The sequence below is a fragment of the Alnus glutinosa genome, chromosome 4, assembly GCF_958979055.1.
Source record: "Alnus glutinosa chromosome 4, dhAlnGlut1.1, whole genome shotgun sequence".
Taxonomy (NCBI): Eukaryota; Viridiplantae; Streptophyta; class Magnoliopsida; order Fagales; family Betulaceae; genus Alnus; species Alnus glutinosa.
Genome location: NC_084889.1, coordinates 25,300,275 through 25,361,916, shown reverse-complemented (window position 1 = coordinate 25,361,916; position 61,642 = coordinate 25,300,275). Strand labels below are relative to the sequence as shown.

The window sequence follows — 61,642 nt, the reverse complement described above, 5'->3', positions numbered from 1 at the left end:
GATCGATCAGATGATCTACCATGATTGATCGGAATATCTATCGATCCTATTGATCTATTATGATTGATCGGATAATTTATCATGATCGATCGGATGATCTACTATATTGATCAGATGATCTACCATGATTGGTCGGATGATCTGTCATGATTGATCGGATGATCTATCATGATTGATCGGAAGATCTATCGATCCTATTGATCTATCATGATTGATCGGATGATTTATCATGATCGATCGGATGATCTACCACGATTGATCTGATGATCTATCGATCTATAATGATCGATCAGATGATCTATCGATCCTATTGATCTATCATGATCGATTGGATGATCTAACGATCCTATTGATCTATCATTATCGATTGGATGATCTACCATGATTGATCGGATGATCTATTGATCCTATTGATCTATCATGATTGATCGGATGATCTATTATGATCGATCAGATGATCTACCATGATTGATCGGATAATCTATCGATCTTATTGATCTATTATTATCGATCGGATGATCTATCGATCCTATTGATCTATCATGATCGATCAGATGATTTATCATGATCGATCGGATGATCTACCATGATTGATCGGATGATCTACAATGATTGATCGGATGATCTATCGATCCTATTGATCTATCATGATCGATTGGATGATCTACAATGATTGAGTTGTAATTAAAATTATCAATTAAAATTATAAATTAAAATTAAAAAAATAATAAAAAACCATTTTTTTGAAAAAAAAAACTAAAATTAAAAAAAAAAAGGGAAAAAAAATGAAAATTAAAAAACGGAAAGGAATTTTATTAAAAAAAAAACAAACGAAAAAATGACTAATAATTATTAAAACATTTTTTTAAAAAGAAAAAAGAAAAAAAGAAGAAGAAGAAAACAATCGAAAAGTAAAAAGGAAAAACTAGTTTTCTATTAAAATAAAAAAACTAGAAAGAATTTTATTTTATTTTATTTAAAAAAAAATACAAACGAAAAAATATAACTGATATTCAAAAAAATTAATTAAAAGATAAAAAAGGCTCATATTGAGCATTTGGGGGGAAGGGGGCGTTCACGCGGGACACGAAACTTTCGTGACCCGCGCGCGCCTCACCCAAAAGACAAAAGTTTAATTTTTGTTTTGTTTTTTATTTTTTCAAATTTTATTTTTTTGTTCCTTTCTAAAGAGCTGCTTTACTGTCTCTCTCAACTCAGTCCATTTCTCAACTCGCTCGTCTCTCTATGTCTCACTCTCTCAAACACCGCCGGCCACCACCTGCAGCCGCTCTCCGTCGACCACAGGTACGTCCTCTCTCTATCTCTCTCACTTTCTCACTCTCTCTCTTGCACTCTCCATCACTCTCACTCTCACTCTCTCACTCTCTCTGTCTGTCTGTCTCTCTCTCTCTATCTCTCTCTCAAGAAAACCAGCGATAACCAGAAAAAAGAGAAAGAAGAAGGAAAAAGACGCTTCAGCTGATCAGATCCACAAATCTGGTAATTCAGATTTTGGTTTATTTATTGTAATTATTGAAATCTGCTACAATGTTTAAAGCCATCTGTGCTACGTCGCTACTCTGTTTTACATAATTTTAATTATTTTATTTTATCTGATGCTACCGAAGGAAGACATGATCCAGAAAAAGCAATCAGCTCCACTCGCGGCTGCCATCTCTGCTGTCAGGTAAACCACAGGATCTCACTCTCTGTCTCTCTAGCAAGATTTGTAAATGTTTATATTGTTTGTTGAATGGCAACCCCTCTGTAGCGATTGAGTTGTAAATAGTACATCTTGGGCTTGTGAATGATTGGGTGTAACCTTTTTCAGGAGCTTGAATTTGTGAGGATGGTGAGAGTCAGTGTGTTGAATGATGCTCTCAAGAGCATGTACAATGCCGAGAAGAGGGGGAAGCAACAGGTCATGATCAGGCTGTCCTCCAAAGTGATCATCAAGTTTCTTCTGGTCATGCAGAACCATGGTTTGTTCGATTGCGTTCTTATAATTTTATTTATTTTTTATTTTGTTTTGAAGGTTATATTGTGGAGTTTTAGTATATATGTTGACGATCACAGATCTGGGTTGAATTGAATGGAAGGTTGAACAAGTGCGGGGTTATAAGTCCTCGATTTGATGTTGGTGTTAAAGAGATTGAAGGCTGGACTGCCAGGCTGCTTCCGTCTGGCAGCAGCTTCATCTGGCAGCTCAATAATTTTATTTTATTTTTTAATTTTTTTACATAATTTTAGTAACGTGTGAACACATGTTACTAAAAATATATATATATATATATATATATATTTTCTTTTTATGTACATTAGTAACGTGCTTTTTTCTTTAAAAAAATTTTATAATTTATAATTTAGTAACGTGCAAAACTATCAGGCCACTAAATAATGACGTGCAACAATTTTGCGCGTTACTAAATTTTTAGTAATGTGCAAAATTTTGTGCGTTACTAATTAGTAACGTGGTGTCAATTTCTACGTTATAAAATTATTTTAGTAACTGTGGGTTTAGTCACTTGAAAATCACGTTACTAAAGTAACGTTACTAAATTTTAGTAACGTGCAAAAGGGTTTTGCACGTTACTAAGGTTAGGTTACTAAAATCCAAATTTTTTGTAGTGTTTCCTTTTCTTTTATGAACATATACAAGGGTTCACGCCATGAGAGAGAGAGAGAGAGAGAGAGAGATTAACCCTCCTCGTCAATGGCATGGAAAACAATTAAACTATTCAGGGTAACTTGAAATTGCAATGAAACAAACAAGAAGCTGACCCAGGGTTCTTACCAATGGGATGCCTCTTGTCACTCTTTCTTCCAAAAACCTTGATGGTTTATAAAAATTGCCATATTGTTGTGACCATTTCTTTAGACTTGTATAATTAAACATGGTTAGGCCCAACTGCATCTGCCCAAAAAACAATACCACCACTACAAAAATAAACAATTGCTGTGAGATTATGAGATACTATTCTTAGTTGTAAGATACCATATTTATGATTCAATATCTCAATGTCAATCTCATATTATTTTTCGTTTGTATGGTGACATGGCTTTTAAATTAAATTACTGTTTGATCAAAATTAGATAATGATTCATTTTTGATCTAACAGTAATTTTAAAAGCCATATCACCTTTGAAGGATAAAAAATAAATAAATTAAAAGTCGTAGGTATAGTATTACTCCTTCCAACTCCGATTGTGGGGAATAATTGACAAGGAGGCTAGGCAAACCAATTATAAGTTATGCTTATATGATTCTATCCCTGTAGAAAAGTAGAAACATGTCCCTTAATTATATAATAACTAATTAATTTGGTATGAATTGTAATTGAGTTATTGATGGTGGGATGGAATTTTTATTTTTTATGAATTCAATAGTGAAATATTTAATCATTTCTGAGATAATTTTTGTTAGTTCGTAGGGTATGTTTCTTTTATATATATCCGTAATCACGTGTTTTCTAAACATATTTAATATCATTTCATATATACTACGTATATACTTCAATACAATGCAATCCTTTATATGCTTTTCATCTTTGTCTTTCATATACTTCTCTAATATATTTAACAACATCAATCACTTTTTGTTACTACTAAAAAAAGGTCCTCATAAAAACCATTTACCAAACCCACCCAATACACCTTACTCTCCAATAATCTAGCCTTTCGGATGTAATAACCTCATAACCAATATAAATAACTTGGTGGTTAAGAGGAAATCAACTAATGACCAAATGTAGGACTCATACAGATGGAAAGGAAGAGGTAGTATTGAAAGTTAAGAAGTATCCTTACAATCCAAAAAAACTAAGTTTTATTCATCTTAATACCATAAACATTTGCAAAAATTTAAAAAACTTCCTTCCACAGATGATTGACATCCACAAATTAAGTTCCATTGCCACAAGAAGAAGTTAAATGAAGAGCATCCAACTAGAAAGAAGAATATTGAGGCCAATGGTGACATTCACAATGCATCAATGTCTCATTCCCCAATACCATAAAAATGTTACATTTCAATGTCTTCACAAAACATCGAACAATATCCATATCCAAGGAAAAAGTCTTTAACATAACAATCTAATATATGCACATACCACAAGCTAAAATAGCACACACTAGCAAAAGATAACAAGCCCAACCAGTTTTCCTTCAATGCTGCTCATATTCCAAGCTGAAGTACTGCCTCACAGTGACAATGTCATGGATGTTCAAGATCATCCTCACACTTTCTATCGCTAATGTGATCACACTTGTGATCACAAGTAGCGCGCGGCTATCTGCATTTGAAATTGCGCAGCTTCTTCACCACCCAAGAGAGTGGGCCAATTATGTGATACACAACAGCAATCACAACCACTACCTGCAAAATATTTAAAACTATCCCAAAAAACGAGACAAATGATCTATTTAAAATATGATCCGGGGTCACCAAAACCACAGCCCGTAAATAGCTACTTGCCATCGAAGCGACTGAGCCAGCCATGAATAATGTGAAGAACCATATAATGAACTTGCTCGTAAGAGGAAATCCACTAATGATCAAAAGTAGGACGCACACAGATGCAAAGAAAGAGAAGCTATTGACAGATAAGAAATAGCGGTATACTTCTGGATAGGAATAGGCTAAAACTACTCGGCCGGCTTTGCACTTTAAATCTCCCGTACAATGGATAGCATCCTTTTTCATATCTTGCTGCCAAACGCCACCTGGTGGGCTAATCCCAACTTGGAAAGTCATGGTTGTAATCACAGTGGCCACTATCATCAATGTGCCCCGTGTTTCCTCTATCCAATTTCCTTGGTGCTTCATGTATTTACCTAATGACGAAAGAATGCACCCCCACCATCTCCGCCAATTTCCTTGCATTGCTCGCTGTTCGGGCTGCATTGGTTGTGCTTCATCAACACCAGCACTACTCGGTGCTGGTGGTAGGAAAGAAATTAGATCCTTTGATCTTCTAATGCCAGCTTCCTTCAGAATGTTTTGGATTTTAAAACATGTTGAATCTCTTGAACAGACGTCACATGCCTCTAAAATATCTAAAGCCGTGTAACCAAGCATGTTCACAGCATTGGCCTCTCTTTTTATTTCTGGTACTGAAAGCAAGTATTTTATGGCCTGCACAACACAACAGTACTATTGTTTCATCCACCTACTACAAGAAACTCTAAAAGCACTTCCACAAAACAACCCAAAATAAATTTAATTCAATCACATTGAATACTCTTTTTACGTATTCAACGAATATATCTTCTTCCAATTTAAAAATTCAGTCCATTTCTATTTCATATATAACTAGGAAAAAAAAAATCACTCCTGGGAGAGAAGCCATAGATATTGTTAACGCACCTTCTTTTGCTTGCGCATCACTGCTAAATGCAACATGGAGTTGCCATCGTGGTCTTTATAGTTGAGGATTAATTCATCACCATTAGCCGATTCCACTAACAATTTCAAAGCATTCAAATGATTATATCGAACACAGAAGTGCAATACACTGTCTCCTTTGAGATTTATCAGGATGGACTCTCGTCGAGCATTAATCAACTCTTCTATGATCTCTTTTCGTCCTCTCATTGAGGCTAAGTGGAGAGGAATTCTCCCATCTTGATCACGAGCTAAACAAACTTCTTTATTTACTTGCAACAATGTTTGTACTATTTCGGTGTTGCCTTCAGCAGCAGCCAAGTGAAGAGGGGTTCGTCCCAGCGAGTCCATCTCTTTCGCAAGTGTAGGTTTCTTGTTGATAAGAACTCTACTAAATTCAAGGTGACCAAGTAAAGATGCTATATGTAAGGGAGTTTCACTGAAGGATGTCAGTGAAACTCTATCAAGGATGTGTGGATCCCTTTGGATCAATGTGGTCAAGGTGCTCACACACCCATTCTGCGAGGCTTCATAGAGTTCAGCCATATTCGCTGTCTCATCATGTCCTCTGTCCATCCTTCTCTTGTGAATGCATGTGAAGATCCGAGAAACTTCAACAAGAACTTATAGACTTACATAGAGCTCACTGGCCCCGCCTGGAAGGGTATTGAAATAAACAAATGGGCAATCATTCCCTGTGGGCATGCATTTTCATTGACCAAATGGAAGCATTCCAATGTTGTCTTCATTTTCTTGCTGCCTTTTCCTTTTTAGCTTAATAAATCGAAAAATAAAATCTTAAAACTCAATTTAAAAGAAATCTTTAACCACAAAATATCAGTCAAACCATCATCATCCCCTAAGATTTAATTCAGATACGTAGGCTGAAACATGTAGTCGAGTCGGATTATGTATTGGCCAGGTTGATTCAAGTGCAAATCAAATATTTCTTTTGCCACTTTCACATGGCTAAACTGTATAAGTGATTTTAATAAACTTTAATTATAATTTGATTAATTCTTTTATAATTATAGCTAGTGATAGTGCATACGTACGTAGTTAGGTTGCAAGGCCCATCTACTCCGAATAGCTTGCCACATCAGCTTAGAGCTCATAAAGTCAAGTGGTCGGCCTCTCATAACATTTTTGCAAGAATCTCCAACAATTTTCTTCAATTTTCAATTTTTATGTCTGTTTGTATTTTAGATCATGTTATTTATCTCTCATTCTTTCCATATGTATTGCTCATCAGAAAAATAAATAAATAATAATAAAAACAACAACAACCTCACAATTCGTGTTACATGGTACAGTTGGGACAAGCAGATTATTAGAGCATCTCCAGCAGATGCTCCAAAAAGGCTCAAGGCTTAAAACGGTCAAGTTCAACTATTTGGAGCCTTTTTTTCACTCCAGCTCTACCTTAACTTTTTTTTTTAGAAACGTGAACAATGAATAGGCACATCTGGTTATTTACTGTTCACATATCTACTTTTTTTTTTTTTTCCTCTTCCCTCCTTCTCTCACTCCTCACTACCACCCACCCGAGAAGACGAGGTCCGACGCCAACGCCGCTCCTCTGAATAGGCACCGGGCTCCTCTCTCTACACTAACACTGAGGTCCGACCAAGCCTATCAAAGCTCCAGGGCCAAACAACCCAGATGTCGACACCGTCTACTTGCCCCTACTCACCGGCCTCCACATACGCTGAGCCATTTTCGCCTCCCAAAAGAAGTAGCACCTGCTACTCGAGAAGCCACCATAGATCGCACCGGCTCTGGGTCTTGGTTGTAAGGGGGCAAGTGGAGGTAGAAGATTAAGGATTTAAGGAAGGCCCGATAGGTGCAAATGTGGAGGCTATCGATTCTCGGGTAGGGCAGCCTAGGCCTTGGCCGTGGCGGGTCGGAGTTGCTCTCGCAACCTCTAGCGGTGTAGGCGTACACCTTCCAGGGAATAGCAGCATTGCTATTACATAAAAGTGGGTTCATTGTAGATTGACGTAAAAATAGGTAAATATAAAACGGGGTAAAAGCTTTGCCAAACGGGTTCGTACATCTTGGAGGATGGCTCCAGTCGGGTAGTTCTTGGGTAAAGTGGCAATGGTGACACAGTGACAGCCAATGCTAATGAGATGGAGATAGTGGGACCAAGGAAATATGACAAGACGATCATGGCAAGTGTGCCACTGGCAACTTGATTGTTGCGTGGCAATGATGGGATGGTAATGGCAGACACTAAAGGTGAATGTTTGACAAATGATTGTAATAGTAGAAGAATGAGAATAGTAATAAAAGTGATTGAGAATTTTTTTTTTTTTTTAATAAAAAAAAGTTATTAAAATAAAGGAAGAATGAGAATTGTTTGTCAAACAAACTATAACAATTAACTATATACCCCTTCACATGGGTGGGTCTTGATGGTAGATCCCACCTCCTCACATGAGGTGTTTAGTACGTGTATAATTTTAGATATTTTTCTAACATTTTCCGACACTAAAAGAATCAAAACAATAAAAGAATCTGATCCTTGAATGATATTTTCACTTTTGCTGGCAACGTATTATTGCATGCCCACCGCATAGATATTTTTATTGTTTTGTAGATTAACAAATCATATATATATATTAACATGTTACTTTTAGGTTATACATTGTCGCTTTTAAAATTATTTAATATTGACTCATCTTAAATTTAATGATGATTTTAAAAATTACATCAATGTAAAATGAAAAAAATGATTTCCAACATCATTCGTATATAATGAAAGAAGATACTTCACTTTTCATACATATATACTATATATATATATATGTATTGGTGAAGTCCATAGATTGCTAAAAAAAAAAGTTATTAAATGTGGTAGACTAGTTAAACTGAGGAAAAACGTGTATCCGTGATAACCTTTCATTTTACGTTCGAGAAATAATATTTTTACATTGCTTGTTTTTAAATCAATTATTGAATCTATAGAACCTACATGTAAATCTTACGGATCAAATGATTAATTTAAAAAATATGTATGTGTATCATGTCACTTTATGCCCAAAAGCAAAGACTCATGTACAAACAAAAAATTTTGCATTCGCAAGCAGTAGTGGTCCAACATTCTGTATGATAATTACATAACTCTAATTTTCCGAATTTGGAAAAACATTATCTTGAAATCTGACATTGAAATTGCAATTCAAGTCATTCAATTTAACTGATATTATCTATTTTTCCCTTCCAACAGATTAGCTAGAGGTTAAAATACATCTAGTGCACAATGTTCAAATAAAAAACTGGTTCTCACCATCCCTCTCTCTTCCAAATAAAAATATGAGAAATATAATATAATAATAATAAGGATTAAACACCTTTTTAGTCCCTGAGTTTTGGAAACTTTATTTTTTAGTCCCTGAGTTTCAATTTGTATCACAGATGATACCTCAGTTTTGAGAAATGACCGAATAAGTACCTCGGTTAACTTCTCCGTCCAAAAACTAACGGACCGCCACGTGTCAACTTCAGAGGTTGACACATGACACTATATAAAAACATTTAAAATTTAAAATTCAAAATCTTTAAAAATGAATTAAAAAAAAATAATATTAAAAAAAAACTAAAAAAAAAAATGAAAAAAAAAAAGAAAAAAAGAAAAAGGGGTGGCTACCCCCCACCCCCTTGGCAACCATGGGGGTCTGACAAATAAAAAAAAAAAAAATTCAAGATCGGTTTTAGCCCTTGGGGGTGGCCTTTTTTTTTCAATTTTTTTTTTTAATTTTTTTTAATTCATTTTTAAAGATTTTTAATTTTTTTATATTGTGCCACGTGTCAACCTCTGAGGTTGACACATGGCGGTCCGTTAGTTTTTGTAAGGAGAAGTTAACTGAGGTACTTATTCGGTCATTTTCCAAAACTGAGGTATCATCTGTAATGCAAATTGAAACTCAGGGACTAAAAAATAAAGTTTCCAAAACTCAAGGACTATAGGAGTACTTAACCCTAATAATAAAAAAAGATATAATATTTAAAAGCAAGTAGAGAATAGAATAAATGATTTGTTAGAGTGTGTTTAGAAAAAGCAGTAACTAAAACAAAAAATCATACTCTTTAACTAGATATTTTTACTACCATTGTTGGAGATACTATTAGACGTGACTTAAAACAATATAATTCTCTCTTTTCAACCCAAACAATTTTAACACGATTTTAATCAATTTACTAGGCCCTCTCTTTTGTAGCTTCATTTAATAAAGGAGAAACTTAGACCAGATAAGGATCTTCTTAAATTATGTGTTCGAATTTGAGATAATTCGAACAAGTGATTGTGAGATACTACTTATGGGACTCACCTGACAGGATATGTAGTTGGACAATCCAATTTTTATTTAATCAGATGGATTCAATTGGTGGTCTCTTACAATCACTTGTTCGAATTCTCTCAAATTCGGACAAATAATTTGAGAGCATCCTAATTCACTTATACCCATGTTTTGTAGGAATTGATTGATGTGCTTTAAGGTATAAATAAGTTTCAAATTCTGTGTGAGAAAAAAATTAAGAAAGTTGTTTATTAACCTAAAGAAATGAGTTTAACTTTTTATGAAGAGAAATCTTTGACAAACACAGTACTGGTATTCTTTTGGCACTTTTGGTTGTACAACTAGGTTTTCTTTTTCTTTTAACTCTAACTCTATATATCCGTCCTTTTATTGACAAAAAGAAAATTAAAATTGCAAGAATCTTCTGTCATTGTTGCTTGTGGAAAGGGGGCAAGAAAAAGAAAGGAAAGGAATTATTCCTAAAAAGTGTATGGCTCCTACAAAGTGTCGAAGGGTCCATAATTATTCCTTCGCTTTCTTATCTATCGGAGAAGGTTTCATTCATTCACGAGGGAAAGTTTTGAACACGTGATGTGACTTGACAGTTTTTTTCCAATAATTCTTGATTCTTGGAGAACACCTGAGTGGCCAGAAGGTTTTTAATTAGAACACCTCTAAAGGTAACTAATTTGTCATGTTCCGCAACAGGGTAATATTTGTCAAACGCGGGTGGTTAATAACCGTATAACGATCTCAAGAAAAGCTCGAGTCACATCTACGCTATCACTTTAAAAGGTCTAGTCAATTTAAAACTTTCATACAATCCCTTATAAAGCTCAGTTTCACCTAGTAACTAGGTAATGTGGGATTTAGCACCCATAAGTATTTTTATAAACCACTCACTCTACGTGAGCTATTCATCTTTTCCCAATATGAAACTGAGGTGTTACAAACCATCTATTAACTGCTAACCGCCCTAAATCGCTAACCACCTAGTTGTTTTTGTAGGTGGTTGAAAAAAACTGCTAACAGCTTAGGGTGGGACAATTAGTGATTTTAGCCATAGATGGAGACAATTACTAACCTCTAACCGCTAGCCGCCAATCCAAATATATATATACAAAACGAAGTCGTTTCATATGGAGTTTCAAATGACACCGTACATTTGGCCAAAAAAAATCTCAAATAAGCCCAAAAAAGAGGTCCAATAAAGGCTCAACACTAAAAAATAGACTCAAAATGTCCAAAATTAAAAGTGATTATGCGGTGCGTTTATAGCTTTAAATAATCGCTAACTGCCTAAGGCGATTACAGTTAACGATTAGAGACAATAACTGCTAACCAAAGTGGTTACAATTAGCGGTTAGAGGCAATAACCACTAATCGTAGCCGTTTTTTCATCCCTATAGTATCATCAATGAATGAATCTATGGTAAAAAATACTCTCTTAAAACAAAGTGTATTAACTATATTTCTCCATAATGTTTTTGTGTTTTTCAAAAATATAAAAAAGGGACGAATCTCCCATTCCCTATGATCGATCTTGGCACGCCAGTAATTGATTTTTGGGGGTCAAAACCCTAAAAACTCTTCTTTCAGTCCTTATAAAACCCTAAGAATCCTAGGAGAAAGATTGAGGGTATCTTTAATCTTTAAAAACATTTTTGTTTTTATAATATTTCTTATAAGCTTAAGTTTTTAAGATAATTAATGATTTAATATGGTACAAAGTAGAGGTATTGAAATTGAACCTTAGCTTTATAATTTACCCTTAATTTTAGTTAAATATTTCTTGTGTTGAGCTTCGCTTATTGAAAGAAAGTTTGAACCCACGAGTAAATTGACAATAACTTACCAACCCTTCATGTATAGTAGTGGCCAAGTCCTATTATCCTTTCTAGCGAGATGGGTGCCTTAGTACGGCCCATCCTTGGCCCATCATCCTTGGTACATTTTAAGAGAACAACAATTTCTTCACCAAACTAATCATCCATTCTTTTATTTAAAAAACTTCTCGAAGGTTTATTTGCACATGAATCCTCTACCACTTCTCCATCCAAAGTAGGGCTGGCTCATCTCTTTTGAGGTTACACGTCGATATCTGCCCCAAATTGATGGGGCTGGCCCTTTTTTGTAGGTGTCTTTCATTGTCGCTTTTTTCAAAGGGTTGGGCTAAGCCCAAATATTTGGGCCCAAATATTTCGTCGCAAAAAGGTCGCCCTAGTCAACATATTTCACAAGGGTCGATTGTAATTAAAGCGACACTGATTTTGTTCCATTCTATTTATTTATTATTTTCCTAATTGATTATGGGAAAGGTTAGAATGGAAGATCATTCTCAATCTTTATCTAAAAGGAAGAGAGAGCGGGGATCCTAAAATAAAAAGAAATAATCAAAAAAATTGTAAGCTCCCCAACTATAGACCCAAAATGAAAAAATGATAGTGCGAAAATACAAATAAACAATAAGAAATATGACAAACAAGTGTCTCGGTCCTTTTAATATGGCTGCATATAGCGGTTACAAAAACAAAATTGGCACAGATTAAGGCGAACATATCTAAATCTCCACCTAGAATCAGCAACAACCACCAGAAGGAGACCAAAGCTGATGCGACACTGTCAAAGTCCGAATCAGTGACCGTAGAAGAGAGAGACACCAATACAAATTCAGTTATAAAAGTTTTCTTAAAGAAATCAAACCACTAGAATCAAGGAGGCAGTAGCTCACACAACACAAAAAGTGCTACAAAAAACAAAGAAAGCTAAGAAAATACATAAAAAAAATACAATAGGAAAGCAACAAAAAAAATACGAAAAAAAAAACAAATAGCAGCAACAACCAATGCATGGATCGAGGTTAGAGATTCACACATCGGAGAGTGTGATCCACGCACAGGCGTGTGAGAGCCACGTGCCGACACATGGAGGTCGATCAGATCGGGGCATAGAGGGTGGGTTTGGGAAGCTGGAAGGCTAGGTAGCACCATGGTTACACTGTTTTGTAGTAAAATTTTTGTGGTATACAAATATTCTAAAAATTGTCTGTCATATGCAAAAATAACAAATAGTTCTTCTCTACATTAAATAGCTTTCCATGGTATGATAAAATAACAAAAAAAAAATAGACCGAAGTTGGGTGCAATGACTATTTTGTTATTTTTGCACACTACAAAGAACTCTCATAGCATTTTAATGCCACATGAAACTTATTACGTATCAATGTAATAGCAAACATTGAATTCTATCAATGACTGACCCCTAAATTCCATTCAATTTGCCCTTACTTGGTAAGTAAATTAAGTAATCTATTGCGGCGAATGGCTAGCGGTAGCTTTTCCAGCAAAATCAAGTGATCTCAGCCTCTCTGTAATTGCCATCCAATATTTCATATGCAACTCTATTGACAAAGCATACTACCCAAAAACTTCTGCCTTTCAACATATAGTGCAATCTTCACTTGTTAATAGGAAAACATATTCTAAAGGGTTTGAGTTTTAATATTTTATTAAATTATTCTCTCAAAGTTTAAAATTGTTCAAAAACAAACCTTAAGATATGCTCCGTTATCAAATTTTCTCCCTCCATACGCCTGTTAAAATAATTTCACGTGTACGAAAGTGTCAATTTAGCTTGACACACGGGCTAAAAAAAATAGTAATAATAAAAAATGAATTGGGAGGGAGGTGGTTGGGTGGGCCTACCATTCTATAGAGGGCGTGGGCCCCACCCACCCCTGCTTACTGGTGAAATTCATGGGAGGGGTGACGCACTATCGCCCTCAGTGTCGGATTGGGATGGCAATTCTTCAGACCTCTAAATTCTAACTCATTAATTTTATGTTGAGTTCGTATCGAACTCGCGAGTCTTATAAAAATTGACAACCTTACCATCGATGGTGAATAGGTAGTGATCCATGCCTCCCATTGGTGGACATAGATGGGCCCAACCACACCATCTATGGTTGGGCGGATCACCCCACCCACCAATAGCGGTGGAGGATGGGGTCGCCTCATCACCGCTTTGTCCACTGGCAGAGGGCCTGCATCTCAACCCACCATCCACTTCCCTGTTCTCAATTTTTTTTTTTTTTTGCCTTGTGCCAGGTTGAAGTGGCACTTATGTACACGCTGAGCTATTTTATTGAGACTAAGGAGCGATTTGATAATAAAGGATATCTTGAGTGATTTGATCAATTTTAAATCTAACAAAGTGAGTTGATAAAAGGTTAAACCTCAAGGATATTGATATAAATTTTATGTAGAATCTACACTTGAAAATCGGCTTTGTAAGAGAAGGGTGCCCAATATCTTAAATACACATGATTAAGATTGTAAATTAGACAATACGGTATACTTAGGATCCTAATTCTTAACCGACTTTTACAGGTTTTTTTATTTTTTATATTTTTATAACAATTACATTTTGAATTTCCTAAAAAAAAAAATCGCAGCTTCTTCTTACAAGATATCCTACAAGAAACAGATTTTTGTCTCAGCCGTGTTTCTATTGCCTTTGTTTTCAGGAAACCAAAGATATTAGACTTAATTTTCTTCTAATTTGCTGGCTGGCTGGCTGGCTGTTTTCTATTGTTCATGGCCTTGAATGGCTTTCACCCTCATTAAAGGCTATACTAATAACCTCTCAAATTTCACATCCATCTTTGGATTAGAGGTGAAAAAAGCATCGAGGAAACCAAGTCTCCAGTGATGCTACCTCCTAAATTTCTATTTTACTATACTGATATAACAATGTCTATCAGCTGTTTAAATTTTTTTTTTTTTCAAAAAATCTCACTATTGTTTTTTTGACATACGAAAAACCTCACTTACCCCTTAATGTTTAGGTACTTTACAATTATATCCTTAAAGTTTAAAAAGTTGCAACGTCGAATTGTCACGTTTTAAAAATTTACAATGTCACCATTCTCATAAAATTTTCTGTTATATCTTACCAGAAGATGTATAATCTCCAAAATACCTCTTTTTATTTTTATTTTTATTTTTTTAAAAAAAAAACAGAGCAGAAGTCGTGGGTGGTGACTCACGACAAAGGCTGGTCGTGGGTTAGCAGACCCATTGCCAAGGCCAGGCCGTGGGTCATAGACCTTTTTTCTATTCTATTTTTTCTTTTTTTAAAAAATAAAATAGAATAATCAAATGTAGTTTTGTATTATTATTAGTTTTTCAGATGAATAAAAGAGATTTCAGCCGTTGACTTTTTGATTTAACACTAATGCTCCGTTTGTTTCGACGTAAAATGGTTTCCGTCGTAAAATGGTTTCAGGGAAGTCATTTTTCTGGAAAATATTTTTCGCCGAAAGCATTTTTCGGTGTTTGGCGCTTACAGAAAATTACAAATATTTTTTATATTTTCATTCAAACATATTAACCTATAAAAATTAATTTTTATTCAAAACATATAAATATTAATATAAAATAATATAAAAATCATCGATAACGAGATTTCGTCACTGACCGACAAGATTCTGACAATTTTTACTTGATTTTGGTTAATACAGTCAGAATTCAAGATAATGGCCGGAATCCGGACAGTTTTGTCGGAATCTGGGATGGCCGGATTCCGGCCATCCCGCCGGATTCCAGCCAGAGAGGCCGGATCTGGCCAAAGAGGCCGGATCTGGCCAGATCCGGCCGGCATCTGGCCGGAATCCGGCCTCTCTGGCCAGAGCCGGCCGAGAACTGGCCAGAGCCGGCTGGGATCCGGCCAGAGCAGGCCGGCTCTCTGGCCAGACCGGCCGGATCCCGGTGATCTGGCCAGATCCGGCCGGTCTGGCCAGAGAGCCGGCCGGCTCTGGCTGGATCCTGGCCGGCCTTGGCCAGTTCCCGGCCGGCTCTGGCCAGAGGGGCTGGCCGGATCCCGGGGATCTGGCCGGATCTGGCCAGACCGACCGGATTCCGGCCATCTGGCCAGATCCGGCCAGATCTCCGGAATCCGGCCGATCTGCCCAGATCCGGCCAGATCGCCGGAATCCGGCCGGTCTGCCCAGATCCGGCCATATTGGTTGCCGGAATCTGGGCTGACCGGATTCCGGCGAAGGTGGCCGGATTCCGTCGCCAGATTCCGACGACATTATCCGGATGTTGTCAGAATTCGATACCGGCAAGATTTCGATGGTGGTCGGCTACTTAAACGTGAAGGTCGACTACGTTGTTTAAAATAAATCGACCGCGTCAGACGTCTTCGGAAAATGATTTACGCTTTTTAAAAGCGTAAATCATTTTCTGAAATTTACTAAGCATTTTTGGTCAAACAGAAATCATTTTCCGGTTGACTATTATTTTCGCCCCTACCAAACACCGGAAAATACCGAAATCATTTTCCAGAAATCATTTTACGCCGAAACAAACGGAGCATAAGTCCTAACCGTAGAGATCACATTGCAAACTTTTAAAACATGATAACTTGACATCTCCAATTGGATGAGGGTGTGATGAATTATAGTATATATAGCATTTCATAATATATTGTGATAGTTTTACTAAAAAGATCTTGCTTTGTCACTTGGACCTATATATTAGTTTTGTGGAGAGCTAATGTGAGCTCACTAGACTACTAGAGTATTGTTAGGGACCATTCTTTTATCATTTTAAATTGATGTAACTCTTAAAATTATCATTAAATTTGTAATGAATTATTGTTAAATTTTAATTCAATAATAATTTTAAAAGCCATATCAACTTTAAAATAATAATAATAATAATAAAATATTTTGATCCCTAGCATTACTCGAACTCACTATTCTATGAATTTGGAACTCTCGCTTCAGTTTCACTCACATCTCATGCAATTTGAAAACTAATCTGAAAGATTAGTTTATTTAGGAGTGTGTTTAAGGGAATAAAAATTGGGTTGCCCAACCATTTATCAGGTTAGGTAGGTCCCATAAGTGGTCTCTCACAATCACTTATCTGAATTCTCTTAAATTCAGACAAATAATTATAGAGAATTCTTATCGTTTACTTTACATACCCACGTGACGGGCAGTTAGTCCATCAAAGGCACACGCATGAATCCGTGCATGTTACACGTGTCATGTTTTTCGAAGATATCCACATCCATAATCTATTATTGGGTCAACCGGTAATTCTTGGAGGATACATAGATGCAGCTTGCCATGACAAAAAGCATGCTGTTTAGAAGTGCATCGGCATTATTTTGTGGGGTTACTATTTCTGTTTTAGACTAACTTTTAATTTTTAACAATATCCGAGAATTCGACAGGACCTCAATATAAAATTTGTGAGTTGGAATTGAAGGAGTTTGACCCATTTAATTAAACGAGTCGAGTTACAGTTGACTTCTATAGTCTTATATATATTCTTCGACATAACTCGAATCCGACACACTACATTAAAACTGATAATTTTTTACACAACCCGTGAGTCAGGCACAAAATTAGAAAGTTAAGGTTGAAGGGTCTAACTGATTTAATTAAATGGATCAGATTAAAATTGACATATATAATCTTATACCAATATTTCAACACAACTCAAATTCTACGTTTGAATACGAATTGGCATTTCTAACGTCAACCCAAATTTCACAATATTTCATTTTTTAAAATATGGAAATAGGACAATGAATGAATCAATGGGCCTAGAATCCAAAAGACACGTGTCTTCCTAAGGAATACTAACAATGTTCGGCAAACCAGTCCATTTTTTTTTTTTTATCTAAAAATGTTAATTTTAAAACATTCAACTTTTTATATCACGTTAATCACTTTTTGATAGTTTTCTTTACTTTTTATATCACTTCAGTTACTTTTTAATTCTTTTTTATTTTTTCATTAAAAAAAATAAATTTAGAACTTCTTTATATATTTTATCACACCAATCACTTTTTGTTACTATTTTAAAAAAAAAAATCTACAACCCAAATGTAACACACGCACTAATCCTCATTATATTCTCTTCTTAGTTATGATTATTTTGACCAATGATTTCAAAGCCATACTGAAATAAGTTTCATCCTGACTTTTTTTATTCTTATTTCCTATATATTTAACGCTTTAAATGGAAATAAAAGGCCAATTCTTCAAATCAACTACTAATGAAAAAACAAGGAAAAAGGAAAAGAAAGGCCAAACCAACTTTTGTTTTTTTGTTTTTTGAAAAAAAAAGTTAGTATCAAAGGCTTCATAAATAACTTTAAGTGGTTTCCTAAGAGAGGATAATCGGAGCATTTACATTCAGCTCATCATTTATTTATTTATTTTTTACATTTAGCTAAAAGAATCATTTTTTTTTTTTTTTTTTTTCTATTTTAACTATTCAATTTTTCAAATCATGTACATATCACTCACTTTTTTTTTTTTGAACAAAACAAAGCTTCTGTATTAATGCCAAAACAGCAAAAACCAACCTTAAAGGGATAAGGTCTAGGGATTACAACCTTCCCTACAAATTTGAGTACAAATCAGACTAGGAGGGACTTCCAACCAAATATCATCTAAACAATGAAAAGCAGCTACCTTAGCAAGAGAATGAGCAATACCATTAGCCTCACGGTGACAGTGAACAAAAGAAGAAGACTCGAAAAAATTATGCACTTAATGAATACTCTCAATAAAATAGCCAATGCTGTTGAGGTGTTGTTGGGGGGAACAACTTGAAGAGCATCCCCTCGAATATCACATTCGAAAACCCAACCTCTTTGTCGAAAGTTATTCCATGGTGAGCAGACATCACCTCAACCACTTTTGGTTCCACCATTGCCCGTTTAAAAGAACATTTGGCGCCCAGAAAATTCCCCAAGTGATCCCGAGCTACATAGCCAAAGCCAATGCATCCGGTCCCTTTATTTAGAGATGCATCCCAATTGATATTGATCACACCCGGAGAAGGATGTTGCCAAGGTCAAATTTGAACATGCTCTTCCCCTGTAGAACTAGCCTGTGAACCATTCAAAGAGTTGGATTTTTGAAAATCCTCACAAGCAGTGACTGCCTCAACAAAGATGGTATTATGGTGAACAAACTTGTCTTCAAAAACTAGCGCATTCCGTCTAAACCAAATCCGGCGTGCCACCATAGCCATGAGAGCCAACTGATTTGAACTCAACCTATGGGTAAGATATACAAAAAGAGATGCAAACCTGTCCCCCACCGTGGAGCACTTTTGGAGACATATGGGACCGCACCCCCAAACATCATGAGCATCAAAAATAGTCTCCTCCTCAATTAGACAAACAGGACAGAGTTTCTTATCTACCACACCCATAGTAAACAAGTTTACCTTAGTCGGTAAGAGGTTATGACAAGCCCTCCAAAGGAAAACCTTCACAGGGTTGGAGACATTTAGAGACCATAGAGCCTTCCATACCTCCCTTATGTTTACAGAGGAGGAGAACTCACCACTATTACGCTGCTGAAATTCTTTCCCGAGGTGGTATGCATTTTGGATCGAGAAAAAACCATTATAAGTGCCTTGCCAAACCAGCTGATCCGATGGGAAAGAGGGGCATAGAGGAATGCTAGTGATTAGATGAGCTTCTTCTTATGAAAATATAGAGTGGATAAGGGCCACATTCCAGCTCCTAAGGTCCCTGTCAATAAGTACAGCCACCATAGAATTTCTGCAATGAGGCTTTAGGGGGATTGCACAGAAAAGGAACTCGGCTTTGGAAGCTACCAGTCACCCCACACTTTAATAAGTTGGCCATCCCCTACTCTCCAGATTAAACCCTCCTGCAGTAAGTCCTTTGCTGAAAAAATGCTACGCCAAGCAAAAGAAGGTCGCTTCCCTAAAGAAGATTCCAAGAAGGAGGAATGACGGTAGTACTTGGCTTTTAGGATCCTAGCAGTTAGAGATTTTGGATTTTGGACTAACCTTCAGCATTGCTTAGCTAGGAGTACCTTATTAAAAAGTGCCAAATCCCTAAAGCCAAGGCCTCCAACGGATTTTGATCTACCCATTTTCTCCCAACTCATCGAATTTTGGAATCACTAGCCATATGCCTCCACCAAAATTTCTGCATCATTTGATTCAAATCTTTGCACAGAGAGACTGGAAGTAGAAACACACTCATGTAGTAGGTAGGAATGGCTTGAACCACAGCTTTCAACAAAACCTCATTCCCTGCTTGAGACAAAAACTTTACCTACAAATTATTCAACCTCTTCCATACTATATCTTTTATACCATTGAATGACTGAACTCTAGACCTGCCTCCTAGAGCTAGTAATCTAAGATAGGTATCAAAACGAGTAGCTTTAGTCAGGCTTGAGAGAGTGAGGATTTCCTGTCTTTTGTCAATTAAGGTTGGTGTTGCAGCTAAAGAAAATGGAAGTCTTTTGAAGATTGAGTTTCTAACCCCAAGCAAGAATTTGCAAAATCCTTCTCCACTCCATTGGATTGGCGTTACAAAAAATGAGACTATCATTAGCAAAAAATAGATGATTAAGTTTAGGGCCCCTATTAGAAGTAGGAACCCCAAAGATAACCCCATTATGCTCAGCTTGGAGAAGAAGGGAACTGAGAGTCTCCTCACAGATCATGAATAGGTAAGGGGAGATAGGGTCCCCTTGACGAATCCCTCGAGTAGGAATAATCTCTCCCACAGGACACCCGTTAACTAGCACTGAGTAAGAAACAGAACGAACATATGCCATAATCCAAGTGATCCACTGATTAGAAAAGCCAAGTCTGCCCATATCAAATTCTAGAAAAACCCATTCCACCCGGTCGTATGCCTTACCCATATCATGTTTAATCCCCATATGCCCCCACCTTACTCCACATCTAGTCTGCATGGAGTGCATGGTCTCATATGCTGCAAGGATGTTGTCAATGATCAAGCACCCTGGGATAAAAGCACTTTATGTACAAAATATAATATCTGGCAATACTTCATTGAGCCTATTAGCAAGAATCTTGGAGATTAACTTATACAAAAACATTACAGAGGCTGATCGGCCTAAAATCAGTAACACTGACAAGGCTGCTAGTTTTAGGACTAAGGGTTATGTGAGTAACATTGAGCTTATTGTCCAAAATACCAATTTCGAAAAAAAAGAAGGATTGCTTCACATACCTCATTGTGCACTGTCTCCCAATTGTTTTGGTAAAAACAAGCGGGAAAACCATTTGAACTAGGAGCTTTTATGATAGCCATATGGTTGAGAGCAGTGTTGATTTCTTCCACTGTAACTGTTGTTGTGAGCCATTGGTTCATCAAGGGAGTTGCTCTTTTATCAATTGCCCGGATACATGGGTCCACCTCAAGTGCCTCCCCTACCAACCCTACCGAGAAGAGCTCTCGGAAGAAAGCAACAAAAGCTGTTTCAGTATCCTCTTGAGTATCACACTACTGCACTTCCTTATCCATGATCTGCTGGATTTGATTTCTCTTGCTATGTTGGTTAGAACAAGAGTGAAAATTTTTTGTATTTCGATCTCCATATCTCAGCCAATTCTCCTTTGCTTTCTGCCTCCACTTCAAGTCTTCCTACTCAAGAAGAACATGCAGGTCTTCTTTTAAATTAGCCTCTTCTTCCACCAAACTCAGATCCACAAGTTGCTGGAGAGTTTGTAACTCCCCAAGTCTTGAATTCTTTCCTCCCCAAGTTACCATTTCTCTTAACCCACTGCTGAAGAGACCTTTTACTAACATGAAGCTTCCCTTGAACAACCCTCCACTTATCGCTCCTTTGAACCTTCACCCGCCAAACTTGCTTAACCAAAAGCTTATGATTTGGATGTTTAATCCAACTCGCTTCAAAACAGAAGTTCCTGGATTTCCACCAATGTACCGTACAGGTTTAAGAACAAGTTAACAAAAGAGGATTATGATCAAAGAAGCACCGAGACATCCACCACATCAAAAAGCATACTCCATGCAGCATTAGTAATAGCCCTGTCCAAACTTTCTAGAGCCAGATCATGGCCCTATCTGTAACACCCTAGATTTTAAGATATAACGTCTTAAATAGAATTTAAGACTCATGACGATCAATCCACACTTTTCGTCGCTCGATTCACGACTTCTGCCGATCGATCAATCAATCACTCGATCGACAATACATGTCGCTCGATTGACCTGTCGATCGATAATCATTTTATGTTGCTCGATCAACATTATTTTAATAAATGTATATTTATGCACCACCTGTCCTGAATTGTTGTGTGATTAATCATTGCATGCTATAATTCATGGAATGACTCACACCGAGCAGCTAAGAATATTATTAAACTCTAATAAAATTACTGAATGATTAAATAGACAAGTTTGATTATTCAGTGATGAAATCAGTATATTATTATTGGTATAATAATATTATAAACTCAATTGTTATTGTACTAATATTAATGTTATAATATTAATTGGTATTTATTGTTTTACATAAATATTATTTGAGATAATAATATTCAGCATAGTAATATTATCAGTGTAATAATGTTATTTAGAAAATAATATAAATAATGAAACTGTAGGGATGTAAATAAGCTAGTCCGTCCGACAGCTCGCTCGATACCCGCTCGACTAAACTCGACCCAAACTCGAGCTCGACACTGTACAAACCTGCTCGTTACTGTAGAAACCCACTTGATTAGTAAGTGATACATACTCGACTTGCTCGATAAAACTCAATAGGGGCTCACGAGCCTAGCTCGTTTAAAGCTCGACCCAACCCGCTTGCCTAACTCGTATAAAGCTCGACTAGACTCAACCCGACTCTTTAGATCGATTATATATATATATATATATATTATATTTATAAAATTATATAGGTTACTCAATGTTTGTATTTATATTACCCCATTTAATCATTATCATATAAATATGATCATATGATTTAAGTATTATTATTATATATTTATAAATCATTAGATCACATGATCTAAGATTTAAAATCATATGAATTATGTGATCATATGATAGAAGTTAGCTCGTATGATCTCATTTAAGTATTATCATTAAATACTTATGAGTTGTAATGAAGTTCGACTCAACTCGTTAACTCATTCATGATTCATACATCCTTGTATATACTTTTATATATATATATACACAAATATATATTAATATATTTGAATATATTAATCAAAACGAGTTGTATACATTTAAGTATGTATATTAGTAATTGAGCTAACTTTAGTATAACAGACTAACTAGTTAGTCAATAAACTAACATATTATCTAGTTAATTAATATATATTAAGTAAATAAGTGACTTAGTCGATATAGTTAGAATACTCAATATTTTCTTTTCATATATATATATGTATATATGTATATATCAGCATTAAGTATTAACGTACTGACTAGTAACAAGTTAGTTAAAAATATGTTTATAGTTAATTATAGGTTATTTTGATAAAGAAAAAATATAAGTTACTTAATTTTGTGTCTGTATATATATTAGTATTAACTTACTAACTAGTTATAATGTATTAATTAAGCGTATATGATTCATAAATCACAACATAAGGATATGGTTAAGAAAATAGAGTATTATTAAATAACTAGATAATCTCATACAATATTATATGATTCATAAAGTATAGTTAAGGTATTAGAGTCTTATATACTAACTTACATTTACATTATGTATTAATTACTATATTTTCATATTTACACAAATTATAGTTACATTATGTATGTGCGTGTTAATAAATAAATTTCATTAGTATAGGTTTTTTTTTTTTTTTTTTGAAGGAATTACATTAGTATAGTTACATTAGTATATTAAATTATATAATCGTACTAAGTAACTAAATAACTAGAAAATCTCATATAATATTATATAATTCATAAAGTATAGACATAGTTAAGGTATTAGTGTCTTATTAAGTAACTAACTAGTTATTAACTAATGAAGTAACTAACTATGCATAGTTAAGGAATTAGAATTTAGGATTTAGGTTACATAATATTTTGTATGTATCATATATTAACCCATATTATTATAGTAACTAGTTACTAGTTAGTTAATAAAGTAACACTTTAACTAGTTGGTCAAATGTCAATACCTAATTATATAATAACTTATATTTTATTTACATTATGTATTAATTACAATACTTTCATATTTACAAATTATAGTTATATTATGTATATGGGTCTATAAATAAATTACATTAGTATATTAAATTACATAATCAGACTATGTATTATGTATAGATAATAAATATACATTGGCACTGCACTTTGCACTTTGCATATAATAGGTTGTGTTTTAATTTGATATAATGATATCTTTATACTTTGATTAATATTATATTTTTTTAGGTTAAAAAATGAGATAATTGCACTGTTGGTTTTTGGGGTTGTCCATAATTATTTTTCACTCCTTGTAGTTCAAAAAGTTCATGGGAGGTCATCGTAGTAAACAATAATTACAAATCACTCCTTAAACACATTTTTCATCAAAAAATTAACTAATTTCGTCAATCAGCCATGTCATACCCAATAGGAAGTAAACACGTCATAGGTGTCTATTACAATAAAAAAAATAATATAAAAATCTAATAAAAATAAAAATAAATAAAATAAAAATATTAGTTTTAAAAAATAAAAAAATATAAAGGGGTGGCTGCCCACCGGGTGGCCGAAGGCCACCCCCAAATGATTTTAAGGGTGGCCCGAAGGCCACCCCCAGCACCTAGGGGTGGCGTGCAGCCACCGCCGGCACCTGGGGGTGGCTCGCGGCCACCCCAGGCCACCCCTAAAATCATTTGGGAGGCCACCCCCATTGGTCGAGGGTGGGCTGGCCACCCCTTTGTATTTTGTAATTTTTTAAAACTAATAATTTTATTTTATTTATTTATATTTTTATTAGATTTTATTCTTTTATATATATTTTTATTTTTTTAGTTTTATCTTTTTATAATAAAATATTGTTATTTGGTTGTTTAAAAAAAATGACAAAAAAAAAAAAAGAAGAAGAAGAAGAAGCATCTAGATTCCAGGACTTAGGGCAAATTAATTGAAAATTTCAAATTTGAAATGCTTTGCATTTAATGCTAGCATTAAACACACCCAACTACCACCACTCACCAATTCTCTCACTCACATTTTATCCAACGGATGATATCAAATAGACTAAACAGTAACTCTCAATCTCTTCGAACGATTATAAACAAAAATATAAAATGATCCTAAAAAGTGAAAAAAAAAAAAAAAAAAAAAAACCCCTAAATCAAAAAGAAGAGACTAGAAGGCTAACAACAAAACATGAACTACAGAAGAGGGGATTCGGGGGAACTCAGACTGACTCTACCTGATAATAGCTTAAAAGTGCTTATTTTTCCTATTAAAATAAGTATTATCATACTTTATTATAATTTTATTCTTGCATTTTATATTTAATTGTAAAATATTGTTTAAATATTAATATTAAGATTAAATGATATATTAATGCAAGAAATTGTGTTATGTAGGAATTACAAAAGAAATCAAAGAGTAAAAGCCAAGATGTGGGTCAAAAGAAGAAGTCTATCATATGCCCAAGATAGAGTCCAATGTGTAAAATAAGAAGAAGTGAAACCAAACTGCTGGACCCACGAATTGGATAAACATTCTAATACTACTACATGACAAAACCAAGAAGAAAAAGGTGTCTTTGGCTCTTATAAAAATAAGCAGAGTTTTATTTTGAGTGTAAGAGAGAGACATGAAATAAAGAGAAGACTGAGATTCTTATAGTAGTACGAATCCCAAAAGAAGAATGACTCTTATCACTATAAGAGAAGCAACACGGCAACAAACAAGGAGGCCGAAAAATTGCAGAAAAAAAAAGAAGAAGACGTTCAGCTCAAGATCAAAGAAGACAGTGACGACGGTTCAAGATTTATTTTTATTTTCTTCTCAGTTATTTTATTTTGCTAGCACGATGTTTATGATTTTAACGATGAAATTTATTTACATAATCATGTCTAGCTAAATTTCTAGCTGAGGCTAAACGTGAAACTTTTAATAAGATTGTAGTATTTAATTTTCAACTCTTTTATGGTTTTTAATGTAAGATCTTTTTAATTGATTGCATGATTTATTCTTAGAAAAAGGTTTTTGTTCTGCAAAATTTCTTGATTCATTGTTAACTACGGGTACAGTGAATGCTTTGAATTCCCTGAGAATCAAATAACCAATTTTGCGTAGTAAAATCAATCAATTTTAAGATTAATCTTTCGATGATATTTTCTCTAGGTATTCACTGATCTATTCTTCTCACATGAGTTGCGAAGTAAATATTATAATTTTGTTAAAAGTACAACCCCAATGCCTTAGCGATCCCTTTTAATTGTTATTTTCATTATATATTTTATTTGCATCATTCTACTAAATCATCTATCATAAATTTTTCTTAATTTTATTTTTTTTAGTGTTCTTTGTTTTCCAAATCCCTGTGGTTCGACACTCGACTTCCGAGAATTACTACTTCGCGACAACTTGCACTTGGGTTCGCACACTTAAGTTGTCAACAAGTTTTTGGCGCCGTTGCCGGGGATTTCGGCGTTGATAAAGAGCACCGGATTGTTTTAACGAGGTTTGCTTCGATTTGCGATTCGTCACATATCCGGTAAACTCGTTCCATCTTTAATTTTCTATTTTTTTTATTTTTTTTTATTGTGTGTTTGTTGGTGTATGAATGCTTGGTATCGTGATCAGAGTGGTTGTTTGATAAAAATAGAATTTGAAGTGTGTTTAGAAAATTTGTTTGAGTCTTCAGTACATTCTCACACACTTGGCACGATGGCTGATGATGGTAGTAATCATGGGGAGAATGAGAATTTGAATCATAATGATCCACCAATGCGGTCATTGCGTGAATATTTGCAACCGCCTCGCAGCAGTACCCCTTCATGCATTATTTTTCCTCACCAAGGTAATAATTTTCAAACCAGGTACGATTCCATTACTTCCTAAATTCCATGGTATTGAGTCTGAAAATCCTTATTTGCACATAAAAGAATTTGAGGAAGCATGTTTCACTTTTCATGACCAAACTTGTAGTGAAGAATTAGTTAGGCTTAAATTGTTTCCTTTCTCTCTAAAAGATAAAGCTAAGACTTGGCTTAATGCTTTGAGACCTAGGACAATAGGCACATGGCAAGAGGTGCAAACTGAATTTTTCAAAAAGTTTTTTCCTATTCATAGGACAAATGCTCTTAAAAGACAAATCATGAATTTTGTTCAAAAGGAAAATGAGACATTTTATCAATATTGGGAACGTTTTAAAGATTTGTTAAACTCTTGCCCACATCATGGCTATGAAATTTGGCGTACCATTAATTTTTTCTATGAGGGTTTGATGCCCCAAATGTGCCAATTTGTTGAAATGATGTGTAATGGTGAATTTTTAAACAAAGACCCCAATGAGGCTTGGGAATACTTTGACCACCTAGCTGAAAATGCTCAATCTTGAGACACCACTTCCCCTGAAAGTTCTAGTAAGACCAAGCCTCCTACCACTTCATTTAGTGGGGGTATGTATCACCTTAGGGAAGGGGATGACTTATATGCTAAAATTTCAAGTTTGGCCAGAAAAGTTGAAAACTTTAGAATTAAAGAAAGATAATGAAATCAAATCTGAGCAAAAAGAAGAAGGGTGTAGCATTTGTGAAGTCAGTGGACACACTACACATGAGTGTCCAACTATTCCAGCTTTTAAAGAAGTATTGCATGAACAAGCAAATGCCATAAACACTTACAAAAATCATTTTAATTCTCCATACTCTGAGACATACAATTCGGGGTGGAGGAATCACTCCAATTTTAGTTGGAGACAGGAGAATAATGTACCACCACCACCTCAAGAGCCCTCTAACTTTGTTCCTTATCTTCCCCCACATAAGAGGACTCTTGAGGATATGTTGCAAACATTTATGCAAGGGCAAGACTCATTCAATAGTCGAACATCACAAGCCATCGATGACATAAAAAGCACTCTCACCAAGATCACCTCATTTATGAGCATTCAAGAAAAAGAAAAGTTTCCATCTCAACCTGAACCTAACCCTCGGTATGGGGTAAATGAAGTCCAAAATACTCAAGTGAAACATGCTAAGTTTGTCACTATCCTTAGGAGTGGAAAAGAGGTTAACAAAGAAATCCCAACAAAGGTTTCAGAACCCAAGGAAAATTTAAAAACCAAGGATGATGACATGTCTAGTAAGGTTGGGGATGTTGAGGAAAGAGTGTATAAGCCTATTGCCCCATTCCCCCAAAGGTTGCTTGCACCTAAAATGGGGACAACAAATCAAGATGTCTTGGAAGTGTTCAAACAGGTAAAGATAAATATCCATTTGTTAGATACCATCAAACAAATTCCATCATATGCAAAATTTCTGAAAGATCTTTGCACTATAAAGCGAAAGCTTTTTGTACAAAAGAAGGCATTTTTAACAGAGCAGGTAAGTTCGATAATTCAGCAGAAAATACCTTTCAAGCATAAAGACCCTGGATCACCCACTATCCCATGCATCATTGGTGATTATAAGATTGATAAAGCATTGATTGATTTAGGATCTGGTGTTAATTTACTACCCTACTCAGTTTATGAGCAGTTAGGTCTTGGTGAATTAAAACCCACCAAAGTTGTTTTGCAACTTGCCGACCGAACTGTTGTTATACCGAGAGGGATAGTAGAAGATGTTTTAGTTCAAGTGGATAAATTTTACTTTCCAGTGGATTTCATTGTTTTAGATACAAAGCCTGTTGCACCATCTAGCATTGACGTTCCTGTCATTTTAGGACGACCATTTTTAGCTACTTCTAATGCTTTGATTAATTGCAAGAATGGAATCATGAAGCTCACATTTGGAAATATGACCGTTGAGTTGAACATCTTCAACATTTATAAGCAACCTGCCATTGATGATGATGAGGAAATTGTTGAGGTAGACATGATCCAAAATTTGGTGGAAAGTAAATTTGATCATTCTATGATTTCTGATCCTATAGAGGTATATTTACTGAATCCCAATAGTGATGATATAGAATTAGACATGGCTAATGATATTTTGGATGCTAATCCAATGATGGACACTAATGGAAGGAACCCATGTTTTGAGGACTTGTATAGTCCCATTAAAACTCATCTATCTAATTTCATAGCACCGAAAATTGAAAAATCAAAAAATGGCAATGCTTTTAAAGAAAAATATTTGAAACCATTTTTTGAAGATTGTGAGCTTAAGAATGAGTCTTTTAATCTGGTGGATCCCGTTTATCAGGATTTGCCAAACACCTAAACGTGATTGGCAATTGTAGTAGTAGTGTTAGTTTAGGTTGTGTTTTTGTTTTTATTTTTGTTTTTGTTTTTGTTTATTTTGTTTTCTAACCCATTTTGCAAATAATAAAGTGTCTTTACTTGTCATCAACTCAAGGTACTCTTCTTAACCCATACTTTTTGCTTCCTTTTGTTATATTGAGGACAATATAAGTTTTAGGTTGGGGGGAGGAGTTGACAGTGATTGAAAGAAAAAAAAAAAAAATTGCAATGATGTCTTGACTTCTTTAATGGTTATGTTGAACTTGAATACCTGAGTAAGTCATTTTTTAGAGTGTTGTGGAACCTTAATTTTGATTCGAAGTTCAATGGCAAGCTTAAATTCACAAATACATGATTACAGGACTAGGAAATTTGAATTTTGCTGCTTATTTTTAGCTACTGAATACTTCACTCGTTTCACTTTGAACTTAGCACAAGCACACTAGCATATAGTCGTGGGGTATGAATTGTAAAACCAAATATGCATTTTTTTTATATCTTAAGTTTATTTGGTTGATTCATTGGATGAGAGACGACCTTGGCATGAAATTAATATTATATTATATATATATTATTAGAAGAAAAAAAAAAAAAAAAAAGAGTTATTGACCACTTTGAGTTTTTTGTTGAGTAACCAGGCCTCTTGCCTCAGTAAGCAGAGAGTGTTCGCGTCAAAAGGTTAGAAGTTTGGAGTGATTGATGTCATGTTGTGGCTAGTTTAGCTTCGTAGTCTTTTTGACTTGATTTAGTAAACCCGTAGGGGTGTTTCTACACCTAATGCCCTAAAGCCCTCAGGCTTGGGAATCATTGGTTTAAAGCTCGATACATGGGTCAATTAGAAAACTTAAGGGAGCTAAGTATTGCACAGTCCACACATGGTATAAAAATAAAAAATAAATAAAAGAGAGAGAGAGAGAGAGAGAGAGAGAGAGAGAGAGAGAGAGAGAAAGAAAAAGAAAAAAAGAGAAATAGAAAAAGTAGCTTAATTTCTACCTTGGTTGTTTCATCAAATGGAGATTCCAATGAATTTTGGGGTATTGAATCATGTATATAGGAATTACTTTGAAGCCCCATGATTGTGTGATAGTTCACTCTACACCAAAAGAGGACTTGTGGCGTTTCAGTAGCCAATTATAGGTGATGTGACCTATTTTGGATGTCCTAAACCTGTGAAAATGAAGTTTTTGCTTCTAAGCTTGTTAATGAATAAATATTATATTTTGTGCTACTCCACTCTCACAGATAACATAGTTTGGCATTTATTTAATTTGAAGTTAAGACTGAGCAGGTGGTTGGAAGTAATATAGCGTTTGTGGGTATCGCTTCTAGTAAGCCCTCACAAGACTATAACTCGTCCACTAGGGACACCTAGGGTTTAAAGGCTTGTTGCATTCGCTAAATGCAATCAAGAATGCCAGCGAAAGTGGTGTAGTTAGAACTTTTATTTTAATTTTTTTTTTCTCTACATTTAGAAAAACAAAAGAAGAAAAAAATTATTCTTTTCTTGAGTCTGTTTTAGTTTGTGTTTTAAGTCGCTTGAATTGCTAGGGACTAGCAATAGGCTGGTTGGGGGGTGTGATAATAGCTTAAAAGTGCTTATTTTTTCTATTAAAATAAGTATTATCATACTTTATTATAATTTAATTCTTGCATTTTATATTTAATTGTGGAATATTGTTTAAATATTAATATTAAGATTAAATGATATATTAATGCAAGAAATTGTGTTATGTAGGAATTACAAAAGAAATCAAAGAGTAAAAGCCAAGATGTGGGTCAAAAGAAGAAGTCTATCATATGCCCAAGATAGAGTCCAATGTGTAAAACAAGAAGAGGCGAAACCAAACTGCTGGACCCACGAATTGGATAAACATTCTAATACTACTACATGACAAAACCAAGAAGAAAAAGGTGTCTTTGGCTCTTATAAAAAAAAGCGGAGTTTTATTTTAAGTGTAAGAGAGAGACATGGAATAAAGAGAAGACTGAGATTCTTATAGTAGTACGAATCCCAAAAGAAGAATGACTCTTATCTCTATAAGAGAAGCAACACGGAAACAAACAAGGGGGCCGAAAAAATTGCAGAAAAAAGAAGAAGAAGACGTTCAGCTCAAGATCAAAGAAGACAGCGATGACGGTTCAAGATTTATTTTTATTTTCTTCTCAGTTATTTTATTTAGCTAGACATGATTATGTAAATAAATTTCATCGTTAAAATCATAAACATCGTGCTAGCAAAATAAAATAACTGAGAAGAAAATAAAAATAAATCTTGAACCGTCGTCGCTGTCTTCTTTGATCTTGAGCTGAACGTCTTCTTCTTTTTTTTTCTGCAATTTTCTGGCCCCCTTGTTTGTTGCCGTGTTGCTTCTCTTATAGAGATAAGAGTCATTCTTCTTTTGGGATTCGTACTACTATAAGAATCTCAGTCTTCTCTTTATTCCATGTTTCTCTCTTACACTTAAAATAAAACTCCGCTTCTTTTTATAAGAGCCAAAGACACATTTTTCTTCTTGGTTTTGTCATGTAGTAGTATTAGAATGTTTATCCAATTCGTGGGTCCAGCAGTTTGGTTTCACCTGTTCTTGTTTTACACATTGGACTTTATCTTGGGCATATGATAAACTTCTTCTTTTGACTCACATCTTGGCTTTTACTCTTTGATTTCTTTTGTAATTCCTACATAACACAATTTCTTGCATTAATATATCATTTAATCTTAATATTAATATTTAAACAATATTTCACAATTAAATATAAAATGCAAGAATTAAATTTTAATAAAGTATGATAATACTTATTTTAATAGGAAAAATAAGCACTTTTAAGCTATTATCACTACCCACTACCCAGTACCCCCTACGACATCCATTCTCCTAATCTTTCAAGACCATTCGAGTGCCTCTTGTAGTTGTTTTAGAGAAGAGCTTTTGAGTTTTGGCGAAGCTTCCCATGCGCGATTTGTGTCTGGAGAATCCAACGGCGCATAAAGATCTTTTTCTTCTTTTCGATCATCTGATCCATTCATGGTGAGGCGTGAGTGCGTGACAATGATGATGACATGGAGAGAGGCTTGAGAAGACAGAAGATTAACGATTCGATGGAGAGGGAGCGGCCATTAAATGTTTTGTCTGGCCTTTCACCTATTGATTCAAAGGAGTGGTTTCCATCCAACCATTGGATTATTTTGATTCAACGGTTTGAGTTTTTCTTGTCACTGACTCACTCGATTATTGAGCTTTGCCTGCCTTTACGTGATTGCCTAATGTGTATACATTTTTATAATATGATATATTGATATTTATGCATCTCAGCTTCTGGCATTCTGTTCTAGATCTCTGGTTATTGCTTAAAAAAACCAATATTGATGCTTATTGCATAGAAAAAACATAAATACTAAAGAGTATGGGGCTAGGGGGCGTTTCATATGTTTGAAGTTTAATGTTTCGGTGTTTACCGTGTTTTACAAAATCTGCAATTTGGACTCTGTATCAGTGTGAAGGCATGAATCTATGACTCTTTTTCAGATTATTTTTTGAATTGTTTATCTCACTTGAGTTTTAAAGTGTTTGTGGTTCCTAAAGATTGACTGAGGTAGATGGTTTTGTATTGGTTTAACATGTTGTGCTTTTCATTTGTTTTTGTGTAAACAAATCTTATTTGCTCTGGTTTTGTTGTTTTCGGTGGTCTTGCCAGACCATTGTTTGTATTTCGATGTTGTTTGAGAATAAAATGTTCACTTATAATACTTATTCATAAAAAAAAAAAAAAAAAAAAAAAAAAAAAAAAAAAAAAGATTAATTGAGGTTGGGTTCTGTTTGTTGTTTTGATACTCTTGAGCAGCTGCTTTTTTCTTTTGCAGTGCAGCATTTGTTTCTGGTGTTTTGTTGATTGCTGCTCTGTTTTGCAGTTTAGGTTGGATTTGTTATAGACTTGTATTTTCTATTTTGTGTTTAGCTGTTTGTGTATAGCTTTGTTTTGAGTTTAGCCATTTGTGTATAGCTTTTCTTTGTTTGTTCCTGTTTAGGGGGTTTGTCCCTAAGCAGGAGTTTTGATCCAGATTTTCTGGAGTGTATTTTCACTTGAGTTTGAGCTTTATTTAAAATAATGGGTCTGCTTATCTGTGTCCTAAAATGCAATATAAAATAATGGACATATGGTTAAATTTTTATGCGTTGTTAAGCTCTATGCATGTATATAGTTTGTCTTTCTGTTTCTTTTTTTAGGTGTATACTTCTTTCTCTTTAATCTTATTTAAGACCCTCTCATTGGTGACTTTCTCATTTATGATAGTTGAAGTGTTGTATTTTAGGGTTATAAACAATCTTAAAGCTAATGTCGGTGATGTAGATGGTGCAGCAGTTCCATGTGGCTTTAGGCGTGCAATTGGTAATAAGGTATCCCTTTCTTAATTTGTTCTAGTGATTTTCTTGTATAATACCTAGAGGGCGAGGAAAAACAAAAACAAAGAAAGTTACAAATCTGTTACTTAAAAATCTGCCTTGTTACAATCCACCATGTTAGAAGTTTTGTTTTGTTTTAGTCTAAAAATCTACCATGTTTTATTTTTGTTTTGTTTTGTTAAAAATTTGCCATGCTTTGTTTTCGTTTTGTTTTATGCCATGTTGTGTTAGTGACTTAGTATGGTTGTTCCTTGTTTAATTTATTTGTTTAAAAACAGTCATGTTCTATGCTACTTAAAAATCTGCCATGTTTCGTTTTAGTTTTGTTTTCTGCCATGTTGTGTTACAGTGTTAGTATGGTTGTTCCTTGTTTAATTTATTTGTTTAGAAATAGTCATAATCTATACAACTTAAAAATCTACAATGTTATAATCCACCATGTTAGAAGTTTTGTTTTGTTTTACTTTAAAAATCTGCCATATTTTGTTTTTGTTTTGTTTTGTTAAAAATCCATCCTGTTATGTTTTTGTTTTGTTTTTTGCCATATTGTGTTAGTATATTTGTTCATAGTTTTGGGCATTTCTGTTTCATACCTATAACCTATCTTTCACATTTTAATAATTAATTAGTTATGGAAGATACAAGTCAACCAATAGAAGTCAATCAATCTGCATGTGGGGATGACTCGATGATAAGTCCTTCCTTAGAAGGTGAATCCCAAACTGTGGGTCTTACTGATGAAAATCCTAAGAAGAATGTGTATGGAAAGAGAGAGAGCCGGAAGACTTCGCCTGTTTGGAATGACTTTGATATTGTTGAAGTTGGTGGTGTCAAGAAATCGCAGTGTAAGTGGTGCAAAAAGTTGTTTGCCATTTCCAGCTCAAGTTCTACCTCTACACTTTGTAGGCATTTGGTTGTGTGTCTCAAATATGTGTTTGCCAACAAAAAGTAAAAGTGCATTGCCCTTGATCCTGATGCAACGGGAGATATATCTATGTCAAATTTTACTTTTAAGATTGAGAGATCTAGAGAACTTGCTGCTCACATGACTTTGCCATGATTATCCTTTTAAAATAGTGGAGCATGAAATGTTTAACAAGTTATGTAAGTCCTTAAATCCTCTTTGGAAGAAGGTTAGCCGTGCAACTATTAGGAAAGATTGCTTTACTACGTATAACATTGAGAAGAAGAAGTTGAAAACATTGTTGGGGGGGGGGGGGTGGACAAGGTCAACATCACCACGGATATGTGGACAAGTGCACAAAGAGTGTCATATATGGTGGTGACTTGCCACTTTGTGGACTCCGATTGGTTCCTTCAAAAGAGAGTGTTGAATTTTCGTAATGTACCTCCTCCACATAGTGGTGTTGTTATTGCTGAAGAACTACGAAAGTGTTTTGGTGATTGGGGCATTGAGGACAAGGTATTTACAATAACGATTGATAATGCTAAAGCAAATGATACTGCAATCAGAATTCTTAAAGATGATTTTGAGTTAAGAGAAGTCTTGCCTATTGGAGGTCGATCATTTCATGTGCGATGTTGTGCTCATATTACTAACTTGTTGGTGCAAGTAGGAATTGCTGAAATTGGAGACATAGTTGATTTAGTTAGAGAGGGTATCAAGTACATAGTGGCTTCTGAGGGTCGGTTGAGAAAATTTAGTGATATTGCAAAAAGAATGCAACTCCCTGGCAAGAAATTGATTTTAGATGTCCCTACACGTTGGAATAGCACTTACATGATGTTGGCGACAGCCGTACAATTCAAAGAAGTATTTCCTAGATACCATCAAAGTGATCAAGCATTTCAATGGTTAATAAGCCCTGAAGAATGGGAGAAGGTTGAAAATGTGAACCAAATTTTGTCAATTTTTAATGATGTGACCAACATAGTATCTGGCAGTGAATACCCAACTTCAAATCTGTTTCTACCTGAGGTTTGGAGGATTAAAGAAGTATTGTTGTTAAAGTGTAGGGATAATAATGAGTACATTAGGGTAATGGTGAGTAAAATGAGTAACAAGTTTGAGAAGTATTGGGGTAATTGCAATTTATTAATGGCACTAGCAGCTATGCTGGATCCGAGATACAAAATGAAGTTGATAAAATTTTGTTTCCCTCTAATTTACCCAGAGCCTGAATCTTCTATGAACATTGATAATGTCCACTCTGTTCTTCATGAGTTATATGAGGTATATGTAACATCTCATAATTCATCTGTTATGCAACTGCAACAAATTGCTCAAGAAAATTCCCGTTCTACAAGTGGTTCTACTAGAGTTGCTGCAGTCAAAGCTCCTATTGGTCGATCAAGATTTTTGCAACATGTAATATGTAATGATGATGTGCGACCTGCTAAAACAGATTTGGATGTATATCTTAAAGAGAACGTTTACATATGTGAAAATGATGTCAATGGATGCTGAGTTTGAGGCTTTGGCATGATGGAAATTTAATGCCTTGAAGTATCGCATCTTGTCTAAGATGGCACGAGACATTTTAGCTGTTCCAATCACTACAGTAACATCAGAATCATCCTTTAGCGCTGGTGGTAGAGTAATTGATCCTCACAGAGCGAGATTGTCCACCAAAACAGTAGAAATGATCTTATGTGGGCATGATTGGGTGAGGGCATTACATGGACTTAGAAAAAATTATGAAACAAATGAAGATGAAGCTGGAAGTGAGACTTTTATGCACATTTTTATTATGTGTTAATTATTTGTTTTAAGACATTATAATAAGTTATTAACTTTTTTCTGTTTGTTTTTGTAGAAAGTGGTTGAAGTAGACTGACCAACGCCACCATGATTCAAGAAGTTCAAAGTTGTAGGGACTATATATGTATTTTGAATTTGGTGTTGTATTTTGAACTGTTGTTTCATACTTCTATAATCTTTTGTGGGCATGATTGGGCTATGGCATTATATATAGTTTTCAAACAATTTATGTGTTATTTTATTTGTAAACCTCCCTTGACATATTTATCAAGGTTTTTGGAACTTTGAATAAATAAATGCAAGGGAGTAAAAATATCTAACCATTTTGGTTCAGTTCTTGGAATGGCAGTGAATGTCCAAAGGGAATGGAAGCTCTCTTGACATGGTAATGGTAATTCATGTTTGTCATGGTAATTAAATTCTATGTTCTAAATAAATCTTAAGTGATGAAGCTCTCTTGACATGTTTATCAAGGTTGAAAAACTTTGAGTAAACAATGCAAGGGAGTAAAAACATTTAACAAACTTTTTTTAGTGAATGTAGGGTGGCTAGCTTTGAGAACAAAAGTCAAAAGTTGATGCAGCCCGGCCACTTTAGCTTTGACCAGCAATGCAGACATTGTGAAAACTGAGAAGGTTCCATTTATTTTACATTACAAAACTGTGAAGGTGTTGCATAAATGCTAAGTCTTATATTGGTTCTATCATTTGAAATTTGGTTTTATAAAAAGATTGATTAGTTCTACTTCTATTTAGCTTGCAACACTCTGCCAAACAAGTTAGAAAATTTGGTCTTATTCAGGTCCTTACAATCTCAAAAGTGTTGCTCAGTTAGCTTGTATGTGGTGCTTTTGCTGTTCTCTGGATTGTAGTTTTTAGGGGACTGCGTGATTGGTCTGGTCTCCTCCCTTTGTATTTGAGTTTTGTTCCATTCAACTCATTACATATTGATTACCCAAAAAACATATCAAGTGCTTGGGATCAATATAGTGTTCCCTAATTTACCAAGGTTGCACAAAATTAGGATGCTAGCTTACTCGCCTTAAAAGGTTTTTCCTGTTTGACGTGGTTTAATTATTGAATTTTTTTCTTGGATAACTTTTTGCTTCTCTTTTCTTCCTGTAATATGAAATGGGAGACTAATGTAACTTCTCGTATTTTGACATCTTTGTATTATTCAAGGTTTTTTTTTTTTTTTCGTGACATTAAAATAGATTGACAACTACTGTTTTTTGTTTGTCTTGTGTGTATAACCTTGCAATCTATTTTGATGTTTGCAAAAAAGTGGATTTGCTAATTCTCAGTGTAGAAGTTATACATATCTACTAAACCCCCCCAACCCCCCCCCCCCCCCCCCCCCCCCGGCCTAAAAAAAGCTTCAGATTTCTTTTAGCTACTAAATGTTGATGTTTTGTTCATCATAGTTGAAATGTCTATATATATATATATATATATATATATATATAAAATGTAGGAAGTTGATTTGCATAACAATAACCATTTGATTCTCAAACCTATTTTCAAGTAGATGCATTACAACCCAATCATCGCTACCCACACCAAGATTAGATCCCACTTCAATTAGTGTAAGAATCTCCCTCAATGAACATTTTCATCTCTTCATCATCAATCACCATGCATGCATTTATATCTTTTTCATGAAAACGAGGTACATTATGTTTGATTGATCAAATTTCTGTTCAATTTCTTTGCATGTTCTAAGGGTTAAATTGAGTGAAATATTTGGAACTGTAACACAGGAATTCAAAGAAAAATGCTTCTATAAACAATGGAAGCAAAATTTAACTTGGCACCTTAACCTTTCTATTTGAACATATGTGTGCAGTGTGCCCCCATATTAATGTGATTTCAAGAAGGAATTGCTTGAGTGTTGCGGTTGGAAAATTAAAATATATATATATATATATATATATATATTGTTAAAGAAGACCTGCTGAAAGAGATAAAATTTTGATAAGCAATTTCCTCAGTTCCACTAGAAAGGAAAATACCTAAAATACCTAAAATACAAAGTTTTAATAATTTACAAAAAGGAACTTTCAATGTAGCTGCCTGCTTTAAATGGGGTTGTGTTTGGCCTATACACGTTGGACTGCATCTACCAGGAAATTGAAGTATTTTCACTGTGTTCTAATTTTTAATCCATTTGACATTTCAATCTTAATTGGTTTATTAATTATTTTTTGCATGATATGTTTTTTTCTTCTGCTTAGCTATGGTTGTTTAGTTTTTGTCTCTCTTAATAATTATTGCTGCATGTCAGCACTGTCTCTTCTTCTTTTGAGTTTCACTGCATAATAATTCTCTAGAATTTTGTTTTGGGCAAGATCCAAAGCTAGCTTCTTTAAAGGTATCCACATTTTTCTGTTACCACTTTTTAGTTGGGTCTAGAATTTTTTTATGTAATCTTTTAGTTTTACTTGTTCTTGTTTGTCTTATATTTGAAGGCTTGCTTATGAATCTTTAGTCTCCAAGGAACTAATCAGGGTCATTTGCATGCTAATTAATCTTAAGTGATCAAGCTCCCTTGACATGTTTATTAAGGTTGAAGAACTTTGAGTAAATAATGTAAGGGAGCAAAAATATCTAACAAACTTTTTTTAGTGAATGCAGGGTGGTTAGTGGGAAGTGCAACCCTTTAGAGTTGAATTTTGTCTTGTAATTGTTATTTGATTTTGCATGAATTTTGTTTAAGTTAGTGGTGTCAATATGTGAGAACTGTAACCCTTTAGAGTTGAGATTAAATTATTTAAACTGTAATTTGTGTTGTATTTTAGTTATTTATGTAAATTTTATCTATTAGTTCACTTATAGTTGTACTTCTTTCATTTTTTTTTTTTTTCCCTTGTAATTCAGGATTTCTTTTTTCAAAGTTGCTTGTAATATTGTGAATGCCTAATGCTTGAAATAAGTTACTTGGTATTTTTAGAATAAATTTTGTATTTAATAGTTTATTTATTAATATTTACATATCATATTCCAAAACATACTAAACGAGCCTTAAATGAGCTGAGTTGCTTATTAAAGGCTCGAATAGCTTTTTAATCGGGCTCGAGCTCGAATTAGGCTCTTTTAAATATTTAACTACATATCGAGCTCGAGCTGAACCAAGCCTATCGAGTCCCGGCTCGGCTCGATAAGGTTTACTTGGCGAGCTTGAGCCAAGGTAATTACCTAACTAGCTGAGCTCGGACAAGGATTCTAAAGCTCGGCTCGAGCTCGAGCTTGGCTCGATTAGAGGGCTTCTTAAACGAGCCAGTCTTGAAAATGTCAAACTTGACTCGGCTCGGCTCGATTACATCCCTAAATGAAACGAACTAGACTCAAAATGGACTTAGATTGGTATTTTAATCAATTGGATTAAAATAGTAAAAATCTGAGATAAAAATTTCTGCACTAAAAAGTTAATTAGTAAATTTTGAATAAATATCTACAGGTTAACCCAGGTTAAATTAACTAGATAAAACTTAACCCTGGATTAATCAGATATTTTATCTTTTAACTCAGATTAAATTAACTGAGATAGAATTTAACTGGAGTTAGTAAAAATATCTCAAGGAATATAATCCTTGTAATAATTATATGATGAGTCAACATTATCATTCGACTTGCTCAACAAGTTGCTTGACATCTATTTAACAGAGACTCTCAACACTTCATTCCTTTTATTATTTCATTCTTCTTCCTTCTTTTTTTATTTTTCTCTTTTTTTCTTCCTTTTCTCTTCTTCTTCCATGTTCTTCCGGTTCCTTCTTCATGAACCCAGAGATGAGAAAAGAGAGTGAGAGAGAGAGAGATCGGGAGAACAGAGAGAGAGAAAGAGAGAGAGAATGGAATAGAGGGAGATCGACGGGAGAGAGAGGGAGAGAGAGGACTCGATAGTTGGTGGGTCTGTGCAAAGGAGGCCGGAGGTGCGATTTCTAGTGGAACCTAGGTTCCGATCAATTGTGGAGGACCTGTAGCAGACCCAGGCCGAACTAGAACCAATTTCCGGTGGGTTTTCTGTGGCTTCGACGGAAGGACGATTTTTGGTGAGATTTTCGGTAAACCTTGTAATCTTAGGAAGAAATTAATATATTAATATATAGTGATTACTACTAATTTAGTCCTAAAATATTTTGGAATGGATTTCTACTAATTTTGCTGGGTGATTTGTGGATTTGGGGTTGTGAGTTAGTTGAAGAACTGATTGGGTATTTTGGTGTGCTGTTTGGCTAAACTGTGTGGTGTACCCCCTATTTGCCCGTATTCCCAGTTTTGGGTTGTGGTTTTGGTAGTTGGCTGTGTTATTGTTCGGCCGTGTACCATGATTTGGAGTATTGATGTTTCTGTTTTGAGTGTTAGTATTTCCTATGGTGATTTCTGGACATTGGCTGTGAGTTGGCCGAATGATTTAGAGGCTTTGTTATGTTATTGAAGCGATTAAACTGGTGTTTTATCAATTAGTTGAGTTCGGTTTTTGAGTAAGGAGTTTCTAGAATTTGGGTTTTAATGGACAGGTTGCTTCGGACTAGAGTTATGTATGAACTATGTTTAGTTATTAACACTTTTGTTAGAAAATTAGATAATGATATTTTGTATACATAAATATATTACCGAAGAGTTTTGGATGTTATAATTATTTATATATAAGGTTTAGAGTACAATTATCATGTTGAGTTCCATAAGCTCATAATGATGAGTGATCTTTCAAGCAAAATGATAATTGAATCTGTGTATATAATTAATATTCATGAGTGATGATGTTAACACTTTGTATGTATAAATGTGTGTTTATTGCAGATGATGAGTTAGGAGACTGCATCAGAGGGAAGTAAGTATTTCTAAAACACTTACTTGTATCTTTTTATAATGCCATGATTATGGATTTGTTTACTTGGTTGTGCATGTGATTTTATATATTTTCTATTTTTAATTAAACTGCTTAATAATGAGCTGGTAGACATAGGGGGTTATAGGCCAGTGGTGGGACCATCAGATCCCGGTTGAACCTAATAAATAACCTGACGTTGGGACCTTTGGCTTCAGGTAACAAACCAATAAACGTTAAGTGAGGGGACAGTAATCCCGGGCTAACACGATATACCAGACCTATGGCTTCACGAATGAGTGATGTGCAAAAGATGATTAATTAAGACACTGCATTAAAACTGTCATGTTACTGATTTAGGGTTATTTGATATTCAATCTATGACTATGACTTGCAACCATAGGCCATAAATTGCGTATACTTGTGACCTTGAGGTTATATATTCATTGTGTTGTATTTCATAAATAAGTGCATATTCATTATATTATTAGAAGCAGTAGACTAACCCATATATTTATATATGGGTGGTAGTCCATTATGCATGTACAAAAGGTTATTAAATTAAAGGATTGGATTTTGTTAGCATTGAAGAGTTAAAGCTGATATTAATGTAGCTGATGATTTCCTTGTAATGTTTGTATTCTTTTGGAAAATAGTATACTTAGAGGAATACTTGTATTTGATATATTTTCCATGTATGTTTTTAGTGTCATCAGTGACAAATATTTCAATGTATAGTATAACGATTTCAGAATGAATGTCTAGTAGTATTTCAGTCAACTCAATGTGTTACGATTCCTAAGTTGTAAAAGAAAAATATATTCCGCTGCTAATTTATACTCTGATGACATCAGTGTTGATGTCATAACGATACGTGAAAATCGAAATTTTCACTTACGTCTTTTTGTAAAAGGCGGGTCCTTACACTGTCTGCCGTTTGTCCAAGTAAAGTTTGAACCTCTAAATCCCAGGTCTAGTAACTAACAGTGTAACGCCCCCAAACCGCTAAGGGTTAGGTTCTTCCATTTTCATACACCAAACTGCAAAGATTCGTAAGGTCTACCAAATAACCTAGCTAATGTGCTGAATTAAATAAATTAAATAAAGAAAATAATAATAATTTTAAAACTCAGAGCTTTAATAAATGCGGAAACGTTTATTTCGAAAAGAGTAATACTGTTTGATACCATAAATGAAAATGCAAAGGAAAACTGGATTTATTGTGCGAGTGCACTTATTAAGGTAACAGAAAAATAATATCCTACCGCTAGCCTAGATCCCATCCCGGCCGCCTAGGTCTCTCTGTTCATAACCTAAAAACAAAACAAAAATAAGGGGTGAGCGAGAAATGCTCAGTAAGACAACCCCCAACCATAAAACGGTTGAGTTAACTTCATTTTCTTTAAAACAATTATTAAAATACACTTGAAATCTAAATTTCTAGAACACAATTCAAAATTCGGCATTTTACTTAACACATAAAATACTCGTTAACAATTAAGACTTCTCATATATAGGGCCCATGTACACTATTACATCCTGTGCACTTAGCATGACATAGGGATAGATTACCGTCTTCTCTAAGTCCTTCAGCGGTTGCGCTTCCATCCAAGCAACGGTACCGAGCTTAAAATCTGTAAATCTCTATGAATATCTCTGGGGCCAAAATAATAGTCTCCTCCACACACGTGCCTCATTTATAAAAATCTCATTCTCATAAATTATTCTTATTCCTTTGATCACTCTTGAGGCAACGTGTGGGAGGGTTTTTACTCTACTTTTCTCATTAATTTCAAAAGGTTGTAACTTCCCGTCTCGGGAACCAACTAAGCAATTTACTAATAATTAGAAAATCCTTTATAAGCAAAGCCTCTCTTAAAAATGTGATTTGAAAAAATAACATTTATACCGACAACTTTTATCTCAAAAATATTTTTAAAACAGTCCTTCAGATTAGGGTAATCTTCTCTGTAGTTTCCTGGATTAATTCTGGTCCTGTCAATTGTCGTTCTCCAACCTCATCCCAATAGAGTGGTGATCGGCACCTTCTCCCGTAAAGGGCTTCGTATGGTGCCATCTTGATGCTTGCTTGGTAGCTATTATTGTATGCGAATTCCATTAAAGGAATATACTGACTCCAGCTACCCTTGAAAGCTCTCATCATGTCTTCCACTGTCTGGATCGTTCTTTCCGATTGTCCGTCCGTTTGAGGGCGGAATGCCGTACTAAATTTTAACTTCGTCCCTATTGCGTCCTGTAGACAATGCCAAAATCGAGAGGTAACGCATGGGTCACGATCTGAAATGATCGACAATGACACACCGTGTAGTCGTACAATCTCACTCACATACTCCTTTGCCAAACAACTCATGTCATATGTTGTTTTAATGGGTAAGAAGTGTGTCGACTTCGAACTCCAATTCTCGTCGTCTCGCATCAATGCAGTTTTTTTTTTTTTTTTTTGACGACTCAGCGCTGTTGTCGATCGTTGGTTGATCACTGTTATCTTCTTGCTCGTGTTTTGGATGGTTTTCGACTCCAGTCTCACCCTTCAAGGCAAGCGGGGCATAGAGAACAACGTCTCGAGTTTGGCGCCGTAAAACTTCTTCTACGGAGTGATTATTCCATAAGACCTTCACCAACGGAATGCTCTTGTTTCTCAAGAATCAAGATGTGAGTCAAACCCATGATACGCTTCTCCCACGTTGGTATAAGAAACACGTTGAGAATTTCGGGAAAGGTTCGATGGTAGCGCCAATCGGTATATTGTCGCTCCAGCTTTCTGGAGGATCTCACAAATCTAGGATAAAACGCGTGTTATTCCTTTACTTTGAGAAAATTGTGTGCCAACTTCGAACTTCAATTCTGGTCATCTCACATTAGCATAGCTCCGACGACGACTCTGAGTCATTGTCAATCCTTGTTCGTTTACTGACATCTTCTCATATGTTTTCCGATAGTTTCTGGCTCTAGTAGCTTCTGTCCACTTCGTCCCAATATTGCGGCGGCCTACACTTCCCTCAGTATGAGGTTCCATATAGCAACATATCATCGTTGACCGGTACTTCGATCTCCACGAATCTTGGACTTCGCCTCAAAGACGGTCTAACTGCATTTTCTATCGGGTAATACTGCCTAATTATATCTAATTATACGGACTCCAAACACAAAAGGTGACCATATTGAACTACAACAAAAGACAAAGAGAATGGAATACCACAACCGCCTAACTGAGTTGTGTGAAGAAATATCAAAAAGAGACAATGTAAAGGAAAAGAATACATAATGCAGATAAGAGATGAGGAGAATTGAAATATTGCAAGGGAGAGAGGGAGATGGTACTAGGGAAATACATGCCGACAATTACTCTTCCAAGAGCAAGATTTGTATGCTTGGTGGGAGGTGAAAGAGACAAGAGAAAAAGAGAATGGCGCTAAAGGAAGGCTATCCAAAGCTTTAGGGCTTCGTTTCTTTCATAAAATTTTGCCATGGAAAGAAGGAAGAAAATGAATGAGAGGTACTTACTAACCAATGTAAGTGAGATTAGAAATTACACTACTATATATGGTAAAGGTTTTATTTTAGATAGGGATTTTGCAAATTGAATGAGCCAAGTGTCATATAAGCTGTTGGAAATAAATCTTTGGATGATGCACAAAATTCTTGTTGAAATAAAATTAAAATCAATCTGAAAATTAACAATTATTTTATTTTTGGCCTAAAACAATTTCACCTTGAAACATATAAAACACATGCTAAAAATAGGTTGGAAGCCAAAGAAGAAGTTATCAAATGCTCATTGAGAACTTAAATTTATACTGAAAATAGCATCATTTTTTTTTATTTTTTTTATTTTTTTATACAAAACGTAAAACCAAGAGTGGACATTCAGACCATGCTTACCAAACTTATTAAATAACCAGTAGTCAAAATAAAATCAATGGTCAAAACGTTTTCTATTCTTTAAGGCTCTCAATCAATACGTAAGACATTTTTTTGCATAAAATCATGAATTTGACTTGATGTCAAGCAGTCATAAAACAATAGAGAATAATAAATATTATCTGTAATATTACAACAATAGCAATGTGAGCTTTGGAGTTTTGAAACCAAAAGATTTTTGTCAACACCATTTGAAGATAAGAATTTATGAAAAAGGTGTTTAGAAGGAAACTTTTTATTGTCTCAAGGTAGGATGTGTCTTGGAATTTGAAGGACACAAAAATCTTACACCACGAACGACTCTTGGTACTTCAGTCTAGTTAGGTAAATGTTGAACATGATATTTGTGAGTTGTAGGCTTACCACGTTTCCGTTACGCTACTTTGATGCGATGTCTGCGAGATATGCACTACTCCTAACAAGGGGTCAACGATGAGTTCGACTTCTTTACTTGAAGGGAACATAATGAGCTCTTCAAAGGAAATTCTTGAAAGCCCAACTACTTGGTATCTACGGCATGGCGTTTTTCGCTACTCAAGTAGACATCTTCCTCCAAATGACTTGCTCCAAATCGTTCTCCTCCTGAGGCTGCTACAAAATTCTAACTCTAGAAATTCTAACCTTGTGTCCTCTCGTTGAAGGCATTAGCATCCGTCAAGTTTAACGTGCCAACTCAAGCTGGTGCGATGTTCTCTCATTGTCGTATTGAATTTGGCAAGAATGGTGATTAGCGGGTGCTCTGCAACCTTTGACAACGTGGTTCCGTCTTTCGCATCTATAGCAATTGCTTGTTCGTGAGAACATTTCCCCAAGGTGTATCCTTCCGCATCCTTGGCATGCTGGATGTCGTGCATCTCTTAAAGACTTTCATTGGTGTTGGAACGTCGAATTCCATTTGTTGCTCTAATTATTTGACTTCTCCTTTGAGATGATTTTTCTCTCTCCTTGTTTGTCATTCTGGGGTACAACTCTCCTTCCCTTGGGCTAAAGTACGTTACGCTAGTCTTCGGTATTCCTTTAATCGCCGATACTCTATCGATGAGGTCCTCCAGTATGTATACCGTTTGTGTTGCTAATTCTATCAAAACCTCCAGGTTTGGGGCTTGATTCCTTGCAGTTCCAGCTTTATTGTTGAAAACATTCCTAATAACCACATCATTGTCGGCCTGGTTGCGTGCAATAGGTGCCATCTAAATTGGAACCACCTGTTTAAAACCAAGCAAAGGAATACTTCCCCAACAATCTAACTTAAGTAAAAGACTGACTCTACTAGGTCGGAATGTGATTTCCCATTACCCCACTAAGTCTATCCTGATGATCTGGCTCCTACAAGTCTACAGAACCTTATAATCTTTGCTATGATACCAAAACTGCAACGCCCCCAAACTGCAAAGATTCGTAAGGTCTACCAAATAACCTAGCTAATGTGCTGAATTAAATAAATTAAATAAAGAAAATAATAATAATTTTAAAACTCAGAGCTTTAATAAATGCGGAAACGTTTATTTCGAAAAGAGTAATACTGTTTGATACCATAAATGAAAATGCAAAGGAAAACTGGATTTATTGTGCAGGTGCACTTATTAAGGTAACAGAAAAATAATATCCTACTGCTAGCCTAGATCTCATCCTGGCCGCCTAGGTCTCTCTGTTCATAACCTGAAAACAAAACAAAAATAAGGGGTGAGCGAGAAATGCTCAGTAAGACAACCCTCAACCATAAAACGGTTGAGTTAACTTCATTTTCTTTAAAACAATTATTAAAATACACTTGAAATCTAAATTTCTAGAACACAATTCAAAATTCGGCATTTTACTTAACACATAAAATACCCGTTAACAATTAAGACTTCTCATATATAGGGCCCATGTAAACTATTACGTCCTGTGTACGGGTTGCGCAGTCTACTGCGACCTCAGGCAGGTAAACTGTGGCCACAGGCCTGCCCCGTCAGCTAATTAATTGAAGTGCACTTAGCATGACATAGGGATGGATTACCGCCTTCTCTAAGTCCTTCAGCGGTTGCGCTTCCATCCAAGCAACGGTACCGAGCTTAAAATCTGTAAATCTCTGTGAATATCTCTGGGGCCAAAATAATAGTCTCCTCCACACACGTGCCTCATTTATAAAAATCTCATTATCATAAATTATTCTTATTCCTTTGATCACTCTTGAGGCAACGTGTGGGAGGGTTTTTACTCTACTTTTCTCATTAATTTCAAAAGGTTGTAACTTCCCGTCTCGGGAACCAACTAAGCAATTTACTAATAATTAGAAAATCCTTTATAAGCAAAGCTTCTCTTAAAACTGTGATTTGAAAAAATAACATTTATACCGACAACTTTTATCTCAAAACTATTTTTAAAACAGTCCTTCATGCATCAATATAATTTGAAATACAGAACAAGAACAATGAATTGCAAATATGCTAATAAAAGGGTAAAGTAATATGACATAAAATAATTTGAGAAGGGGTAGAGGATCCCTTACATCTCTGATTGCAATAAGTCGCTGGACTATCTCAACCGCTAACTAGTCACCTGGTACCAGTTTAAATAAATTAACAAATTAATACCTTGTGCTAGTCGCTAGACTACACACTGACACCACTAGACTACACCTGGTACCAGTTTAAATCATTAAATGAGTACTAATTCATTTTCTTTTACTGATATATATATATATATATAAAAAATGCAGTTCAATAAAGGCAATTGTCATAAGAAATATTCTCTATTGTAGCCATATAATTTGATAAATTCATGTATCACCAAACTTTGCATCTATTCAAAATAATTTATTAAAAAGGCCCCATAACTTTTAAAGCAATTAACAAGGACTTTTAAAACACTTGAATTAAACAAAAAACCATATTTATTTTTCTGTGGGGCAGAATTAGAATAACTAGAATCAAATACAGTTGTGCCAAGGAGGGTTTATTATAGGGTCATTAGGGTGGTGGAGTAGAGGGAGAAAAATAATAGGAGTAATTTAGGACCTTACCGACAATAAAAGGATAGAAAAGAAAGACACCAATCAATAGTATATATATATATATATATATATATATATATATATATATTTTTCCTGGAATAGTGTTTTGTGTTTGAGTACTCGACTTGACGACCAGTTGGGCAAAGAGACTAGATAGGTTAGGAACGTTTTAAACAGGGGGCTGTATTCTCAATGAATTGAAGTAGAAAAAAATAAAAAAAAATAAATATTAAGATGTTAGGTGTTTATAATAATATTTCTTATGAACGAAAAGAGGTAAGAGACAAGGACAAAGGTGTTATGGTCCCACCATGTCCCCTGGCAAAGAAAGAGAAGAGAGGAGATAAAACAAATAGTTAGAAAGAGAAGGGCTGTACGTTTTCATAATCAAGAAGAAGGTCAAAGTTCTACTTCATTGTTCTTTTGACATGAAATATAATAAAACACAAAAAAAAAAAAAAAATGTAAAGCAATTAGATGAAGGACAATAGGACAAAATAACCTAAATCACTTAGCAAGACAATAAATGCTACGATTCTACAGAAAGAGGAAGAACTAAAGAAGAAGAAAAATGTAAGAGACAGACGGTACCTTGTCTAACGGTTGAAGGCTGGGCAAGTGTAAAGGGGTGCGGCTAGAAGATAGTGAGGAAGAGAAATAAGGCGTCTGCTAAATTATTTATATGAGTAGGGTTTCACTCTTTGGCGGCTAGGATTTTATGTATTAAAACAGATACTTTCAATGATAATAAAATTGAATAAAAATATAAAATCTGGTCCTCATATTTTAATATAAATATATAATATAAAAGTGGGACTTAAATTGATATTAATTTATTAAATTTAAAAGCAGGTGTTTTAATAAAATATAGAAACAGTTATTTAATAACAAGGAGTAAAAATTTCATATGTAAAAAAATCAGGTGTTTATTATTCCCGTCTAGTTATCCATTCTCATAGGTCGTAAAGACCATTTTACCCTCGAAAGGGGGTCGAGATTATTATAGACAGTCTTTTAGTGCCCTTTGGAAATCCCTCATCTGTCCACGAGGACGAAGAGAAAACCTAGAGGTTTCCCCTCCTGAGGTGATTTCATTGAAATCGCCGATGTAGAGCCAAGGAATGGGCATCATCTAAGAGAGACTATGAAGGAGGGACCAAGCTTCCAGGCGTTTTGCAGCGTCGGGGTGTCCATAGAACCCCGTAAACTTCCATGGAGAGCCATCACATGAGGGTTGGGTGACAACATTAATATGCCGTCAACTGTAGTTCTGAATACATACTCGTAAATCCGAATGCCACAATAACATAAGGCCCCCGCTACGGCCCTTACAATCAACCACAAAAACATTATCAAAGCCAAGCTTAGCCTTAAGAGAAGAGGCTTTATTCTACATTAGCTTGGTTTCCATTAGGAAAACCAAGTCGGGTTTCTTATTCTTCACCAAAAGGCAAAGACCCCGAACTGTCTGAGGTTCCCAAGCCCTTGGCAATTCTAGCTCAAGCAAATCATTGTTGTGGGCAGGGTTGTTGAATAACCTCCGCCTCATCTCCCTTATAGGGACTAAATCGACCCACTGCCTGCTTCTTCGACTGAGAACGGCTGCCATCATCATCCCTCTCCACAAAGAAAGACTTTCTCTTACCTTCCCTCCTGGACAAACTGGACCTGCTCTGGTCCCTTCCTAGTTGCTCTGCGATCATGCTACTTCCAAGTGGCTTTTGGGGCAGGAGAAAACAAACGAACATCAGAAGAGCTCGAAGCAGGAGAAGAAACTGCTTGAGACCTTCCTTTGGGGACAACAGCAAGACCAAAGTTTCATGTTTTAGATATGGAAGATTGTGAAGAGAGCACCTCATTAGCTTTTGGCGAGACATGTGATGGGTATTCCTTTAGCAACTGAGCTCCACGTGGCTTTCCCCCCATAGAATCACAACGCCCCCCCAGCTGGCAAGGTATAATTTTGTTACTGTCCCCTCCAGATCCTACCAGATTCTTTCTCATATCAAGTTTGAATTTGACTTTCAACGCACTTGGAGAATCACTTGGAGAATTGCCCAAAATAGGACTTTCCTTCTCAGGCAACTCACCCTCTTCAATGTAGTCCCATAATTGATGCTTTCTTTCCAAAATGGGTTCTCGAATCTTTGGTTCAGCTTGGCTTGGCTTAGGGTTCCGACCATCTCCGCCGCCACCTTGTTTTCCATGGTGACGACCAGAAGCATGGGGTGCATGAGCATCACCTATATCCTCCTTATCAACAAAAACATCATTCTCCTTATCACGATCGGGACCTTCATAAGATGGCGGCCGAGTTCCCCTCTTCCCTTCGGCAAAATCCTATCCTTTAGTGAAGTCATCTGCCCGTAGCCAAGAACCCCAAGCTGGAGCCCCTTCATTATGCTTGTGTCGCGTCGACGTTCGCACTGTGCAACCCTTCCGCCCATGGAGTATCCTCCCACACCTATAGCAAAAAGCTGACAATTTCTCATATTTGAATGAGACCCAACATGATTTATTCGTTAGAAAACATTGCTCGGCCTTGTTCAAGTGGTTGATACAGGTCAATGGACACCCTAATACGCAAGCTTCTTTCCCAGCCCACATCATCTTCAGCAACAGCAACCTCCTCCACACAACCCAGAGTCTCCCTAATCTTCCTCCCTACACTACGGTTCATGCACCCAAGGGGCGTGTCGTGAATCTGGATCCATATAGGTGTAAGAGATAACTCCATCTGTGACGGGGGAGTCTTGCCATCAAACTCATTCAAGACTAGCAGAGTACGTTCATAGGACCATGTTCGCCCATCCAACACACATCGCTTATCTTTTTCCTCAAAAAATTCGAACAACTATAGGTTGTCATGAATTTCTTTGAAGAAGACGTTGCCCCGGAGTCGCCAAATACGTGAGTAGGGTTTTGAAAGCATCCTCATTAATTTTCTTTGCTTCACCAAGCCTTCCAATCAAACACAGTTAATGGGAGATCGAAATTTTGCTTCACCAAGACTTCCAATCAAAAACAGTTAACGAGAGATCGAAATCCCATGCTGCTCACCTACAGTTAACGGGAAAGACCCAACAAAATCTCCATGGAAATCTGCCATAAACGAATCATTGAAAAAAAACAAAGGGAAGGTACGGGAGAAAGATTTAAGGGGCCGAAAGAAAACTCCTACACTGTAACCAGGAGGAGACGAAAACCGGCAAAGTCTAGATTTCACGATTGAGGGAGAAAACTAGAGAGCCGAACTCACCATTGAATGGTATATCACTCACTTTCTTAGCTATTCACTTTTACTATTCATTTTTTTTTAAAAAAATTACTTTTTCAAAGTACTTACATTTTAATGCATATGCATGGTTTATTAGGAGGAAAAAAGTTTTTTTTTTTTTTTTAAACGTCTAGCTCACCAAATTTAATGAGCACAGTAATATGCAGTTCACCAATTTTTGAGTTAAAATAGTTAGTTGGGTGCGATTACAATATTTTCATCCAAATTTACATTTCGACTAACCAAAATAACGTCTAGCAATATATTCGATGCTTAATTAAGATTTATCAACAATACAGAAGAAAAGCATTAAATTCTCGCTTTTAATAAACGGCCTTTTTTTTCTTTTTCTTTTTTTTTCTCTCTCTCTCTTTTGTTAGTAAAACCTGGCTCTAATCCTCATTTGATTTGAAGTCATTTCCTTTGGTTTAGGTTTTTGAGATGACCCACATTTGCACGGGCCAATCTGAAAATTTACCTTCAACCGGTGTCAGTGCAGCATAAATTCCTAACAAATTCATTTTAATTCATAAATTTATTGTTTGCCAGATTTTCTCCCTTCTAGCAAAATTTAAAATTTATTTATTTATTTTGACCTATAAATCTATTCACGTTGAATTTATTCCCCCTTATATTTTAAAATATAAATGTTGTTAGCACGTAACTTAAGCGCAAAAAAAAAATATTGACTTGCATGAAATTAATAAATTAATTGGACACGTTACGTTCCTCCACTAGATTTGCATGAAATATTATCATAATATTTTGAAACTAGTTCCTTTTTTTTATTTTTTTTATTTTTTATTTTTTTATCGAGGGTGCAAAAAATTAAAGGCCAACATGTGACAACGAAAATAAACTAATTTGCTTGAAAGAATGAATTAATTACCATTGGAACAATGAAACCTTATTGTGTCAATTATAATATTATAATTGGCACCTAGTTTATTAATTAAATTCTCACAAACCCAGAGGTACAAAGGCTAAAGTTGATTATCATCCCAACTCTCAAATGGTGAAAAAAAAAAAAAAAAAAAAAAAAAAAAAAAACGCCGACAACGGAAAATATAAACCATTGAGACTCGTAGGATTTAGGAAATTAATATTTCAAAAATTTGATTATTGTAATTAATTTATTAGTTAGCACATGGTGCTCTCCTACATATGCTCCCTTGGGTTCTGTTTTCGTATTACAACTTCCTCGTATCTGAAAGGGAAGCAAAGGGCCAACTTTTTAGAGTGAGGCTTGCTTTTCAATGGCGCACAAAGTGCCTATGGATCTTCGCCGGCCTATCCTCCCTTCTTATTTTTCAATTTTTGTTCATTATTTCACATTGTTAGATCTGCAAATTCAATATAAATTTAACTTATTAAAGAGTATGATACGTTTAATTAAAAGAATAATATTATGATTGACTTATATAATCTTATATTTATGTTTCAAATCGATTCGAATCCGACACGCTATATAATAAGGCTACTAATTTTTTACACAACCCGCAAACTTAACAATAACTCAATATAAAATTAACAAGTTATGATTGAGGGGTCTAACATGTTTAATTAAATGGGTCAAATTAAGATTAACCTATATAATCTTATATTTATGTCTCAACACGAGTCAAACTCGACACATAAATATAAATTGTCACCCTTAAATGATGGTCTATATGTGCCTCAACTAATATTACTCTATCTAATAAAAAAAAAAAAAAAAACTTACATTACGCTTTTTCACTTATATATGAGCCGTATTTTCTCGTTCTCTCCTTACAATTATTCAGAAAGAATATATATATATATATAATCATCTTCATGTGACGGGTCGAATTCCCATAAAGTTCAAGTGCATGCACGTGATATTATTATCACAAACTTTATATTAATATACATGAGAACATGAAAATTTTAAACACAAATCAGTTACACAGAAAAATTGGAGTATCCACCAAATGCTAAGCAGATAGCCAGATATATATATATATAGGTTTTTTTTTTTCTTTTTTTAAGGTATCTCCGACCCCCTATAGGCTGTAATGTACCTAGCTCATTTGTTGAATGCATGACTGACTACCCTACTAAGGTGTTAGTCGAACTTTTCAAATGGAATAATGCTTTGCCAAGAAAGAAGATCGATTATCTTACATGCACGTTAGATTGTAATTTTTAGAAGTGTACGTGTAGTTAGTCTAGATCTCTATATCTCCTGTTGCCTTTCAAGTATTTCAGCAAAAATCTTAGATGGTGTAAAAAAGTTTACAACAAATTTAATTTTACTCTTTATTTTTTTTTTCTTGAAAATCTTGAAATTATATCTTAAAAAAAAACAAAGAAAAAACTCATGAGCCAAATCCGGCATTGAATATTGAATACTCAAAAAGGTGTAGTAAATAGAGATGTACATGTCGACGGATATTAACCGTCCTCATTCTTTATTCATTATCGACACATGCGAATGCAAGTAGCGAAAAATACTATTTGCATATGCGGATGTAGGTGTGCTTAGCAAACTATTTGCATGCATATGTGAGTGCGGTTTGGAAAAACATTACCTGAATATTCGGATGCGGATAACAATTTTAGAGTATGCTGATACAGGTAATAACCGCACCTGCATACTCTTTATATAAAATATACATTTTTATATATTATACTTAATAAATTCACCAAAAAGATGTATATGTAATTTACAAATACGATTATGAATATTACAAATAACATCCGTTCGTATGTACCCCCTTGGTAGTAAAGGATGACGGCAATTATATCTAAAAATAAAAAATTGAAGGCAGTTACAAGTTGGCCAACTGATCATGCCTTTTTCACCTTGAAGTCAAGAGATAATAAAGAGCATCTAAAATCTTGTATCACAAGATAACTAAAAGCGCCAACTTTCATTAGCCCACTCTTCCTTGTATCTTCCTCCACCAAAAGCACAACCTAAACTGAAAAGACCCCATCAGCAATGGATCCACCACCTCTTCTACCCCTGCCCACCGCCGCCGCCACTGCCACCAACATCCAAGCGAACTACCCCGACTCAGTCGACTCCTCCCCGCGCTCCCGCAACGCAGAAACCAGCTGGCTCGACGAGCCTCTCCCCCCTGTCCCAGGTGCCAAGCTCCGACTCATGTGCAGCTACGGCGGCCACATCATCCCCCGCCCCCACAACAAATCCCTCTGCTACGTGGGCGGTGAGACCCGCATCGTCGTCGTCGACCGCCACTCCTCCCTCTCCGACCTCTGCTCTCGCCTCTCCCACACCCTCCTCAGCGGCCGACCCTTCACGCTCAAGTACCAGCTTCCCCACGAAGATATGGATTCTCTCATATCCGTCTCCACCGGCGAAGACCTGGAGAACATGATCGATGAGTATGACCGTACGACCTCAGGCAATGACTTGAAACCCACTTCACGTCTGCGTTTGTTTCTCTTTTTCTCCAAGCCTGAGACTGCAGCCTCCATGGGATCACTCCTCGACGATGCCAAGTCGGAGACGTGGTTCGTCGACGCGCTCAACCATGCTGGGTTAATTCCTAGAGGGCTGTCTGATTCAGCTACCGGATGCATGTTAAATCTTGATGGGGTTCGCGGCAGTGATTCTTGCAATGATTTGGAGGCTCAGGCAGCTGATGATTCTTTGGGTCATAATAACAAGCAGGTGAGGCACAATGTTCATGATGTGCATTCGATGCCTGACTCGCCTATGGTGGAGAAAAATTCATCATATGGGTCATCTTCTTCGTCGCCTTCGATGTCTAACCTGCCTCCTATTCGTGTTCGTGTTGAGGATCAGAAGGTTGGCATGGAGGAACAGTTTGCACAGATAAGTTTTGCGCCAAGTGGGTTGAAGCAAGACGATTCGTTTGGTGTTTTGTCTGCTCCTCCTCCTCCACTTCCTACAGTTGTGGCTTCTGCAAGTACTGTGGCGTCAACAGTTTCTAATGAGACGGCGAATCGGGTTTCCTCCGATGATGAGAGATCGGATCAGGGGGTTCCGGTTGGGTTTCGAAAGCCTCCATTGCCGCTGCAGCCAGTGCATATGAAGGCTTGTGGAGGTAATAGTTTGCCTTCGCCGGATTCGGTAGCCAGGTACGTATATATTGCCATTTTTATTTTTATTTTTTCTATTTTCTATATATAGCCCTTGATAGTGATAGTTTCTTTCTCTTATTGCTCCTGTCATAATATGAAGGATTTCATAAGCAGAGTGAAATTATTATATGTGAGCCAAACAATGGTTGGAAATTAACCTGATCCTACCTTTCCTTTTCTGATCTTGAAATAATAATCTCATTTTTAATTTGTTATTTTTGTTAAATCACCACACTTCTCGTAACGTATGGATTAAAGTAAAATATATAATTGGAATAGGAGTCAAATGACAGAGATAAAGTTCGAATTTAAGACATTTATTATAATACCATAATAATAATAATAATAATAATAATAATAAAATTAAATTTAATCATTTAATTAATATTTTAACAATTTTCATTATTCCAACCATATATCCAGCGATAGCAGCATAGCATCTGCAAGCTCTGTCTCGAAACCCATGTCCTATCAAGAACAAGTTCATGCTGCCCATAGAGACAACAGAGCCTCTAATAGCCCAAGTACAAAGAATGAGATTCCTGATTCAAGTTCCCAAACCCAACAGCAACAAGTTCAGGATTCTGGCTACATGTTTCCTCCCCAGATGGATCAACAGCAGCAACAACAGTTTCTTCATGCCAGCGCACATTATATGCCAGCTCCCATGTCATCTTACTTCCAAGTGTATGCTCCATCATCACAGCAGCAGCAGCAGCTTTATCACCCATCCGATCAGCAATATTCTGTCTATCTAATGCCCTCCGTTGGGCAGGCGCCACAATCATACAACATGTCTATGCAATCTAACATAGCTGACCAGACAACTCCACATCCTGCCATTGTTTCTGCCTCTGGAGCTTACAAGGATGCAATTCCACCCATATACCCCACAAAGACAACTGCCCCTGCTAAGCCGGAAATGGCTTCTGGTATATACCGAACAGCCGTCGCATCAAATCCACAATTTGTTCAAGTCCCATCAAGGCAGTTTCAGCAACAGTATGCGGGGTTTCATCCATCTCAGTCTATAGCTGTTGCCTCATCTGGGAATTATGGTTTTGAATACACCAACAATCCAAATCATGAGCAAGTGTACTACACTCACCAAGCTGCTCCATTGCCTTCTCAATACCAAACCATGACAGCAGCAGCTGCTATAGCATTATCAGATGCTTCAAAACAGCTGCCTACAGAATCTCTGCAGCAGATCAGAACCTCACAGCCACTCTAATTCAACTAGGCAAATAAATGTAAAATTTTGGAAGGGATAATAAGCCTATTTTGTGTTGCTCATCTGTGAGGCAGATAATAAGGGACCAGGTAATCTCCTTCATTCTTCCATGTAGCCATTCTCGTGGGAAATGAAGGTGGTTGATGCATCAGATCATATGGTAAAAATCTTGTGTTTATATGGTCAATGATCCATGTATAACTAACAGAGTCATGTTACCATAATTAAGGCAAGGTCCAGGTTTTCAATTGAAGTTCAGAAGCTCTTACTGCTGCATAAGATCACGTGGGTTAATCTATAGATCTGCAACAAGAAAATTATCAATTTATCCTAAACTTTATTCTAAAGAAGGTGGCAAGGGCAGTTTTGAATTAATATAAGGTTAGTGATCAGTTTGGTTTTCAGTCAGCCTGTATAATGATGGCTCTCTCTTTCCATCCCAGTTTAGCATGGCCGGACGTGCTGTAAAAAGAACTACAACATATATGCTCTAATTTTTTTAACGGTTAAGAAAGATTAAGTAAAATAAATCCCAACCGTTAAAAAAAATTACAGTACATATGCTATAATTGTTTACAGCACTTAAGCGAGATGGGATATCCTGTAAAACACTCAATTCTAGATATTCTATTTTCCTATATTGGGAATCTAATAACATGCATGGCCTTAAAACAAGCTGTGGTGTTAGGTCTCGTAAAACACATTATTTTTGTCAATCGATCTACGAACCATGAAACATTCATGTGGTCTAACATGGTAGGGTTATATATTATGTCTGATCAAAAAAATGATCTCCTACATCTTCAGGGAAAAAAGAAAAAAGAAAAAAGAAGAAGAAGATGTATTTCACTCATTTGCATAATTTACCTGGTCTGGAAGATGATCGATGTAGATCAATTCAAAGGAGTTTTTTTGGGATCATTAATCCAGACAAACTCTTCCCTTCCTACAATTGAGCTTACTTTATCAGGTTGGGATTAACATTTGACTACACGTGTACAATGATGATCATGAAAAAAAAAAAAACAAAAAAAAAAAAAGGGAAGGGCTTGTTTCGTAAGTAATTGTGTTGTGAAATATTTGTTTGAATAGTAGTAAAAAGTGATTGATGTGATATAAAATTTGAGAATATTTTATAAAAAAGTGAAAAAGTTTTGTTTTGTAATGAATTTTTTTATTTGAATAGTAATAAAAAATTATTAATGTGATATAAAAAATGTAAAATAATTAGAATGTTTTTAATTTAATATTTTTAAGAGAAATGAAAAGAAATAGAAGGAGAGTTATAATCGTTTGCCAAATAAGCTCGAAGGTTGCCTTTATCCAAAACCAGTGCTCCAATTAGAGAAAAAAAAAAAAAAATCAAAACAAACAAACAGAAACGATAGAATAGAAGGTTGTACGAAGAAAAAAGAAAAAAATTGTCTAATTCCAAATCAGCGACAGCTAGGGATGTAAACAAATCGAGCTCGGGCGAGTAGTGTATGTCCAAGCTTGGCTCATTTAAATTTATCACGAGCTCAAGTCGAGCTCGAGCTCATATGACGAGTTTTAAAAATTAAAAATTAACCTCAACTCGACACGACTCGAAAAAAGAAATACCAATCTTTTGTGGTAAAGTGATTCAGTTACCACTAGATTCTAATCTATATGATTTATATTATTATGAATTGTATACTTATGAGTTAGAATTTATGAATTATGTGACATTATATATATATATTATATCACATATGAATTGTTAGATCATATTATATAATTTACATAATTAAATTATATTTAGTCACTAGTCATACAAAGTAAGTGTTGTTATCTTGTTGATATAAATGATGAATCATATGTTTACATAATTTACATTATATAATGAAGATACACTGTGCCTTATCAGTATATTACTTAAATTAAAAGATTTAGTATTATATAAACGAGCTAGTCGGGTTTTAAACAAGCGAGCCGAGTTTTATACGAGTTTGTATCGTTTAATAATCGAGTATATTTTCGTATCCACGAGTAACTCATTTAATAACCGAGTCGCACACGAGTCGAGCTTTATCGAGCCGACCCCGAGCGAACTCACGGGGAGCTGTGCTACTTTTACGTACCTAGCGACAGCAACCGGCAGAAGTTAGAAGGGGGCGCCATTATTCAACCATCTTTGTGAGTTCCCCACCTCCGCCAGTGGAGTGGACTCTGACTCTGAGAGGGAATTCTCAAACTTCAACTTTTACACACTCCATCTCCGTCCATGCTTTTTCAATACCTTTTCACCTCCAGCTTTAATGGCCACCTCCATTTCCCACCTCTCACTCTCTCCAAAACCCCCATTTTTACCGCTCTACCCCTCTCTTCCCTACTGCTCACCTCTCGCGCTCCCACCCAGGCAAGCTCTCTCTCTCTCTCTCTCACGCACGCACACACACATACACAGTTTCTGATCTATCTGTTTCCATTGCAGGTCCTCCAAGCTCCACTGCTGTCTCTCTGTCAAACAACAAGCAAATGACTCAAATGAGCAAATATCCACCACCCAAAACGACGCTGCCAACACTCTCCGTGTCGCTTTCGCAGCAGGCGGCACGGGTGGCCACATATACCCGGCAGTAGCCATAGCTGACGAGCTCAAAATCGTCATCCCCACCGTCCAAATCCTCTTCTTAGGCATACCCAATAGCATGGAAAGCGCCGCTATCCCCTCCGCCGGCTATGCCTTCGCCTCCGTCCCCGCCGCGCCATTGGCACGACCTTTCGTCTCCTTCCAAAACATCTTGCTCCCTATACGTTTGATCAAAAGTCTGATCCAAAGTTATAAAAAACTGCGCGAGTTCGATCCCCATATTGTCATCGGTACCGGCGGGTACGTCTCGTTCCCAGTTTGCCTCGCCGCTGCCCTGAAGGGCATTAAGCTTGTGATCCAAGAGCAGAACTCGGTGCCAGGGATCGCGAATTGGCTTCTTTCTATCTTGGCGGAAGTGGTTTTCGTGGCCTTTCACTCCACCATTGACTGTTTTCCAATCAAGAATAAGTGTGTGGTGTGTGGGAATCCCGTGAGGGTGGCGTTGAGGCATCATGTTCCGAAGGCGGTGGCAAGGTTGAGGTTCTTTCCGAAGTCTGGAAAGGCGGGGGATTCGGAGGGAAAGGTTTTGTTGGTGCTTGGAGGGTCTTTGGGTGCTAATGCTATTAATATTGCTTTGTTGAATTTGTATTATATGCTGTTGGAAAACGAGAAATTGTATATCATATGGCAGACAGGGGTGGAGTCATATAATGAGATGGAGAGCCTCGTGAAAAATCACCCGCATTTGTATCTGACGCCGTAAGTAATCTTCTGGTATGAATGGGATGCTATCCATTTGTTGGTCTATTTCTTATTCAAATCTTTTAGACTTTTGAGTATTTTTCTAGTGCAATTGCTTGCTGCCTTATTAGTTTGAATCAAAGTCGGTATATTAGTTGACACTTATGATGAAAGATTTTCTCTGCTCCTGAAGGAGATAGTGAGAAGCACACAATAAAATCAAATCTGTTTTTTTCTGCATGACCGTGAAGAAGCGTGAAACTTGTAACTACCAAGATCGATTGTTTTATATTCATTGCTATAGATGTTTTAGGGGAGTAACTGCAAAACTATGAATTTCAAAAGAATACGCCATATCGTTGGAAAGATATATGTAATATGTGACTTTAAGATGTACAAAATAGTCAATCGTTATTCAGTTCAAAATAAACAGAAGAGTGTGAGATTTGTTATTCTGTAGTGCAGAACTTGTTTAAACTTATGGACTTTGTTTATCATCAGTCAAAAATAGGTCTGTGTTTCTGGGCTTGTAACATACAATTTTTTTTTGGAGATTTTCCCGTGTGCGTTCACATTTCATGGGTTAAAGTGGATTCAGCTCACCATTTAGGCATGTCTGTTGTAATATATTTCTGTACTCCATACCCATTGTACGTCAGCTTACTCTGTGACTTTGCCTTGCCTTGGGCCTTGGCCTAACCCTGATATCCTCTCTCCTATTCGTGCCTGTACATTGCTTTCAGGTGGGCGTTTCCACCTCACTAAATGCCTGTACAATACTGTATTTTGCCTACCATATAGTTTGCCCCTCTAATGTTATGACCTCAATATTTGTTTTTGGCTCAGAGTAATGAATATGATTAATGTGGTAAAATCACTCAGATTAGTGAAACTCATCAAATACTAGTCCAACATGCTGATGGAGATTTGTGTCATTGTGAAGCACCCATCGGACAATTTATTTAACTACGGGTTCCCACTGCTTTTCATTGTTTAATTTAAGTTCTAGATATATTTTGTCTTTATTTGTAATAATCTTCTATTCTTTTTTTCTTTTTTTCCTGGACAATTTGTAATGATGCTTAAGCATTCATATGCACTCCTGTTCTAGAATCATAGTGATAATTCTCATCCATATTTCAAATTCAACTTCAATAGTTTGTATCTCTTCTATAATTCATTTTTTATTTGTTTTAATTGATGAAGCTCAGATAAAAGGGTTGTCTTTATGTGTAATGAACAATCCATTTGCTCATAAACTCCTTTCGTCTAATGTGTGCCTGTTTTATGAAGGTTTATGCATTCTATGGACTTGGCTTATGCAGCTGCAGATCTTATCGTTTCTAGAGCTGGTGCTATGACTTGTTATGAGATCTTGGCCACTGGGAAACCTTCCATTCTGGTAATTAGGAGCTCCATATAATGTTTTGTAATCTAATTAGACAAATCAAGTTGGAGAGTGTTTATATCATGACAGGTTAATATCTTTGTCTAGTAACCCTGCACCAAAAGTTTAGATGGAAATAAAATTGTATGAAGTTTGAGCTAATTCATCTAATATTCTATCTTGTAAATTTTGGTGATCTACGAATAGTTAAACAGGTCCAACTTTTCCTATGAAGACTCAAGAGATTAAAAAAAAAAAAAAAAAAAAAAAAACCATACATACATACACGTACTAAGTATAAAAAAAATAAATCAACTTTACCATGTGTTGCAAAGACATTTATATGAGATTTTCAATGCGTCCAGTGTCCAGTGCAAGTCTCTTTAGCATCTGAGATTAAAAAGTTAATAAATTAGGGACATATTTGGAGTTTGTCTGATACGTATCCAAGAAGTATTGGGTAAGTGTCGGTCATTGTGCTCCTTCGAAGGTTCAAAAAGTATTATCCTGAAAATTGTATGATGTTATGCACAAT

At 35.6% G+C, this 61,642-nt stretch overlaps 4 protein-coding genes, 2 long non-coding RNA genes and 1 other non-coding gene across 7 annotated transcripts in view; 5 read left to right on the top strand and 2 right to left on the bottom strand.

Annotated features, from left to right (window-relative positions):
• The first annotated feature begins 1,224 nt into the window (after positions 1-1,224).
• On the top strand, positions 1,225-2,133 carry LOC133867419 (uncharacterized). Its single transcript, XR_009900052.1, has 4 exons — positions 1,225-1,305; positions 1,427-1,500; positions 1,629-1,687; positions 1,832-2,133. It is a non-coding gene; the product is annotated as an uncharacterized LOC133867419 (long non-coding RNA).
• Positions 2,134-4,288: 2,155 nt separating this feature from the next.
• Positions 4,289-5,959, bottom strand: LOC133866231 (ankyrin repeat-containing protein At2g01680-like). Its single transcript, XM_062302770.1, has 3 exons — positions 5,366-5,959; positions 4,475-5,134; positions 4,289-4,375 (listed from the first exon to the last, which is right to left on the bottom strand). Exons 1-3 carry the CDS (start codon positions 5,957-5,959, stop codon positions 4,289-4,291), a joined length of 1,341 nt encoding a protein of 446 aa, XP_062158754.1.
• Positions 5,960-26,818: 20,859 nt separating this feature from the next.
• LOC133867517 (small nucleolar RNA R71) lies at positions 26,819-26,925 on the bottom strand. Its single transcript, XR_009900076.1, has one exon. It is a non-coding gene; the product is annotated as a small nucleolar RNA R71 (small nucleolar RNA).
• Positions 26,926-34,576: 7,651 nt separating this feature from the next.
• Positions 34,577-35,758, top strand: LOC133866230 (zinc finger BED domain-containing protein RICESLEEPER 2-like). The gene has a single exon (XM_062302769.1). The coding sequence runs from the start codon at positions 34,577-34,579 to the stop codon at positions 35,756-35,758; it is 1,182 nt and encodes a 393-aa protein (XP_062158753.1).
• A 4,139-nt stretch (positions 35,759-39,897) lies between these two features.
• Positions 39,898-41,662, top strand: LOC133867011 (uncharacterized). The gene is made up of 2 exons (XR_009899972.1): positions 39,898-40,103; positions 40,855-41,662. It is a non-coding gene; the product is annotated as an uncharacterized LOC133867011 (long non-coding RNA).
• Positions 41,663-53,865: 12,203 nt separating this feature from the next.
• LOC133867291 (uncharacterized) lies at positions 53,866-56,678 on the top strand. Its single transcript, XM_062304013.1, has 2 exons — positions 53,866-55,188; positions 55,615-56,678. The coding sequence occupies exons 1-2, from the start codon at positions 54,062-54,064 to the stop codon at positions 56,423-56,425; spliced, it is 1,938 nt and encodes a 645-aa protein (XP_062159997.1). The 5' UTR covers positions 53,866-54,061; the 3' UTR covers positions 56,426-56,678.
• A 1,860-nt stretch (positions 56,679-58,538) lies between these two features.
• LOC133865418 (uncharacterized) overlaps positions 58,539-61,642 on the top strand; it is a 6,099-nt gene continuing 2,995 nt past the window's right edge. Inside the window, exons 1-3 of the mRNA XM_062301824.1 lie at positions 58,539-58,805; positions 58,881-59,738; positions 61,014-61,122. Of these exons, the coding sequence (XP_062157808.1) occupies positions 58,705-58,805; positions 58,881-59,738; positions 61,014-61,122 (1,068 nt within the window). The 5' untranslated portion in view covers positions 58,539-58,704. The remainder of the gene's footprint in view (positions 58,806-58,880; positions 59,739-61,013; positions 61,123-61,642) is intronic.

What these genes read in the sequence shown, in the direction of transcription:
- LOC133866231 (XM_062302770.1), bottom strand. Translation starts at nt 5,959, where the DNA reads ATGGACAGAGGACATGATGAGACAGCGAATATGGCTGAACTCTATGAA. An exon ending in TGATGCGCAAGCAAAAGAAG is followed by an intron (nt 5,135 to 5,365) that starts GTGCGTTAACAA and finishes TGTGTTGTGCAG; the next exon opens with GCCATAAAATACTTGCTTTC. An exon ending in CTGGCTCAGTCGCTTCGATG is followed by an intron (nt 4,376 to 4,474) that starts GCAAGTAGCTAT and finishes AATATTTTGCAG; the next exon opens with GTAGTGGTTGTGATTGCTGT.
- LOC133866230 (XM_062302769.1), top strand. Translation starts at nt 34,577, where the DNA reads ATGTGGACAAGTGCACAAAGAGTGTCATATATGGTGGTGACTTGCCAC.
- LOC133867291 (XM_062304013.1), top strand. Translation starts at nt 54,062, where the DNA reads ATGGATCCACCACCTCTTCTACCCCTGCCCACCGCCGCCGCCACTGCC. An exon ending in TCGCCGGATTCGGTAGCCAG is followed by an intron (nt 55,189 to 55,614) that starts GTACGTATATAT and finishes CCATATATCCAG; the next exon opens with CGATAGCAGCATAGCATCTG.